This window comes from Buteo buteo, chromosome 26 (genome assembly GCF_964188355.1).
Source record: "Buteo buteo chromosome 26, bButBut1.hap1.1, whole genome shotgun sequence".
Classification (NCBI taxonomy): Eukaryota; Metazoa; Chordata; class Aves; order Accipitriformes; family Accipitridae; genus Buteo; species Buteo buteo.
The window spans coordinates 17,283,420-17,342,738 of NC_134196.1; the positions used below are offsets into that span (position 1 = coordinate 17,283,420).

At 44.5% G+C, this 59,319-nt stretch overlaps 1 protein-coding gene and 1 long non-coding RNA gene across 5 annotated transcripts; one reads left to right on the plus strand and one right to left on the minus strand.

Annotated features, from left to right (window-relative positions):
- Window positions 1–1,936: 1,936 nt before the first annotated feature.
- Window positions 1,937–18,271, minus strand: RXYLT1 (ribitol xylosyltransferase 1). 4 transcript variants are annotated; one of them, XR_012654447.1, is made up of 7 exons: window positions 17,919–18,271; window positions 17,220–17,390; window positions 16,073–16,175; window positions 9,353–9,667; window positions 4,023–4,193; window positions 2,303–2,922; window positions 1,937–2,220 (listed from the first exon to the last, which is right to left on the minus strand). XR_012654447.1 is itself a non-coding variant. In XM_075057829.1 (7 exons), exons 1-7 carry the CDS (start codon window positions 18,061–18,063, stop codon window positions 2,207–2,209), a joined length of 1,083 nt encoding a protein of 360 aa, XP_074913930.1. In that variant the 5' UTR covers window positions 18,064–18,271; the 3' UTR covers window positions 1,937–2,206. The 4 variants fall into 4 exon arrangements, 3 of the variants coding, with proteins under 3 accessions (XP_074913930.1, XP_074913929.1, XP_074913928.1); XM_075057829.1 differs by having other exon boundaries at window positions 2,759–2,922; XM_075057828.1 differs by having other exon boundaries at window positions 2,772–2,922; window positions 17,919–18,269.
- A 9,202-nt stretch (window positions 18,272–27,473) lies between these two features.
- On the plus strand, window positions 27,474–35,317 carry LOC142044824 (uncharacterized). Its single transcript, XR_012654436.1, has 4 exons — window positions 27,474–27,786; window positions 27,958–28,063; window positions 29,194–29,474; window positions 34,800–35,317. It is a non-coding gene; the product is annotated as an uncharacterized LOC142044824 (long non-coding RNA).
- Window positions 35,318–59,319: the final 24,002 nt, after the last annotated feature.

The window sequence follows — 59,319 nt, forward strand, 5'->3', positions numbered from 1 at the left end:
CTCTGGTATCTTGCAACCCTCACCGTCTTTCTTCCCTCAGTCTCATCCTTTTTTTGCCAAGGTCCCTTTTGTTGTCCTGCTTATCTCTGGATCAAAATAGGGCATGGAGTTGACAATTTTTCCAAATGAGAAAAGATTAGGAATTAAAAACCGAAGAACTACAATCTCTCCCACAAGTTGGACAGTGGAATAAGGAAATAATTAAAATACTGGCAACCTGCCTAATGTGTCAGGAACCCTTCCTTGGCTTCAAGATGTTTTGCTCTCTTTGCTCCATTAGCGCTAGAAATAGAACACAACAAAAAACTTCTAGCGCCAATTACTACTGGACTGAAGCAGATGAATTTAAAGTGTCAAGAATTGGTTAAATATAGATAAAATGCGAATTACTTCCCTTTGAACTCCAAGAGCAGGCAAGCAGCTGCGATGTGAAATTCTGATAAAACATTGGTGCATGTCTTGGCTTCCCTTAAGATATAATTGCCACATGAGTTTGGAAATAAACTCAGACGTTTACTTAGAAATGAACACATGAATAGCAGCATATTTCTTCTACTGATGACAAAGTAACACACTGAACCGTTTTTCAGACTTTTGACTTGCATTCCGTTAGAATTTTTTAGGAGCTGCAGCCTCTTTTATAAGAATCTAGGCTGACTGGTAAAGACTTCTTTCAGCTGTTTGTTGCAGTTCCTTGAAATCCTGCAGGAGTGCCAAGGGATCCACTGACTACAGGTTGAAAAACACCACTCTAGATTATTGCTCCATAGTTTTGTAGCTTGTGTAGAAAGAAAGATTGTACTAGAGGAAAACGACAGCAGCGACACTACACTATTGCAGATACTCAAGCTTCCTCTAAGTGCTGTGTACTACTGTACAGAAGGCTACCTCAGATCCTCAGTATGGAAATTTATTGTAAATTTGGTCTAATAAGGTCCACCTCTAAGCAGGGCTCAACTCAATGCTCAGTTGTGACAACTGTACTTCCAGTCTCAGCTGAATGGAGTACATTTGCATTGTACTGCAACTGCATGATGCTTCAGATAAAATGGGTGGATGATAGTCACAGGAATTTCATGTTAGACATACAATTCAGATTATTTGGATTTAGATTATTTGTCCTCTTAGAGTATCTACAAAGCATATGGAATGCCAGCTCCTAAAAATCCAGGTATTCTGAAACATACCTTATTCCAGATCTATAGCAGCCACTGTCACTGTGAATATCATCCACTATCAGCAAACTAAAACCCAGTGTTTTTGTATGTTTTGGGTTTTTGTGGGTATTTTTGTGGTTTTTGGTTTGGTTTGTTTTTTTACACAGAAGGGATCCAAGAAAACTGAAAAAAACACAGAAGTGATCTTGTATGAGACATGTTCCAGAACTAGATAGTAGTGTTACACAAATGAATATTACTGAGCAGTACAGCTGCACTGGCTTTTGAATTCCTGCATGAGAATAAATATCAGCATGCTATATGGGTTCAAAGACAGAAAACTGGCTAATACCCCACCTTTGGTATGCCAGTGTTGTGTATGCAGTAACACCGCTCAGCTGCACACACTGAAGATAATAGCACACGCTCATTTCTGATGTACAAGAACAGTAACATGCCTTTGACTACATTTAACAAAAAACATTGAAACTGTTTGTTGTACAGGTAGTGTCATAAACACACAATATTATACTTCTGCCATCTTTTGGAGTTGACAAGTTTCAGCAGATTTTGAGAAATCAGATAAGCTACAAGCAGATTCATGTTTAAGGCCTGGTGTTCAGAATATGCAGCTCTAAGTACAGGTAGTGAATGCTCCTGCAGCAGAACTTCAGAAAGGTATGTCCCAAGACCAAAAAGAAAGTGATTTTGATATCTGATATTAAAGGGGAAATATATTGCTATGAAATATTTTCAAGAAAGAGTTCTCTATTTTCACCTTGAAATATAAACTTTTATTCCACAGTGTTTCATTAGCTTTATGGCCACTTTCTTGGAAATGAAATGTCAATCAAATAAATAGTTCACATTTTCAAAACACTTACCAGGATGCATCTTAATGATTGTGCTAAACTTGGTGATTTTGCTATAATCATACTTCTCTTCTTTAGTCTACGTAATAAATTACCCTGTACCATACAGCTTCCATTCTTCTCTTTTCTTCAAACACAACTGTTGTACTCATGTTAGATTTTAACAAGTTCACATGCTCAAAGATATTCTCCTAAAAAAAGAAAAAAAATCTATCAGGTCACACACCAACATGGAAATTGTAAAAATGATAACAAAATTGTTGTCATCCTTACAGACTACCATCCTGCTAAGTCAACATCTCTCAAAATTGTTAAGGATGAAGGGTCAAACGTAGCTCTTGCCCAAGCTAGCACAATTCTGTTGACTTCAAAAGGAATGCATCTGCCTTGTGAGATTTCTTTTGTATAAAAGCTCTCTTGGAAGGTTAATGGAAATTAGACTTTCAATCTATTCTAGATTTTCAAAAGGGACAATTTATCCTTTAGCATTTGGCAAAAATGAATTTTCCAAAGTATTAATGAATTTCTGTCTCATCCATGCTTTGAAGTTTCGATACCACTCTATAAGCTTTTTTCTCCTCTGAATCTTTTCTTGTAAGCTCATTTTTTTTTCTTTCTCTAGAACAGCAGGAAGCTCTTTCCAGTTCTTAATAAAGATAAATGGAGCCCCCATGGTTTTTAATAATTGTAATGGAGCACTGTGGTACACTGATGAATTTCCGCAATCACCCGATGTCATTACATCTTCTATAACAGGCAGAGATCCATATGAACAAGCTTCATAAATTCTATAGCATTCTGTATTTATTCCCACTGGGCACAATGTCAAATCACTCTGCAGCAAGGCATCTTGATAGTTTTTGAAACTTTCATCTGTTTCTTGAGGCTGCCACCTAGGAAAGTAAAGGGATTGAAAATTAACATTTTTCCCACAGGCACTGCAACCTAAAAATAGATCTATGCTTTAATTCCAATTATTTATAAAACCAAAAAATGCTGTCAATGTAAGAATTTTATATTATACACACAATCAAGAGGCTTTTACTTTTAGTCTTAACTATTCTTCAAGTGTCTGCTAAAAATTTATTGAAAATGTCACTGTTAAAAATAGACTAACACTTTTTAGGTATGGTCCTTTTAGGAAATTATTAATACTTAGAAGTGTAAGAAGCAAACTGAAACACCATTTTAAATCTTCTGCGTGACTTGGATGATGCATATGTCAATTTACTTCACAGCACAGTTCAGAAATAGACATACAGAGAGACACTCAATGGACTTCTAAATGAATTTTTTTGGGCCTCAAATACATTAAAACAGTAGAGGTTTGCTCTTCAAAAGTTAGCATGTAAAGCAATCCGTTAACCTGAATCCATCTGCCTGTAGTGCCTCAGAATGTCTGTGAGATAGGAGCTTATATCACAGATACAATCCATCTCCTAAGATTCTTCATCAGGCTGGCTGAGGTCTTCCTAAGCACTGCTGTGCCTGCTATCAAACATTTTACAGGTGTTGCTTGGCAAAATTAAGAAATACAATCAGAACCCTATTCCTGAAAGTCAAAAGATCTGTTCCACCTACTTGAAATAAAAAAGAGCCATGTCATACAGGTTAAATCCACTCTCCTATACAGAACACAACAAAACACAGCTTTCTTTTTCTTCTACTAAGATATTAATACACACAAGGTGCAAGACTAGTTCTTCTCCCACCATAATCAGATGTATATAAGAAAAAAAAAAAAGATGATCTTTATATGTAGCATACATAGGAGATTTCTGTATGTATTTAAAAATATGCTTTATGTAAAATACAGCAACACGAAGGCTGTTAATTTATGAAGACCTATACAAAGAGTCTCAGCAATGTTCTCTGTTTTAATTATGACTGGTCATCTTTATTTGTACTATTTTTTAACACTCAAGAAAGGATTGGTAATAATGAACCAGGCAAAAAAGTCTGAATATTTTCATGAAGTAAATCGAACTCTTACTGTTCTCTGGCTGCAATCCAGCAAAGTTTGTCAAGCCCATCCTGCTTCAGAACTTCCATTAGGGTTTCCCTAGAAGAGTTCTTATAAACTGTTCCTAAGAAATTACACAGATACGATCTTGGATCACGTAGCATTGACCAGCTGGGTTCTACAACAGGAAAATTTCTGTAGCTGTAAAAACAGTGTATATGTTAGACAACTATGTATTTTACATCAAAGAAAAAACATTTTGCACCATTTCATCTTTACTGCAGCAGATTCTAAGACTAAAACCACCTGTGTTGCCAATCCACATCTATAAACACAGACCCACAGGCAAACCAGCCCAAGTCCTGTCCTAAAAGTTAGTCTTTATTCCCTTTGCCCCCATCACTTTCTTCAGAGACTTTCCATAAAATTTATGTCTTCTTTTGACATCAGAGTTATTATGTATGCATGTTGTCCAGCTATCTCAAAGGGGTAAAAGAATCCTCGCTCATGAGATGGTGGGGCTCATAGAGAGGGCTTTAAACTAGGTTTGAAGGGGGTAAGGGATAAAACTAGGTGCACCAGAGATGAGCCTGGGGACAGCGTGCCGATGTTAGGGGTGGATTCAATAACCCAGCTCAAATGCATCTGTGCCAATGCAGGCAGCATGGGCAATAAACAGGAGGAGCGGGAGGCCATCGTGCAGCAGGATATATCTATGACTTAGTTGCCATCACGGAAACATGGTGGGACGACTCCCATGACTGGAGTGCTGCAATGGATGGCTACAAGCTCTTCAGAAGGGATAGGCAAGGTAGAAGAGGTGGTGGGGTGGCTCTCTATGTTAGGGAATGTTTTGACTGTACAGAGCTACACGATTCTGATGACAAGGTGGAGTGCTTATGGGTGAGGATGAGAGGGAAAGCCAATAAGACAGATATTGTGCTGGGAGTCTGTTATAGACCACCCAACCAGGTTGAAGAGACGGATGAATCATTCTACAAGCGGCTGGCAGTAGCCTCAGAATCGTGTGCCCTTGTCCTCGTGGGGGACTTTAACTTTCCAGACATCTGCTGGAAATACAACACAGCAGTGAGTAAACAATCTAGGAGGTTCCTGGAGTGTGTGGAAGATAACTTCCTGACACAGCTGGAGGGTGAGCCAACCAGGGGAGGAGCCTTGCTAGATCTGTTGTTTACGAACAGGGAAGGACCGGTGGGAGGTGTGATGGTCAGAGGCCGTCTTGGGCTTAGTGACCGTGAAATGATAGCATTTTCAATTCTTGGTGAAGCAAGGAAGGGGGTCAGCAAAACCACCACTATGGACTTCCAGAGGGCAAACTTTGGCTTCTTCAAGGCACTGGTTGAGAGAGTCCCTTGGGAGATGGTCCTAAAGGGCAAAGGGGTCCAGGAGGGACGGACATTCTTTAAGAAAGAAATCTTAATGGCTCAGGACCAGGTTATTCCCATGTGCCACAAGTCGAACAGCCGAGGAAAACGACCGGCCTGGCTGAACGGGGAGCTTTTGCTAGGAGTCAAGAAAAAAAGGAGAGTTTATCATCTCTGGAGGAAAGGGCGGGCAACTTGGGAGGAGTACAGGGATCTTGTTAGATCATACAGAGAGAAAATTAGAAAGGCAAAAGCTCAGCTAGAACTAAATCTGTCCACTATTGTAAGGGACAACAAAAAAAAAAATGTTTTTAAAAGTATGTTAACAGTAAAAAGAATCCCAAGGAGAATATCTTTAATGGATACAGAAGGGAACGTAGCAACCAGAGATGAGGAAAAGGCCGAGGTACTTAATGCCTCCTTTGCCTCAGTCTTTAATAGTGAGTCTAGTTATCCCCAGGGTACTCTACCCCTCGAGCTGGAAGGTAAGGATGAACAGCAGAACATACCCCCCTTAATCCAGGAGGAAATAGTTAGGGACCTACTACGCCATCTGGACACTCACAAATCTATGGGACCTGATGGGATCCATCCAAGAGTACCGAGGGAACTGGCGGAGGTCCTTGCCAAGCCACTCTCTATCCTCTATCAGCGTTCCTGGTCAACAGGGGAGGTCCCAGAGGACTGGAGGCTTGCCAATGGGACTCCCATTTATAAGAAGGGTCGGAGGGGGGAATCCAGGGAACTACAGCCCTGTCAGCCTGACCTCAGTACTGGGGAAGATTATGGAACAGTTTGTCTTGAGAGCACTCAGATGGCAAGTCCAGGATAAGAAGGGGATCAGGCCCAGTCAGCATGGGTTTACGAAAGGCAGGTCCTTCTTGACCAACCTGATCTCCTTCTATGACCAGGTGACCTGCCTAGTGGATGAGGGAAAGGCTGTGGATGTTATCTTCCTCGACTTCAGCAAGGCCTTTGACACTGTCTCTCATGGCATACTCCTTGAGAAACTGGCATCTTGTGGCCTGGATGGGTGCACTCTTCACTGGGTGAAAAACTGGCTGGATGGCCGAGCCCAGAGGGTTGTGGTGAATGGGGCGAAATCCAGTTGGCGGCGGGTCACAAGCGGTGTTCCCCAGGGCTCGGTGTTGGGCCCCGTGCTCTTTAATATCTTTATTGATGATTTGGATGAGGGGATTGAGTGCACCCTCAGCAAGTTTGCAGACGACACCAAGTTGGGAGGCAGGGTCGATCTGCTTGAGGGTAGGGAGGCTCTACAGAGAGATCTGGACAGGCTGGATCGATGGGCTGAGGCCAATCGTATGAAGTTCAACAAGGCCAAGTGCCGGGTCCTGCACTTCGGTCACAGCAACCCCATGCAGCGCTACAGGCTTGGGGAAGAGTGGCTGGAAAGCTGCCTGGCAGAAAACGACCTGGGGGTGCTGGTTGACAGCCAACTGGATATGAGCCAGCAGTGTGCCCAGGTGGCCAAGAAGGTCAACGGCATCCTGGCCTGTACCAGAAATAGTGTGGCCAGCAGGAGCAGGGAGGTGATTGTTCCCCTGTACTTGGCACTGGTGAGGCCGCACCTCGAGTCCTGGGTTCAGTTTTGGGCCCCTCAGCACAAGACAGACATTGAGTTGCTGGAGCGTGTCCAGAGAAGGGCAACCAAGCTGGTGAGGGCCTGGAGCACAAGGCTTATGAGGAGCAGCTGAGGGAACTGGGGCTGTTTAGTCTAGAAAAGAGGAGGCTGAGGGGAGACCTTATCGCTCTCTACAACTGCCTGAAGGGGGGGTGTACTGAGGTGGGTACTGGTCTCTTCTGTCAAGTAACTAGTGATAGGACAAGAGGAAATATCCTCAAGTTGTGCCAGGGGAGGTTTAGATTGGATATTAGGAAAAACGTCTTCACTGAAAGGGTTACCAAGCACTGGAACAGGCTGCCCAGGGAAGTGGTTGAGTCACCATCCCTGGAGATATTCAAAAAGCAAGTGGACAGGGTACTTCAGGACATGGTTTAGTGGGCATGGTTAATGGCTGGACTCGATGATCTTGAAGGTCTTTTCCAACCTAAATGATTCTATGTTACAAAATGTCCTTGAGAAACATGCTTTTTCAAAAGGAGCTGTTCTTGACGCAACCGCTAGTTTTGACTGACATGGCCAGGCTAATGGGAACTATGGAATTTAAGTTCAGCCACCTTAATCTCTGGGCATGCTTATCAACTGAGAATACCACTGGTAACCTCTCAAAGGAAAACCTCACTTTGATCTGAGTGGACTTCATTAACCTAATCTTTTGGCTACTAAATAGCTTGTCGTACAAGCTATTTAACTTGTCTTTTTGGACTCAACAAAACCAATGCAAGGTCCTGGAATCCAATGTAAACTCTATGCCGTCCTTTTAGACATGTTTTCACCACATTGGGCATTTTTCTTTTTTTGACTGATTCCTCAAATCTTACATCACTAATTTTGGTCAGCATGACAGCCAGTGAAACACTGCTTCAGCTGAAGGGCTAGCATTAACTTTTCCATTGCATAAAGTCAGTATTTTTTTCTGGAACAGATGAATGTTAAAAAAGTTTCTGCTCCTTTGCATTCTCAAACTAAGACACATATTCCTTCTAATGTTATTATTTCTGATGGATCACTGTTCTACTTCCCTGTTGTTCCTTTTTTTGTAAGAAAAGCTATACCCCTATCCCAATTCTTTACTGGTTTCAAAGGTAGTCTCTATTTCACAGTGATTTCTTCATTGCCATTAATGGTTCTGAAGATATATTCAATTTCTTCACCTTCCCAAATTTTGATGGAACAGTCCTTTCCTCATTATTCTCCTGCATGATGAATGTTAATTCACTTACTTTCAGAAAACCATTTTTTCTTCATGCCAGATAATTTTGCAGGATTCTACATCTTTGTTCTCCCTCTTCATTTGAAAAATCTGGTGCATTTGCATACCTTTAACCACAATTTTTAAAACCACTGGCATGCAAGGGCTGCAAAGCCCCATTCTGATAACTGATCTATCTTTCCCCACCCAGCTTTGTACCCCAGTTTACTGTTGTAACTGTTGTTGCTTTCTGTTATTTGTCACCTTAATCTTTGCATCTCAAAACTCAACTTCTTTTTGCTTAGGAACCTCCAATGCCATCGATTCTCTGACATCATCAAGAATCCAAATTTAGTGCATTTCAGTGACACTGTGAGCAAGTTCAAGCTATGTATAAAAACTCCATACAGTTTGCCAACTGGCTCAATACAGGATATTGAATTAAAATTCAACACAAGATATGAAAATACTCCTGTATTCTTTTCATCTTATATTACCATGATAAGTAGCTAAAACCCTATTAACTCTGTTAACAAGGAGTAAAAATGCATCTAACTGAAGCAAACCTTTATCTACTCCACATAAATAGTTTCAGCAGTAAGTATAACAAAAATGTTTTTGTAAGTAAGCAGTTAAACCAGCTTACATTACTGTGATACTGGAGTATATTAATTCCAAATGGGAGGCACACAGTTTCCTTTTGAGAGTCATAACAGTGGTTAAAAAAGTACCACCAGTACCATCCCTTTCCTTTCCTAAACAAGCAGTAGTTGGAACTTAATTACATAATTATCTTTTAAATCCCCATGTTACTCATACATATTACATCAGCATTTATGATAAATCTCAAGAGCAAATCTACTGAAGAAAAAATAAACAAAACAGAAAACCCCACCAGACACAGGTTCATTTTTTTTTAAAGCTACCTTAATCCTAGCATTCTTTTCCTGTTATAATTTTTATTCCTAAATGCAATTTCCAAAGATTCCAATGCTTGATTTAGAAAATCATTAATAGGATCATGTTCTACAATTTACTTACTATAATCGTTTTGGGTATCAGCAGTAACATTCAGACATATTTTCTATACTTCATGCATAACAATTAAGTTTCAATTGTAATTTATGTCTATAGCACTTACGTAGCAACTCCTAAAGGCCACTGGAAAATATCTTCTTCATTTACCAATGCATAGTCATATGTAACAAACAGTAGATTTACAAATCCTCCATTTCTTTTCAGGTATGGTTGAATCCATTCATTGTTGCACTGCTCATTTCCAAGCAGCACAACTGCTATGTGCTGTATTTTGTGAGTCTGAATTAATGTTTGTGCGTAATGCAACCATTGAGTGGCATAAGTGATCTTCGCTTTTTCTCTTCCATTCAGAACTAGCACAACATTTTCAGCCTCAACAGAGAAGTAGCCAGGAACTACAGATGGACCAGTGATGAAACTGTGAAAACCAAAATACAAATAGTAAGCACCCTTAAGACAAATCATTGACCTTAATCCTCTAAACATCCCTCCTACACAGTCTCTACTCCAGAGATTTTTCTTTTTTAATTCATTAAAGTAAATGCAATATACTGCAAAGTAACTGTGCAACTGTAACCATTTCTGTCGTTAGTATCTACAGCTTAACACAGGAAACAAGCTGCCTTCATCTTTACTCAAGAAAAAGGAGATTTAGGCTTAAATGAAAATAAAGTATTTTGTCAGTAAATCAGAACTATTATCATATTCAAACATGAAAATGTGGGTAAATCAATCAACTCTGAAAAAAGGAAATACTTTGATGTTCACTAAAGGCAAAACTTTTTCTTATTTCCAGTAATAACCAATGAATACTGTATTAGAACAAGAGAGAGGCCCTCCCAAAAACCTGTAAGAGTATACTAAGACAGGTATCATTATGAGGGACAGTTAGCTGGTCTGGCATACTACTTTTCTCTGTAATTTTGGTTCAGTTAAGGTTAGACCAAAAAAACACTGTGCCATCTGAGTAGAATCTATAACATACGAAGTACCTGTCTAAATGTAAACTTATGTTGCTTGTGTGACCCAGATCAAACTTAAGGCTCCGATATAAGCTAGTAAGCACAAAGATTTCAGGTAGAAAATTGCATTACTAGATCTTGCACAATGTATTTAACAGAGGAATTTCAATCATGTAGCAAAATCACTAAATCACTGATCATCTACAAGTATCTGCGAACAGCCACTTATGAACTGCAATGAAGCAAACCAGTTTGCCAGCTCCTGCTCTTCAGTTAACTGCTGTGTTAACAGCCTACTGACTGAACTCAAAGGATTAGCCATTACACAGCTTGGGAAAAAGTGGAGGGGAAAAAAACTAGCAATGTTTGGGGTTTTTTTTCCCCAAAAGTCAATGAAGTGTTACGTTTTCTTGCTCTACTGCATTACTACAGCTTTTCAGCTACAACCAAAACTTAATTTAGAATGGCCATGAGTTTTAACTCATGAAGTGCTGAGATTGACAGCTAGTTTCAGTTCAAGTGTGCTTAGTGAGGAAAAGAAAATTCACAGCAAAAGCTGTAAAAAACTACTCCAGTGAGGTTATCTGAAGCATACTGTCCTTAGGCAAGCATATTCTAAACCTGAGTTAAGCTGACATGCTGCTGCCATGGGAGTGGCATATTTTGGAGCCAAAATTCATGAGACTCATGACTGGAATCAAGATTTCTAATAGATTAAATGTAAGTCAGGTCAAGACTTAAATCCAAAGTCAGTTTAACAAACAATGAGAAAATATTCACTGGGAATCGTAAGAAAACACCTTGAGCATCAGAATGCCTAAAATAGTGAATAGGATACGTAGTTGATCCAGTGATCACCTTGTAAAAAAAGACCTGGGGGAAAAGGGTTTTATCTATGGACAGAGTGTCCTGAGGTTACCAACTTTACAGTAATAACAGGATGTACAAGTGGGGAAGCAATGACCTGTGTGGAGGAAAATAATAAGTTTAACAGCATAAAATTACAGTGGGGAAAAAAGAAACACTACGGAAACCCCATACTTAAATAATAAAAACATAAGGCTAAGGTTGTACTATTAACTCCAGTCAGAACACAATCAGGACTGGGAAATGTAAGGGAGATTACAGAAGCTGCAAAATAAAGGCAGTAGTACTAAGAGATTTTCACTACGCACATGAAGGCTAGATCAAGGACACTATGGGGAGATTACATTTTTTTGACTCAATAAATGACTTGCTTCCTATGAAGTCCCTGTTTTTCCTTACTAGTCTTTGAACCCATATGAAAAGATGCTGTTCCAGACTGGGTCTTCCAGACCTAGTTCCAAAGGTGTTAGTCAGACAGCCATTCTGTAATGGCAATATGATGAAGTTTAACAGTGCAGCAGGAGAGAACATACCAAATACACCCAACGTAGAGATACTCCATGCGCAATAAAGCAATTACTTAAATATGAGAAAACCTAGAAAAGAACTCGAAAAGGAGCAGCCAAAGTAACAAGAAGCTTGCAAGGAGCTTGTAGGCTGTTCAAAAACACTGTAGGTGAAGCCCAGGCATGCTGTGTGCCTCAACCCAAAAAGGAAACACAGGCCCCCCAAAACCTGTATGGCTTAATAGAAAAGTTAAGGAGGCTGTCAAACAGCACAGTCAGCATTGAAAACAATGAAAAGCTTGCCCAAACAAGGAGGACACCAAAGCTCATAAAATACTACTTATGAAATGCAAACAGAAAATTAAGGCTAAAAGCAGTTTGAAAAGCACCTTGTAAAGGATGTTCTGGTTGACAGGTAAAGGTTCTTTAAATATATGAAAAATAAAATATATAAAAAATATGCTAAAAAGACAGCTACAGAACTGGAGGGACAACAGTTTAAAAAGGGTTTAAAATGGGATGGCAAAGCCATAGCAGAAAAGATTCCCACACCTAACTCATTCTCTTCAGCAAGAAATAAAGGTAAAAGACCACAAGTATATCGAATGGAGGATTTGGACCTGGATGGCATTCACTTGAGAGTTCTGAAGGAACACAAACATGAAATTGCAGAACTGCTGGCAAAGGTGTGCAGCTGTCATTATGAAGAGACACTATGCCTGGTGAGAAGGCCTCTGCCAGTGTCACTCCCATCTACTAAAACAACTTGAGGGGACTCTGGAGCAGACCAGTCAGTATTAATCTCCTCTCTGGAAGAGTCTGTAATAAATAGTAACATCACTGGATCTTATCAAAAGGTAAGATTACTGATCACATACATGGATAAACACTGCTGGAAATGAGTAATCCTGTCTCACTAATCTGATGGAGATCTATGAGTGTGTCAATAAGAATACAGATAAATGGGAAGCAGTAGACATAAGTGTATTTGGATTTTCAAAAAGCTTCACCAAAGGCTATTAAGGAAACTAAATTGCCACAAGTTATTGTTGGCAGAATCCTTTGGCAGGTAAAGAAAGCTTTGCTGGTTAACTTTGTTTACCAAAATGCAGTCATTCCACCATGAACCAGGATGGTTGCAATTTGCGTAACGAGGGCAGGAGAATGGACTTAAGAACTGCTGAACAACTGGGGTTAACAGGGGCTGGGGGAAGGCAACACTGAATGTTCATAAAATAGAGAGGGTGTGACTCTCAGTGGAACAGAAATTTAGGAATGCTCTTACTTAAAGGTAAGAGATAAGAAGTTTGGCACTCCCTACTCTACAACATCCTCCTAGATGACAGGAAAGAAGGATGTGAATTGCTTTGGGCCAAGGCAAGTGCTAGGACGACAAGTCACTAAAATCCACAGCTATGTAGTTCCTTCTCCACTTGCGTTTTTAAATAAATGTCCCTGCATTTCATGCAGAAGTTGATACTTACAGTATTCTTTAGGCAACTTCTTTGGTAAAAGCTTGAAGTCATCAAAATCTATGATAAATATGTGTATTCTCCATCACAAATATACGAAATGCGCTTACTCGTGCAACTGTGTACAAGTGACATTTTGGCATTTTTGTGTCTTTAGATTTGGTATTGTTTAAAAACATTCATGAGAGCTCTACATTTTAACAATCATTAGACTTACCACAAAAACTGCACAGCAGCACATATTGTCCAAATATGTCACCTCAGCTAGTTCCCTCTAGCCTCATCTAGTAATCAAATGGAGATAATTTACCTCAGCCTGGCAATAAAGAAGTCAACAAGTCTAGAAAATCTTATAACCAGTGAGCAGCCAAAATCATGTACTAATTCTTCCTCACAAAAAAAATACAAAATAACATTTCCAATTTGAGTGAAAAGTAGAACTTCAGCTATTTCATTTCAGAATCCTAATCATTAAAATAAGTTATATTTGCACATTTTCTGTATTTTACACAACAGGTTCCTCCTAGCCTGCCAAATTTTAACCTCTGTTACATTGCTACCAAACTTAAACTTTATATTTTTATAAGATCTAGCATGTAAGTTCAAGTTTAAAATAAAGACTCTATTATCCCTGGTTCCTCTAAACATAACGAGAAGATATTTAAATACTAGCATAGAATTCTTTGAGAGATGTATAGCCTAAGGAACCATGTGAGGTTATTATTCATGTGAAACAGGCACACGAGAGAGAAAATAATCATAATCAGTCAAGTGACAGACTCATTAAGTGCCAAAAATTATTTTCATATTATAAACATGAAAAGCAAGGGCTTGAAAAAAATCCTTTTGTCCATACCAAGAAGACAATCTGGCTGGTAGAGTGTCATTGATTCTATAGCTTCTGAGATTTTAATTCTGGAAACAAAGAAGTCTCTTCCCACCAAGACAACGCTGCAGGCACTGGTCCCCATTCAAAGAAAGTATTGTATCCTTTCTCCAAATTTGTGAATGGAAAGGTCTATTGCTCTGTCAAGGACACTACCAAGATGCAGCATCATCATTCATAGTTGATTCCCTAATCTTGTAGGATCAGGTTATATTTGCAGACAAGGAATACAGCTATTTTTTTAAAGAGTATGTCATTTAATCTATTTTCTTAGATGTAAGACAGACTCTTCAATAATTGCTATGTTTAAATCAAGTCTACACATCTTTCTAGAAAACATTTTTTAATCACTTATGAATGTGATGTAGGTGTTACTGAAAAGATTCTATGGCCTGTACCATGTGCACAGCCAGATATATTGATAAACAATTCAAAGTGATAAAAAACTTTAGTGAGCACTTAAAAAACCCCTTTCAATTCACAATCACATATTTACTTCAAACATTATCTGCAAATTTCAACTAGAACCCCATCTTATTGTGTGAGGAAAAACACCTTTCTGAAGCAACACATTTTTCGGAAGTTAAATTCACTTAAGCGTGTGTCACTTATGCTTTAAAAGAAAACTTTAACAGATGGGTACTGGTTCAAGTGACTAAATGTTGTAGGAGAGCTACTACTGCAGACTGGCAAACTGGCCAAATAGATGAAAAATCCTTCAGCTTTCACTGTATCTTTACAGAAAGCCTTAAAAATGGTATTAAATAGGACCTTGGAGAAAAGTTCTATATCATTCACTAAATAATATAAGTAATATAAAATAATATAAAACATTTGACAGTAGTCTTAAAACATGCATGATCACAGATCAAAATCCATTTTTAAAGCAAACAATGCTTCAAGTGTAATCTTCCTTTACATATAAAATTTTGCTTACCAAATCAATTAGTTAACCAGATGCTAGGTCTCACAGATTGTTTTTGTTATAAATAGAAACAAATTATGGTTTTGATACAAGCCTATTTATGAATGAATGAGTGAAGTCCCTTTTCCCCGAGTACAATAGAAATCAATCAGCAGGAGACAGCTTCTTGCCTCAACTCCATGCTTCCTTCAGTCAATTACAAGCCCCAAATCCCAGTTCTTAGACTTTTCTCAGGGTTGTATTTCCCCCGCTCCTGAGCTCTCTTGGCTGCCCTCCCCCTCCGCATTAAGTCTTTCCACATTTCTTTCAAATAAAGACATCTTCATAAAACAGCAGATGAAATTGTTCCCTAGTTTTCTATTTTTTAATAGTGACATGTTTGGGCTACAATTTGCTGGTTTTATCAAGTATGTGTTTCCATAAATAAAAGTAACCATTCTTTCTGTTAATTTTGAAGAAGAAGTTGTTTCCATATTCCATAGTTATTGTCCTGGTTTCAGCTGGGATAGAGTTAACTGTCTTCCTAGTAGCTGGTACAGTGCTACCTTTTGAGTTCAGTATGTGAAGAATGTTGATAACACTGATGTTTTCAGTTGTTGCTCAGTAGTGTTTAGACTAAGTCAAGGATTTTTCAGCTTCTCATGCCCAGCAAGCGGGGAGGTTGGCACGGGACACAGCCAGGGCAGCTGACCCAAGCTGTCCAACAGGGTATTCCATACTGTGTGATGTCACATCTCCTATAGGAACTGGGGAGTGGGGGCGCAAAATTGCCGCTTGGGGACTAACTGGGTGTTGATCAGCAGGTGGTGAGCAATTGCACTGCGCATCATTTGTACATTCCAATCCTTTTATTATTACTGTTGTCATTTTATTAGTGTTATCATTATTAGTTTCTTCTTTTCTGTTCTATTAAACCTTTCTTATCTCAACCCACGAGTTTTACTTCTTTTCCCGATTTTCTCCCCCATCCCACTGGGTGGGTGGGGGGGGGCGAGTGAGCAGCTGCGTGGTGCTTAGTCGCTGCCTGGGGCTAAACCACGACATTATCAAAACATGCCAAAATTAAAGTGTTTGCAACTGATATTAAAATAACTGCAACTTTGAGATAGACAAAATAATGCACCATGCAATCATGGTCTTTAACTTTCCAATTGATCCTTTGTTAAAAGTTAACACAATTGAAGTCAACATCATGCAGCTAGTACCTGAAACATGTTTTTCCTGCTTTTTGGCTTCCTTCTCTCCACTGCGCAGTCACATCAGCTGGCTCAAGGCGCCCTCCAAAAATATGTTGCCAAAGGTAAAGACCTACATAAATGAAGATACGATGGAGAATTTGAATGCACAGATCTCGTCTACTCTACAATCCTAGCAAATAAAAGTAAAGTTATTTCTGGGAAATGAAAAAGCATAACAACATAAGAACTTGGGAAAAAAATGTCAGAGCTTCTTATATAATATGGACATTGCTTCCCAAATTCTGTATGACTTCAAATTAGTTAATTTTTCACACATCAGGGCATTTAAAAAGATTCTTTGGTTGTCAAAATATCAGTAGATGAAGATATATACCACACTACCGCTTCCGTTAGCATCTCTTTCTGGTACACATACCACCTAAAACTGAGTAAATATTAATCAGCATTTTAAGGACATGCATAGTTCTCTTAAGCTTTTGTGAAACACATCGAATTTTTGTGATGGAATGCATCATCATGTAATATACCAACATGTTCTATAATGCTATGCGGAAGTTCAACTGAAGCTGGAAATTTTACATTTTCAAAAAGGCTAAAATAAGAACAATGATATGTCTTCAGCAGTAGTTAAAGAGCTTGAGAGGACCTTGGCCCCCAGTTTACGTAGAGAGGAAACGCGGTGTCTTCTACAACAGAAGAATTTCCAATTGCATCAGTGGCAGCAGTACTGCAGTAGAGAAAATGCCTTATTTCTCATTGTGTGATGCTTTGTTTCACAGATGCTTTGTTTCACAAAGTGCAAGTGTGACAAAAATAAATATTCCGGTTTAGCTAAATAAAAGGCCTGCCCTTGTGTTGTATTGGAAGCTAAACTGGATTCAAAAAGTAACTATGTTTCCCTGCCATTTGAGCCATTTTCTTTGACAGATGTGAAAAACAGCCTTGAAAAGAACTAATTCAAAGAAACAGGAGTCTAACCACTCTTATATTGGTATTAACATAAATTTAAGTAACAGCTACCATTTACTTAATGCTCTTCACGTACAGATATCCGTATTTAATCATGTACATAAATTTTAGTCATTAAAAAGCGGAGAAAGGTGCTATATCTGGAAGGTTAAGTGATTAACAGACATTGATTGTATCTGCTTACCAACTGCTGCTTTGCCCCAAATCTGTACCCTAAGACTGGTTTGTTCTAGGTGAGATCTTGCATTTTGTATCATCTTAAGATTAGCTTCATATCTCTGCTGAGAAGCAAGCAGCTCGTTTTTCTCGTCCCCTTCCCATGGATTCCACTCTCCATTTCCCAGGGCAGCACGATCTAAGAAACCCAAAAGTGCAATTTACACCAAAAGAACGACCTCACAAGTTCAGGAAATTGACGAGTTTTCTTGAATTCAGAATTTCCACCAGCAGCAGCACCGCCCCCCCGCCGGCCCGCAGCCCCGTGCCTGACCAGCCCCGGGGAAATGGCCGCCGCCCCCAGCGTGGCCCCGGCCCCGGCCCCGGCCCCGGCCCCGGCCCCGCTCTCCCTCAGGCGCCGCTTCCGCCCCCCCCCCGCCGCAGCGGTACCCAGCAGGGCCGCTGGGGGAAGAGGCGCGGCGCCCGGCCTTTCCAGACCGGGGACGGCAGCGGGAGGAGCCGCCGCCGCCGCCGCAGCTGCCGCTCCCCTACGCCGCGGTCGCCGAGGCCTCTCTGGCGCAGGCGGGAGCTGACACAGCGCGCCGGCTCCGCATCGAACCCGCCGCCCCCCGCTCCCCGTCCCCCGCAGCTGCACCGCCGGTCGCGGCCAGGCCGGCCCGCCCGCCGGCGGCAGGGCGGCTCGGAGCGGCCCCGCCGCCGCTCTCACCTCGCGGGCCGCGGCGGTCCCGGTGCGGCGGGCGGGGGGCGGCCGGGCGGCGGGGCCGGAGGAAGACGGTGTAGGCCGCGTACAGGGAGAAGAGGCCGTAAGCGACGATCAGGGCGGAGCACAGCCGCTTGCGAGCGCCCCGCATCCCGCCCGGCGCGGGCGGAGACCCCGGCGGCGGCGGGGCGGGAAGGGCCTCGCTCCGCCCGCGGCCCTGGGCTCCGTCCGGATTTCGGTACCGAGTCCAGGAAACGGCCGCGGCTCGTACGCGGGCGGGCGCCTACAAAGGCCTAGCAAGGACTACTCCTGGTACTCGGTAACAACCCCGGTAGGCTGTAGGCAGACCGAAAGCCCGGTGATGTGTCACGAGAAGGGAGGAGAGATCAGGAGCATCGCTGATGTCTTTGACCTCTGCGCAAACAAGGTAATTACATCTCCTAGAGGAAGCTAAGAAGCAGACGTATCCTACGGCGTAGAAGAGGGTGAAAAGCCTAACAGCAGCAGCTAATGAGACTTGGAAAAATCCTGAACCCAGACCTGGTAAATCAGGAGGCTTAGATTCTTTCTTAGCTCTGAGGTGGCTTGCTGTATGATCATCTCGTCTCGTGGTGTTCCAACGGACTCGTAAAATGGTCATAACCACGCTTCTGAGAGTGTTACGAATCCTGGTTGATATAAAATAGTTGAAGTTCTCTCTGAATGACAGGTACTCAATAAAGACAGGAAGAGTTGTAACAAAAAAGGAGAATCTTTAATAACAAGGATTTTGCGCAGTAAACAATCATTGCAAGTTCTTTAGGTTATGAGGCATCATAAATGGGGAGATAGTGGGGAAGGATATATCATCAGCCTCAATAACTGTGTTTAGAAGTCGGAAGAAGAACAAAAAAAGAGGACAGAAGTGTCAAGTACATTCAACAAGTGCCTATTCTGTTCAAGAGTTCATTACAACAAGTGAAAATTAACCTGGAGTTTCAAAACTAAGATTATGAGTGTGGCTGGAAGCCTAAGTCAAAATACATTGTGCTGTATGTCAGGTAATTTGAATATGAAGCTATAAAAGTAAGCTCTTTTTTCTCTGTGAAAAGTAATTTTTTCTGTACATATTACAATAAAAACACTTCCTGGTACTTGTTTTTACTACTCATGACTGCCTACAATAAATTATTCTTTGGTTTCCGTTACACCCTTCCAACAAAACCTGTTGTTAAATTCTGCAGCATTACTTATCTTAGCCTCTGCTCATTGACTCTTGGGTTGGAATTGATTGACAGAGGTTGCTGGGAAGTTCTAAAAAACTGTATTGACCAACATGTAACATAGGCAGACCTGAGCAAGGTTTTAGAGCACAGCTAGGAATAAAAGAAAGCATCAGTTAGACATCTAACCAGAACATGGAATAAAGGGAGTTGTTGCCAGAACCCCTGCAGCAAGGTTTTGAGGTATAATTACAGCTCTGTTAGTCCTGTTTTCATTAATTACGAAGTTTGCAGAGTATTCTGCTACCACCAGCAGAACATAGTAGGCAGCTGCTGTTGGAATTTTTTTCTTCCACAAAAGCTTGAGTCTCCTGTTAGACTGCACCATACAAGGCTGAATGAAAGGGAGAAGCCTGCAGGAGGCAATTAAAGATCCAAAGCCAGAGGGTGGCCTCCCTACTGGCCACAGATCACAGTGCCCATTCCTGGGCTTTGGCAGAGGTTCTCCTCTGGACAGGTCTCTTGTGATGAGCGAGGTAACAGCCCCTGGTGCTTGTTACTGCTTGATTAATAGAAATCTGTTGGCTCTGGTTTGTACGAGTATACCCTGACATCATACTTCAGGCAGAATCAGCTCAGGTTAACTTCAGTTTTACCTGAAACTAATTACAGTGGCTGAACTGTCGCCTCCATGGGGTGATTGCCTGAGGCAGAGAGGTGATGGTAAGGAACTGCTGATAGTGGTGAAAAACTAAGGGCAGTGACCTCTTTTTTTTGGTACAATCAATAAGAGGGTGTCCACCTGTGGCCTTCTAGCTTCTTAGTTTAAATGAGAACAGCCTCTTCCTGAGAAACTAACGCACTGCAGGAGCATCCAAATAAAGTGTTTTTTTCAGCCTAATGAAATGACAAACCCAACTGCCTTATTTAGTTCTATGTTTCTCTCAGATACAAGACATACCTAACTGAAGACATTTTTAGATATCAAAGGGTTCTCCTCCCATGTGGCATGTGTTACATTTAGAGTATCTCCAGGCTGTTGTCTGTATAGACTTCTATTCTGTCAAAGCATAAAGCCATTCAAAACATTGTGGCTCCTCCTGTAACACAAATATTAATATTTTGTACCAGCTGTGGAAACTGGTTTGCTGCTAGGTGACTGTAAAAGTGAGATTTGGTAAATAATTATTAGAAATCTTAATACTAACATTATGATTGAAACAATAGACAAAAGTATAGCCAGTGGAGGTAGTTACTCATAAGTTTTGCAGTTCTTTGCTCTTATGACGAGATGTTCCTGTACACTAGATGAGAACAATGCTGAAACTGACCACATGTGATTGAAACTGCAAGATCAAAGAACAAGGACAAGAATAAAGACTTCAAGGACAGCCAGCAAGAACTTCAAATGGGTCGGTGGTCGCAAAAGCAGCCCTTCGACTCAAAGGGATCCTTCATCACGCGTGATCGGATGTAGGCAGTACTAAGATAATCAGTTGCAATTATTTTTATGTATATGTATACTAATCTGATTAATATGCAATTAGTTATTCTATATAACCTGTGAGTGCTAAAGCTGTGGTATGCATGCTAGGTGGAACTATCCCCCGTGCATCCAGTCCTGCAATAAAGAATGCCTGCTTTCTAAAACTCCAAATGAGTCTTAGAGAGTGTCTTCAACCGGCTTTTCGGTATCAATAGCTGCTCTTTCCAAGTCTGTTTCATGTCTTACACATTTTTAATATCTTTGTCAGGACTAGGTTAGACCTTTCCAAGAACCCCAATGGGTTTGATGTTACCAATGCCTACCTTCAACTATGTTCCCCCTTGTTCCTATAACTTTCGCATCTCCAGTGTTTTGTTAAGTTGGTATATACTGAAGGCAGGCAGTAAAGTCAGTTCCCTGCTCCTTTAAGATTTCTTTGGATGTTCCCACCCAGGTAAAAGCTTTATGGCCCATTTGCTATTGCAGTAGGCTTAATACACCCTCTTGAAAACCATTGTTTTCACAATCTTTTACAATCTTAAGTACAAATCTAAGACAGATGAATGTGTTAAATATATTTATAAACCCAACACCATTGCATTGGCCTTATGCATAAATCTTCAAGGTTTTTCAATAGTATAAATGACTGCTTTGTGGATAGATAGGATTATAATCTCTCCTCCCCACATTCTTGCTTTGAGTAGCATAAAGACACATATTTGTATATCACATTCATCTAACAGATTCCAAGGGAAAGAATTTATTCTTGTAGGAAGAACTGTAGTAGGTTTTATACTAGCAGGAATTTTGGCCATATTTTAAAATAAAACTATATTAGCACATGTCCTGGTTTCAGCTGGGATAGAGTTAATTGTCTTCCTAGTAGCTGGTACAGTGCTATGTTTTTGAGTTAGGTATGAGAAGAATGTTGATAACACACTGATGTTTTCAGTTGTTGCTAAGTAATGCTTAGTCTAAAGTGAAAGATTTTTCAGCTTCTGATGCCCAGCCAGCGAGAAAGCTTGGGGGGGGGCACAGGAGGTTGAGGGGACACACAGCCAGGGCAGCTGACCCAAACTGGCCAACGGTGTATTCCATACCATGCGACGTCCCATCTCATATATAAACTGGGGGGAGTTGGGGCAGGGGGAATCGCCGCTCGGGGACTAGCTGGGTGTCGATCGGCGGGTAATTGCCCTGCGCATCATTTGTACATTCCAATCCTTTTATTATTACTGTTGTCATTTTATTAGTGTTATCATTAACATTATTAGTTCCTTCTTTTCTGTTCTATTAAACCGTTCTTATCTCAACCCACGAGTTTTACTTCTTTTCCTGATTTTCTCCCCCATCCCATTGAGTGGGGGGGGAGTGAGCGAGCGGCTGCGTGGTGCTTAGTTGCTGGCTGGGGTTAAACCAGGACAGCATATCACACTGTGGTGTGAGTCACTGAGTTTCTGTATCACATAGTTTACATGGGAAAGAAGGGATCATTTAAAGTTTACAGTGTTAATTAAGGTGGTTGCAGTGCCATTTAAAAATCACTTGAAACTGCAATTTCTTTAAAAATTAATTTCCAGAAGGCAAGCAATATAATGTCTCATGGAGGAGTTCTAGAGCTGTAGTTCCCTCTGGCACATGAACAGTTGTGCTTCTGGCATTTGTTCAGACTATCTCCTGTGATATTCACGTATGGGCCTCATTTACATGGCAGTTACACAGGTGATAAGAGAAGGAACATAAAGCAGTTGGCAAAGAGCGGCAGTGAGTGACAATCTGAACAATTCAGATGAGCTGCAGTTTACTCACTGCCTGTATCTGGGGACTTACCGGGAGACATCAGAACGTGTTCAAAATCATATCAATTGGTCTTAATATTGATTTTAAGAGTTCAAATCGCTCTAACTTTTAAAGGATGTGTTGTATTTCGAGCTGACCTGTTTACCTAGAGTCCTCCTTTAGCTCAACTACTATCCTATCCCTTATTCTGACTGAATTCCTCTTCTTTCTCCTGTGCTATTTTTTTAATAATGGTGAAATGCAATTTGGGATTTTTTTGCTTTTCAGATGTGTTGTCATATGCATCTCGTGTTGCTCAGGAGATGCCCCCCAGTGCTGCCAGCAGGTCATTCAGCATAGTGATGGTACGGGGCCAGCCCTGTGTCTGGAGGCTCCTGGCTCTGTCTGCAGTGGGTGCCTTGCAGGTGCAGCAGCATGGGCTGTCTGGTGGGGAGAGTCTGGGGCCAAGAGGGACTGGGGATGTTTGTGCCCTGGGGAGCCTGTCCCAGCACAGGAACAGAGGAGAAACAGCGCAGAGCAGAGCCTGAGCAAGAGATGTGGCACCATCCTCTGGCACACTCTCCCCACACACACACAGTGGGGCAGACAGTGTGGCTTCTCTGTTGCAGGTTACCCCTGGTGAGTTACCTGCTGTGGATTATCCTGGGTGGACCCACTGGGGTAGGTCATTCTAGGCGTGTCCCCCCAGGCATGATTTTACCTACGCGTACCTCTCTGTCCGTCTCTCCCCTACCCCCATCTATCCTTGTCCATCTTCCCTTGTCTCTCTGCCCCAACTGCTTTCAAGGTGAGTTTTTCCCTGTGCAAGTTTCTTTTTTTTTCCTGCGACACCCCCCCCATCTGCTGCCCTTCTTTCTTGTGCCCCTCTATATTCCACCCCCCACCCCCACATAACCCCTCTGCCTCCATACCTCTGGGCTGCTGCCTGCACCCCCCCAACCTGCCTCATTGCCACCCACCCAAACTCCCCCCCCCCGCTTCCCTGCACCCCACCCCACTCCTCACACCAGCCCGCCAGTGGGCAGGCTGGGGTGCACAGAGAGTTGGGAGGAGACCCAGCAGGGACAGCTGACCCCAACTGACCAAAGGGATATTCCAGACCATATGACATTCATGTTCAGTAATAAAACTAGGGGGGACATTGGCAGGGGGGCTGTTCAACCCACCAGTTTTCTTGCTTTTGCCTTTCTGATTCTCTCCCCCATCCCACCGAGGGTGGGGGAGCAAGTGAGTGCTTGTGTGGGGCTTTGTTGCCAACTGGGATTAAACCGTAGCAAAAGGTTCTGCTTGGCTAAAGCTTGAGGTTCTCCATGTTATTTCTACCATCTTGATAGGCCATCCTTGTTCTTCATTGCTGCTTTATAGCGCCTTTTGCTCTGTAAGCAGCAGTATTTGTGCCCTGCAAGCATTCCTATCTCCCAACCACTGGGAAGTAACTTGGCCAAAGGCTAAGAGCGAAACAGCCAGTGCACAATCTACAGCAATTCTGCCTCTTGAGGGACCCAGCAGGCCCCTTTCTCTCACCTCTTACTCTGTCCAGCTAGGCTGGAAAGTACAGTTGTTGCAGAAACTGCTACACCCTGTGCCTCCTCAGGTTGTCAGCTTGGCCCTGTGTACAGGCTGCGGAGGTCATCCACTCTGCATGGGACACAGGGACCCTGGAGAGCTTTACACCAAGTCATTCCTTTCCCTTTGGGCAGCAGTGGTTCTGCCGTGGCTACAGGCAGCCGCTTTCTCAAGGGCAAGGGGCTGGGATGACAACAGGCTGCTGTACACTCCAGTCAGACTAAGACACTGTTCGCTGCGGACCCGGCGCAGCGAAAGCCAAGGTACTTTCTGCACTGCCAATGGCTCTTCACAAGAGAACTGTGCTCTGGTTTTAGCAGAAAAAGGTGTTGGCCACAGGCAGCCACATGTGCACAGCTTTTTGGCAGGTGTCTTGCTTGTTCAAGTAGAGGCATATATCTTGCCTTGCGGTCTTGATGCCAAAACAATCAGGGGTTCTACAAAAGCCTTTTGATGTCAAAGCAAGATGACAGCTAGATTTCTACCAGCTCTGTATTTCAGCTGTGTTGCTAGCTGAAAATGGCTTGCAGGCCAGGAGATCTTTAGAGGGATCTGAATTAAAGAAACTGAGTGTTGAAGTGTTTGTTTTAAGGAGGCAAATTAGGCAGCCAAAGGAACTCAGGTGCTCACCTGACATGTTGGCAGAACGGCCTATCCAGCCAAATGGCCTATCCAGCCTACTAAGTATTACATGTTGCAGGCAGCAAAGTGCAACTGTGACGCTTGCTGGCAGGAGCGGCAAGGAGTGCAGAGGTGCACTCCTGTACAGAGCAAAGATGGAACTTCCAGGGCTCTACGGTCATCTGCTGAGGACATCCAATATCCCAACATGCCTCTTTGCTTTCCCTGCTTCATGTCTAATTACTTTGCATGCTGGAGGGCAGGGTGTCTTACCTAAGTGACAAGCCCTGCATAGGAAGACTTGTGTATGTGCAGGGTTAGCAGAGCAGAGTGCTGAGAGCACAGAGGTGAGGAAAGGTGTAAACACCACAGCAGAGCCCCAGGGCATCACCAGGGTATCACTCATTTGCAGATCAGCCACTTGCATCTGGTGTGCTCTGATGCGCTGTTTCCTGCTAAACAGAGCTGACCCTCTGGCACAAAGCAGCTTTTGGTCTCTTCTGGCCGGCCTTCAGGATGTCACCTGTGTTGCCTTATTTTTTAAAATCTCTCGCCAGCATCTGTTGACTCTCTGCTGTTACTCCCACAACCCTGATGCCTCACGCAGACCCATACAGCAGTCCCTGGGGCTTGCTCCAGGGTAACCCCCCCCACCCTTCGCAGGTTCCCTGTGCTGCTGTGGCGGGTTGACCCTGGCTGGACGCCACCTGACCTGGACGCCAGGTGCCCACCACAGCCGTTCTATCACTCCCCCTCCTCAGCTGGACAGGGGAGAGAAAAATATAACAAAGGGCTCGTGGGTCAAGATAAGGATGGGAGAGATCACTCACCAATTACCGTCATGGGCAAAACAGACTCAACTTGGGGAAAATTAACTCAGTTTATTACCAATCAACCAGAGTAGGGTGATGAGAAATAAAACCAAACCTCAAAACACCTTCCCTCCACCCCTCCCTTCTTCCCAGGCACAACTTCACTCCCGGATTCCCTACCAACCCCCCCCAGTGGCACAGGGGGACGGGGAATGGGGGTTACGGTCAGTTCATCACACGTTATTTTCTGCCGCTTCATCCTCCTCAGGGGGAGGGCTCATCACACTCTTCCCCTGCTCCAGCGTGGGGTCCCTCCCACGGGAGACAGTCCTCCACGAACTTCTCCAATGTGGGTCCTTCCTACGGGCCACAGTTCTTCATGAACTGCTCAAGCGTGGGTCCTTTCCACAGCGTGCAGTCCTTCAGGAGCACACTGCTCCAGCGTGGGTCCCCCACGGGGTCACAAGTCCTGCCAGAAAACCTGCTCCAGCGTGGGCTCCTCTCTCCACAGATCTGCAGGTCCTGCCAGGAGCCTGCTCCACTGCAGGCTTCCCACGGGGTCACAGCCTCCTTTGGGCATCCCCCTGCTCTGGTCCTTCCTGGGCTGCAGGTGGAGATCTGCTCCCCTGTGGACCTCCCTGGGCTGCAGGGGGACAGCCTGCCTCACCATGGTCTTCATCACCACGGGCTGCAGGGAAATCTCTGCTCCGGTGCCTGGAGCATCTCCTCCCCTCCTTCTGCACTACCTGGGGGTCTGTGGGGCTGTTGCTCTTACTTGTTCTCACTCCTCTTTCTGGCTGCAGTTTCTGTGCCCCAGCAACTTTTTTCCCCCTTCTTAAGTACGTTCTCCCAGAGGCACTACCACTGTTGCTGATGGACTCGGCCTTGGCCAGCGGCAGGTCCATCTCGGAGCCGGCTGGCATTGGCTCTGTCGGACACAGGGGAAGCTTCCAGCAGCTTCTCACAGAAGCCACCCCTGTAACTGCCCTGCTACCAAAACCTTGCCACGCAAACCCAATACAGCTGCTTCTCCTCTAGGTAAAGGGTTGTGGGGCAGGGACAGAAGCACCCACCCAAATTGTGTGTCCTTTGCGTTTGACTGCTGTAAACGCTCCAGCCCTCGGGTGCTTTTCGGAACGGAGGCGATGAAGATGACTGCTCGGGCTGCGAGTGGGGAAAGGGCAGGGCAACGTAAGCCCTGTGCCCCCAGTAAGTAGTTCCCGCCTGTGGCTGGTCTCTCCTGGGCTGAGCTGTCGGTCATCCCTCATCCGCCCGATGCTCGGAAAAGGATCGTTACGGGGATGCTGCCACCCCGCGACCAACGTTCGGTACTGCAGCCCGGAGGCTGCGAGTGCGCGGGGCTGCCCCGGTCCTGCACGGGCCGTCCGACGGTAACGGCAACGCGGCACCGGCGGGAGGGGCCGCCGCGCCCGTCGCTTCCCCCCGGTGAGGAAACGCCGCCGCCGTCCCAGGCGCGCGGTGCCGGCGGGCGCGCGGCGCGCAGAGGCGCGGAACTGCAGCGCCGGCACCGCGCAGGTGCGCAGCGGCGCCGCCGCTCTCGCTGCCGCCGCCTTGTGGCCTGAGCGCGGTACTGCGGCCCGGCGTTCGCGCGCCGGCTCCGGCCGCTCCGGCGCCTGCGCGGTCCCCGGGAGCAGCGCGGCGGCGCGCGGGGCGGGGGTCTGGGCGGCAGCGGGCGGGGGCAGGGACCGCCGGTGAGGAGAGCGATCCCCTCCGGCGGGGGCGAGCCGGGCCAGGGCAGCGCCGGGCGGTTCCCCGAGAGCCGATAGAAGGGAAGAGGGGACGGAGGCGGGCACCCCCCAGGCGCGGCCAGCGGGCGCCTCCCCGAGTGGCCGGAGCTCCCCCGGCGCCTTCCCCTGGCCCCGCTCGGCCCGTGCGGCTGCCCCCAGCTCCAACCCCTCCCCTGAAGCCTGTGCTGTAGCCGCAGGCAGCCCCCGAGCCCTGTCGTGAGGGCAGCAAGCTGGCCCTCCCATGTTCTCGAGTCTCCCTGAACGTGGGTGCCGTTAGCAGGGGAACGAGCGGCATCTGCAGAAGCCCCTGCGGAAGGAGGGGCTCCGGCCAGGGTTGAGCTATGGTAATAATGGTCACTGCTGCTTCTTTCCCTCTCCCAGAGGCCACGCTGTGAGTGCGGTTGTCCGTTCATCCCCGGGGATGCCGTTGACTGCAGCAGCCTCAGGCTCGCGTGGGCTGTCTCTGCCCGGCCTCCCTCTCCTCGCGGCGTGGGAGCACAGGGGGACAGGCGGAGCGCTTGCTGGCTGTGGACGGGAGCTGCTGAAGCTGGAGAGGCCACAGAAAGGTGAAGCTGCTGAAGAATAGAATAAAGAGGATCCAGCTGGCAGCTGCAGACGGGGGATAGCCTGCCTGTCCAGGTGAGGAAGGATCAGCGTAGTCCTCAGCAGATCCGATGACCAATGTGCACGGCAGGGTCTGTATGCGTAAGCAAAAGCACAGTACAGCCATGTAGTATGTGCGCATGTGAGGCTGTGTTTCTAGGAAGCCTCATACTGTAAGAGCTGTGAGACACCAATCTATTCTCTTAGGTGGATGACAGTCAAGTGACTGCAGCTACAGAGGAGGAAGGGAGAGGGAGAGAGAGACAGACGTGTCTGAGCTGGCAAATTCTCCCAGCAGCTCCAAGAGCAGGAGGTACAGTGAGTCCTGGACCCCTGGGGCGGCATCACCCCTCTTCTGCATCCCAGTCCCTCTCTGCCCCCACCTTCTCTTTCACTGCTGTAATTTTTTTTTCTTTTTCTTCCTGCAACTCTCCCTCTCTTGTTCTCCAAGTCCCTCTTTTTCTCTGTTGTTCTGCCTCTCTGTTTTCTTTTTCTCTCTGCACTTATGTCTTGTCCCATCCCTCTTTTTTTATTCTCTGTGCCCATCACTACTTTGTCTTTCTCCATCTATCTTCTTATCCCAATCTTGTTAATTTCCTCCCTGTCTGCCCTTTAGCCCTTTCACAATTCCCGCTGCTCTCACCTGTCTGACACTGTGTCTCTTTTTCTAAATTCCCTTCTCTGCCCTGTATTCTAGATACACTTTTATTTTCTTAGATTCTCTTGCTCCAGGTCCCTCTCCCTTTGTTTTAACTTCTTCCCTCACTGTCCCACAGCCCATTTTTGTCTTTACCATTCTCTCTCTGTCTGGCTCCCTGTCCCTAATCTTTATTTCCCCTCTCTCTCCCCTTTAGATCATCAATATTTTTGGTATTTCTCAGTCTCTCTTGTCCACCTCACTGTCCCCTTTTTTAATTCCTCCTCCTGCCCTGTGGCCCATCCCTAATCTTTGTTTTTCTCCATCTCTCTGTCTGGCACCCTCTCCCATTTTATTAGTTCCTCCTCTGTCCTGTAGCCCATTGCTGTTCCCCCCCCCCTCCCCCCCCCCTCTGTCTCCCTTTCCCTACTTTTCAATCCCCCCTCTCTCTGCCCTGTAGCCGATCGCTGTTGTAGTGAGTTTGTGTGGCAAGCTGGGGTGGGGGAGTGGGCAGGGGCTGCAGGGGTGGGTTCTGTGAGAGGACACCAGGACTTGCCCCCATGTTGGGCACAGCCAGTTCCAGGTCCAAGATGGAGCTGCTACTGATCAAAGCTGAGCCAACCTGCATTGCTGGTAGCACCTTTGTGATATTTAAGAAGGGCTAATAAAATGCTGTGCAGAAGCTGTCAGCCCTGCAGACACTGAGGTCAGTGAAGAAGGAAAAGGAGGAGGTGATCCAGGTGCTAAAGCAGAGATTCCCCTGCAGCCTGTGGTGAAGACCATGGTGACAGGCTGTGCCCTTGCAGCCCACGTAGGTCCATGGTGGAGCAGATATCCACCTGCAGCCGACGAAGGACCCCATGCCAGAGCAGGCGGATGCACCCGTAGGAGGCTGTGACACTGTGGAGAGAGGAGCCCACGCTGGAGCAGGTTTTCTGGCAGGACCTGCGGCCCCATGGGAGTGACCCGCCACTGGAACAGAAGAGCATGAAGGAGGAAGGAGCAGCAGAGACAACTTGGGATGAACTGACTGCAACCCCCCTGCGCTGCTTGGGGTGGGGAGGAGGTGGAGAAGTCAGGAGTGAAGGTGAGCCCAGGAAAAAAAAAAGAGGGGCAGGGGGAAGGTTTTTTAGATTTGTTCTTATTTCTCATTATCCTACTCTGATTTTGATTGACAATAAATTAAATTAATTTCCCCAAGTCAGGCCTGTTTTGCCTGTGACAGTAATTGGTGAGTGATCTCTTTGTCCTTATCTTGACCCACAAGCTTTTCTTGTATTTTGTACCCTCCTGTCTTGTTGAGGAGGGGGAATGATAGAGTGGCTTGGTGGGCACCTGTCAGCCAGGCAAGGTCAACCCACCACAGTTTCCTTCTATCAGGCTCCCTGTCCCTATTTTTTAAATCTTGCCTATGTTTCTTGTATGCCATCACTTTCGAAACTTTGTTTCTACCTCTCCATCCCTATTTAAATTCTTGTATGTTTCTTAAATCCAGTTGCTTTTAAAATTTTCTTGCTACCTTTCCCTCTCTCTGTCTCCCTGACCTTATTTTAATTTCTTGCCTGTGTTTCTTGTACCCTGTTGCTTTTCAAATTTCATTCTTGCGTCTCCCTCTGTGCAACTCCATGTACCTACTTTTTGCTTTCAGAATTTTCTAGGTTTCCTTCTATCCATCTCCCTGTCTCTAGTTCTTAACTCTTCCCTCTCTGTCCTGTACCCTGTCACTTCTTACATTTCCTTTCTACATTTCCCTCTGTCTACATTTCCCTGTGCCTATTTGTTAGTTCTTGCCTATGCTTCTTGTATGCTGTTGCTTTTTGAAATTTTTCTCTCTACCTGGCTCCCTGTTTCTTTTTTCTAGTTCTTGCTGTTTCTTCTCCTGTATCACTTGAGAATGTTTCCCTGTCCCTTGTCCTGTGTTTATCTTCCTGTCCTGCCAGTCTCTTCCCCTTCTCTCCCCTGCTTCCTGTTATTTATTCTTCCATCTCCATCCCTCTTGTTCTGCTCAGTCTCTCTGCTCTTCTCTTTCTACACCGTTTTCCTGCTTCTTGTCCCTCTCTTGTTCCCAGCATCCAAGTTCTTGGCTCCCTGTCTTGCACACCTGTGTCCCTTTGTCCTTTTTCCTGCTTTTCTCTTCCCTTTTATCCCCTCATCCTGCTGCCTTTGGGCACTGAGCCTTGTAGCCAACTCATTGCCAGGATTTCTTATATGCATTAATGAATAAATTTTTCCTGCCTCCTCTGTCTCCCTGGATGTGGGTAGGTGCAGGGGCAGGGATGATGTGCTGTGGGGCTTTGGCAATGGCCCCTATTCCTGATGGGCTCCAGCTGGGTCTGGGATGGCCCCAGGTGTGGCCAGTGAGGCTGAGGATGGGGCTGGCCCTGCTGTGTGAAGGGGCTCCAGCTGTAAAGGGGGATGCCTGGGCAAGCCTGCCTCTGGGAGCTGATGGAGGGGAACTGTCTGAGAAGGGAGTCCAAGGGGGTCCTGCTGGCAGGTGCTTCCAGCAAGGAATGGCCAGTCCCTGTGGCAAGGAAGGATCCCTCTGAGCTGTTCCCAGCCTCTGTTGGCTACATGCGTGAGCCGCCACGTATCAAGGAAGCCTTGTGGATGAGGAGCTTTGAAGCGTCCGCTGTGTGCTGCCGAGTGGGTGAGGGTCAGGCAGCCGGCACTGGGGAGGAGGAAGGGGCAGAGGCAGAGAGAGAAGCGTCGGGGCGGTGAAGGTCTCCTGCCGGCACCAGGAGCTGTGGTGAGTCACACATCCTCTCCTCTACATCCTGGCCCACCCTTCTTTAGACGTCTGCTTGCCTCCCCTCCTCCACCTCCCTCTCTGCCTGCCCACCTATGTGTATGGCTCAAAACTTGTTATTCTTCTGCCAACTCTGCCCAGTATCCTGTTGCCTTTTACATTTTTAATATGCCTCTCTAACCAGCTTCTTCTCCCTGTTTTTTATTTTTTCTGCACCACCTTGTACCCTGTTACTTTTTAAATTTATTTTCTATGTCCCATCTGTCTCCCTGACCCTGTATTTTAATTTCTCCCTCTCTGTCCTGTACCCAGTTGCTTGGGACTAGCTGGGCATTGCTCAGTTGGTGGTGAGCAATGGTTTTCATTTGCATTGCTTGTTTTTCTTGGCTTTTCTTTTCCTCTCTCTCTGTTGTTGTTTTTTTTCCCCCCTCTTACAACTTTTATAAAAAAAGTCTTTTTAATTATTAAACTTTTTATATCAACCCATGAGTTTCTCACATTTACCCTCCCAATTCTCCCCTCATCCCACTGTGGGGAGTAAGAGAGCAGCTGGATGGTACTTAGTTGCCAGCCAGGGTTAAACCACAATGCTACATCTACTTTTATGAAACTGCCTATTGCTATTTTTTAATCATTTCCTGTCTGTTGTGTACCCTGTTGCTTTTAAAATTTGCTTTCTATGTCTACTTTTATCCAGTTCACTGTCTTTATTTTTTAATTTTTTACTCTCTGTCCTTGCCCCGTCACTTTTAAATTTCCTTTATATTTCTCAGTTTTAGTTCACTGGGGCTATTTTGAAATTTTTTTTCTGTCCTGTACCCAATCACTTCTTAAGTTTTCCTTCTATGTCTACTTTTATCAAGCTATGTATCACTGTTTTTTAATTCTTTCCTCACTATTGCGTACCCTGTTGCTTTTTACTTTTTCTTTCTATGTCTACTTTAACCTATTCACTGTCTTTAAGTTATTCCTGTCTGTCATGTAGCCCATTCCCTTTTAAACTTTCTTCCTGTGTCTGTTTGTTTAGTGAGCTGTCCCCATTTTTTAATTCTTTCGTCTCTGTCAAGTACCCTGTTGTGCTGGTTTTGGCTGGGATAGAGTTAATTTCCTTCCCAGTAGCTAGAATGGAGCTACGTTTAGGATTTGTGCTGAAAGCAGTGCTGATAATACAGGAATGTTTTTGTTACTGCTGAGCAGTGCTTGCACAGAGGCAAGGGCTGTTTTGCTTCTCACCCTGCCCCACCAGGAGCAGGCTGGGGCTGCACAAGGAGCTGGGAGGGGACACAGCCGGGACGACTGACCCCAGGGCTATTCCAGACCATAGGATGTCATGCTCAGCATATAAAGCTGGGGGAAGGACAGGCACAACAGCCCTGGGGATCTGTGCTTTCCCAGAGTCGGAACAACTCATGGCGCTCGTTCTCGGCAGAGCCTCATTCCGAAAAGGCAAACGTCCAGCTGCTCCTCCCACAAGGAATTTGCCAGCCCTGAAAGCTGTTGCTGGTCTTCACTGTCCCCGTGCAGCCTATTCACAGGCACAGCAGTGCGGGAGCATAATCGTGGACTCAACGACAGATCAATATGATCATAGTTGAAGACCCTTTACTAGAGCATCAGACATTTTTATACATTGGTTACATCCGTACATGCATTTAGCTATTTTACTATTGGTTACACACATTATTCATGCACTGTCCACACGCCTAGTTACACTTAATGATTGGTTATATCAACACTGTACACGCGCATAAACATAAGACTAACTAAAACATGCGAAACTTGTCTCAGTCTAATTGGTCAAGATAAACTGCCAAATTGAGGTTCTTTGTGCCAAGTTCCCTTTATTGTGGAATACGCACCTGTGTTTTTCTAATTGGCATCTTTTTTTGTCATCTTGTTTATTCTGTTCAAGACCTTCTAAAGGTGTCTGGAATGCTCTTGTGACCGTTAGCTAAATATGCATCCGCGATTCCCCCTTTTTTGTTTTCCGTCAATTAATACAGCCTTACTTGATCTATCAATTAATTTTTAAACACATTGCAACGTACAAGGATGGACCATCTGTACATTCTTGTGCCGTCTTGTTCCACGAACTCAGCCCAGCAATCGGTAGGTGCCAGCTTTATGTGGGCATCCCCACAGAGGCAACAGTGGCCTTGCTGTACCCCAGCCCGACGCTCTTTGGCAAATCCTGGTATTTATATATTTGCAGAGGAACGGATTTCAGCACATGTGGCCAGCGGCTACCAAAATCCGCCTCAGTTACAACCTATGACGCATGCGCTCGCTGGCCAGGCACGCTGCACGCGTCATAGCCTGTCTGTTGGCTTTGTGATGTGGTTGCAATGCACAGAGAATCTTGACCTGTTATGTTAGCCAAGGTGACCTACATGTTAGTTTTTGGCTGAGGTGGTATTCCTATTGCCGCACCATCTAGGATGTTCCAGATGATGATGGTCGTACAAATCAAGCAGGAGTCCATTGTGGGCCTGTATCCCTAATTTCTGGCTGCTCCTGATATGTGGATAAAAGGTGTCTAAATATCGGTGGACCACCTGCATCAGATCAACGATTTAGGAAATTTAAAACATAAGTGGCTTTAGCTAACTTTTCTTGTGCAGAGAGATTCCCTACTCTTTTTTTTTTCTTTTTTTTTTTCCCATCAATTAACACCTGCTGTATTGCCCTTTGCAAAGATCTATGAACACAGCTAATTAAACACGGTAAAAAGCAACATTATACCTAATAAAATACACAAGAATAAAAGAAACCCCGATTTTTAACAAAGATACAAACCAACTCCAAAGTCCCCATCCCGCAGCTAAATGCTTTAAACTGAAATGACAGCTTTCTTAATTGCGTTAAAGCTCTTGACAAACTGCAGCGATGACAAAGTTGACCACTAGCTCTTGTTGTCTCCTTTATCCCCCGGGTCGTCTGTTGTGGTGTTCCTCCCATTCACAGTGGCAGAAGATTTCCACGGTTTTACCCAGCGAGCCGGTACCCACTTTGGTCCAGAATCTGTAATGACACACATATATCCTCTACTGGTTACTTGTACTTCTGCTGGGCCTGTCCACTGTCCCGTGTTCAAATCCTTATACATTACTTTAATTCCTGTTGTTTTTACTGTTAATAAATCATTGCTCAAGGCACTGCTATGAATTACCATGGGAGGGTTATTGGCGTTGCCTGCCAACTGCAAAAAATTGCGTACATATAAAACTTTCCAATTTCTTTCTTGTAGGGAGAGACCTATTTCCCCCATTTTTTGTTTAGCTAACAATCCTTTAATTATCTGATGTACCCTTTTGATAATACTGTAAAAGCAAACTTCATCTTCAGGATGTAACGGTATAGTAAAAAAAAAAAACCCCCAATCTTTCAGATCCATAATCAAAATGTTTCAATCTACTGGAATCATTACCAAGGAGGGCAATCCAGGTTGTAAGGCTCCCATATCATGCACTACTGCATAGATCGCACGTAGATCATGCAACATATGCCATTTCCCATTTTTCTTTGGGATGGTAAAAATTCGGGTATTCCATGGGCTAGTAGAGGGAACGATATGTCCTGCCTCTAGCTGCTCTTGTACTAACTCTTGAATCTTGGACAGCTTTTCTGCATTGAGCGGCCATTGATCAACCCACACCAGTGTTTCAGTTTTCCACCTCAGTTTTAGGATTGGCTGTCCTTCAATGGCTGCGATTAAAGCAGATCTCCACCTGCAGCCCATGGAGGACCCCACGCCGGAGCAGTGTCTGAAGGAGGCTGTGACCCCGTGGGAAGCCCACGCTGGAGCAGGTTCCTGGCAGGACCTGTGGATCTGTGGAGAAAGGAGCCCACGCTGGAGCAGGTTTGCTGGCAGGACTTGTGACCCCATGGGGGACCCACGCTGGAGCAGTGTGCTCCTGAAGGACTGCACACCGTGGAAAGAACCCATGCTGGAGCAGTTCATGAAGAACTGCAGCCCGTGGGAAGGACCCACGTTGGAGAAGTTCGTGGAGGACTGTCTCCCGTGGGAGGGACCCCACGCTGGAGCAGGGGAAGAGTGTGATGAGTCCTGCCCCTGAAGAGGATGAAGCAGCAGAGATAACGTGTGATGAACTGACCGTAAACCCCATTCCCCGTCCCCGTGCACCACTGCGGGGGTAGGTAGAGAATCCGGGAGTGAAGTTGTGCCTGGGAAGAAGAGAGGGGTGGAGGGAAGGTGTTTTGAGGTTTGGTTTTATTTCTCATCACCCTACTCTGGTTGATTGGTAATAAACTGAGTTACTTTTCCCCAAGTTGAGTCTGTTTTGCCCGTGACGGTAATTGGTGAGTGATCTCTCCCATCCTTATCTTGACCCATGAGGCCTTTGTTATATTTTCTCTCCCCTGTCCAGCTGAGGGGCGGGGGGGGAGTGATAGAATGGCTTCGGTGAGCACCTGGTGTCCAGCCAGGGTCAACCCCCCACCTGTTTTCTCTCTCCTTCCTGCTGGTTTGTCATTGTCATGGCATAAAATCTCACTATAACAAACCAGTTGCAGTTAATGAAGATGGTGTAATTAACCAAAGTCACAATTACTTTGTTGTTGAGGTTTTGAGTTTAACCATGAATTATGGGACCAATCCTACTTTTATGACCATCATTGGGAAATCAAGGCCTGAAATTCTTCCTAAGGGACATTCATACATGTTGGATGTATGCTCTGACTCAGTTTTCAGTTAAATCTTGTTCCAAGCGCAACCCTAAGAAGATGATGCTTGTACTGATTTCAACATCACAGATTCATCATCTCGGTTGCTGGGATGGTCTCATCATGGCAGTTTATCAGCTCTCTGGAAGACAGAGGGAAAAAAATCTGAGGACTAAACTGAACCACTCGCCACAGCTAGGTAAGGCAAGGTACAGTCAGTGATATGATGCTCATCTCAAGCCTACTTCTTCATCAGTGAGTTCTCTCACTTCACAGTTTACATGGGAAAGTTCACACTAGGGCATTTTATTCAGTAATCACCAAAGAACTAATTGTCTTGGGCAAAATCTGCTGAAGTTGAAACTAAATGGATTAATAGTGAAGGGGCTGTCCTGGTTTCAGCTGGGATAGAGTTAACTGTCTTCCTAGTAGCTGGTACAGTGCTATGTTTTGAGTTCAGTATGAATGTTGGTAACACACTGGTGTTTTCAGTTGTTGCTGAGTAATGTTTAGTCTAAAGTCAAGGATTTTTCATCTTCTCATCCCCAGCCAGGGAGAAAGCTGGAGGGGCACAAGAAATTGGCACAGGACACAGCCAGGGCACCTGACCCAAACTGGCCAACAGGGTATTCCATACCATGGGACGTCCCATCTAGTATAGGAACTGGGGAGTGGGGGGGGGGAATCGCTGCTCAGGGACTGGCGGGGTGTCGGTCGGTGTGGTGAGCAATTGCACTGCGCATCATTTGTACATTCCAATCCTTTTATTACTACTGTTGTCATCTTATTAGTATTATCATTATTAGTTTCTTCTTTTCTGTTCTATTAAACCGTTCTTATCTCAACCCACGAGTTTTACTTCTTTTCCCGATTTTCTTCCCCATCCCTCTGGATTGGGGGGGGAGTGAGTGAGGGGCTGCGTGGTGCTTAGTCGCTGCCTGGGGTTAAACCACGACAGGGGCATAAATTGATACTCCTCCACCTTGCAAGAGTGGGCTACACTCCTCCTATAGAGGCTTTCAGAGACAGCATGAGATACAAGAAATAATTTAACTTTGGGGGGTTTTGGGGGTGGGTTTTTTTTCCCACAAATGTTTTTGAATTTATAAGGGTGCCACTCTGCAAATATCTTCTAGTACTAAGAAATGCAGAACCACTGACAGCAGCAACCAGAATTTCTATTCTTTGCACCACACAATCTTTTTTAACCTCATGCTTTCCTTCGGCAGAGGGCTATCCCTGTGCTCCTGCAATAGTCTCTACCTTCTCTTACTTACAGGAGAATGCTTCACAATCAGTTAAACTGACTGTTCCATTTGATACAAGATCTCAAGTTACTACAGTGCTACTGTCGAAACTGAGTCAAGTAAGTTCCCAGTTTTTAATTAAATACTACAGCCTGCCTATAGGACCTAACAGGAAGCTATTTTCAGATACCTCCTGATTATTGACCAACAACAAAAGTCTCTGTGCAAAATGAATTTCAGAAAGATACATTTCAAAATAAAGTACTTGAAAAGGGTGCCCTCTTCTGTCTTTCCTCCGGTCCTGAGTTCAAGTATTTGTTCCCTGCAGATCAAAAGTTTTCCTTTCTTTTAATGCACAATGCATGGCTCACATACTGTTGCAACTCTCCTAAGAAGAGACCTAATCTTTCTGACTAAACTGGGATTCTATTAAAAATAGCTCCAATTTAAGACATTAGATATGTTCCTTTATCTCCCATCAAAACTTCCTGTCATTACTTCTCTACATCTTCCGCACTGCTATGACGATGGAAATTTCTGGATTACTTACATTTGAGGGAAAAAACCCCAAACAACCAACCCAAACAATGTGAAATAAAATTACATTATTTTTCTTGTCAATAATCCTGACTATTATCCTGTTAATAATCCGGCAGCCCAGAAAGCCAATTGTATCCTGGGCTGCATCAAAAGAAGTGTGGCCAGCAGGTCGAGGGAGGTGATTCTCCCCTCTACTCTGCTCTGGTAAGACCCCACCAGGATCACTGCCTCCAGCTCTGGGGCCCCCACTACAAGAAAGACATGGACCTGGTAGAGTGGGTCCAGAGGAGGCCATGGAAATGATCCAAGGGCTGGAACACCTCTCCTATGGAGAAAGGCTGAGAGGGTTGGGGTTGTTCAGCCTGGGGAAGAGAAGGCTCCATGGAGACCTTATTGCAGCCTTTCAATATATAAAGGGGGCTTACAAGAAAGACTGAGAGAGACTTTTTACCAGGGCCTGCAGTGACAGGATAAGGTGCAATGGTTTTGAACTGAAAGAAGGTAGGTTTAGATTGGACATAAGGAAGAATTTTTTACAATAAGGGTGGTGAGACACTGGGACAGGTTGCCCAGAGAAGTTGTAGATCCCCCATCCCTGGAAGCATTCAAGGTCATGTTGGATGGGGCTTTGAGCAACCTGGTCTAGTGGAAGGTGTCCCTGCTCACAGCAGAGGGGTTGGAACTAGATGATTGTTAAAGGTCCCGTCCAACTCAAACCATTCTGCAATTCTATGATTTTCTCGCTCGTGACATTTTATTCAATAGGTGTACACAGACACAGCCCAAAGACAGAGTAGCGGACACACAACAGAAAGCAAGTCCCTGCTTTCCTGCTCGAGGGAAACAAATGATGGTATTTCTCCAGCACTACATGAGAGCACCAGCCTTGGGTAAATCAAACTAACTGCTACAGCTTAGTAGAAATGTTCTTCAAACAGACTTTAGGGGTAATAACCCCTAAACTTGCTGTCTATCCTCCTCCTAATGTAGCCCAGGGTGCAGTTTGCCTTCCTTGTAATGAGAGTGTCTCCTGGCTGACACTGAACCTGGTGCCCTGAAAACCCTCATCTGTATGCAGTCTTCTTACAGATCAAATCCTCCTCTAGTGCAATTTTGGAAATATTTGGATTCAAATTCACTGACATTGGTTTTCATTTCCCAAACATCCAAAAATCACAGTCAAGTCCAAAATCAGACAATTACTGTATATAAATTCTGGGTTTCAACTTTCTGCTTTACTATCCCTCAAAGCACTTCAAGCTTCCACATTTTCCTAACCATACAGGCAAGAAACACTTTGCAATAGAAGCTGTGATTCCTTCAGAATCATAAAACTCCAAGAATTTGATTTTTATGGAAAAGAGTCTTAAACATTATAGAACTAGAAGAGAAGCCAACATCCCTGCTTGCAGGCATATGTCCAGGGAAAAGTTCTGCTAAGGTATAGAGGTGCTTAAAATCAGGCTCCAAGTTATGGGTGCAGGACATATCTCCTACTCACAAGCACAATCTGGAAACTTCAAAGGAAGGGGAGAGGTTCCCAGCTTCTGGGTCCTCTCTTTTGTCAGGACATCATTACCTACCTTCCCCAGCACCTGCTTCAGTAGTGTGGCAAAGACTAGGAGCACTGCAGCAATAACAAGCTTTCTGCTCTCCAGCACTAAATGCTCCATTTTCCTACCTTCCCCAGAACAAACTGGCTCACAGAAGAGTGGCTTCATCGAAGTGTGAGCTGTTTCTTCTCCCCCAGGGCTGCAGCCACAACCTCCTCAGCTCTCCCAGGCCCCACCCAGCTACTGCATGTCCTCTTCCCACAGCCACCACCTAATCCACAGAATAACTGGTTGTGAAAAGGATGTCGCTCTCTCAGTTTTTCCCAGTTCAGCCAGCAGGTGCCAAGGAGAGGAAAATCCATGCTGGAGGAGGTGGGGTCTTTCCCAGGTTTAATCTCCAAACCGAGAAGATGGAACCATTGGCCAAGCACAGTGGCTGATGCAGTTGCTGAATGAGGGATTGCAAAAAATCCTCTGGGCTTCTCCTGCCTCTTAGTATTTTCCTGGAGTTCTGACACAGGTAAATGACATTGTCATGGTTTAACCCCAGCCAGCAACTAAGCACCACGCAGCCCCTCACTCACTCTCCTCCATCCAGTGGGATGGGGAGAAAATTGGGAAAAAGAAGTAAAACCCGTGGGTTGAGATAAGAACGGTTTAATAGAACAGAAAAGAAGACACTATGATGATGATAACACTAATACAATGATGACAGCAGCAATAATAAAAGGATTGAAATGTACAAATGATGCACAGTGCAATTGCTCACCACCGGCCGATCGACACCCAGCTAGACCCCGAGCAGCGATTCCCCGCCCCCACTTCCCAGTTCCTATACTAGATGGGACATCACCTGGTATGGAATACCCTGTTGGCCAGTTTGGGTCAGGTGCCCTGGCTGTGTCCTGTGCCAACTTCTTGTGTCCCTCCAGCTTTCTCGCTAGCTGGGCACGAGAAGCTGAAAAATCCTTGACTTTAGTCTAAACACTACTGAGCAACAACTGAAAACATCAGTGTTATCAACATTCTTCACATACTGAACTCAAAACATAGCATGGTACCAGCTACTAGGAAGACAGTTAACTATCCCAGCTGAAACCAGGACAGACATGAACACATTACAGCATTTCTGAAATCCCAGAGCAGGCACCACGAGGAACACAGAGTGTATCTAGAGGAAAAAAAAAACGCTTTGCACCTGATGCACAGTTGCAAGTAATAGGTGAGGGCGCAATAAATTGCCAGAGGCCAAGCTAAAGCCACCAAAACCAAACTTGTATACTAGTTACATACACTCATTTTGACCCACAGACCAGAGTTACAAAGCTACAAAGTCAAGGCCATCTACACGGAGAATGAGAAATAACACATGTATGCTTTCAGTCTGCAATTCTCAAACTTTGTGCAAATTATTTTGAACAGGGCTAGCGCCAGTGTACACACAAGGTAACGGAGCAACAGAGCACTTGATTCATACCTCCCATTCACTAGGGGAAGCTTTCTTCTCCAGGATGAACTGAGTGTGAAAGAGTAATGCTTGAGAATGAGAAAATGTCATGCTGAAATTAATGACTGCAGAGAGTTAGGACAAACAATAACACAGCTCAGAACACTGCCTTGTAATTGGCATAGGTAAGATAGCGGTATGATTATAGGTTTCCTGGACCTGTAAAGTGGGCTTGTGATATTATCTTTTTTTAAGGGTGTGACAAGAAGCTTTTATTTAATGAAGTTCGTGAATTAAAACAGCTTTAACATTAATAAGTAGGACCAGGCCTGGGGAAACTCTCCCAGCTGAGGCAGCACTTGGATGGGAAAGCAAAAAATCTTTTTAACCTGGCCATCAGCATCTTAAAGCAGATGAAAAAGATATTTAGATTGACTAGGAGCTGTGTGGCAGCAGAAAGGGGGATAAAGGGACAGAGTCACAGCAGCACAGAATTGATGCTGAAAGGGACCTCTGGAGATCATCCAGCCCACCTCAGCTGCTCAAGCGGGGTCAGCTACAGCAGGCTGTGGAAGGCTGTCTCCAGCTGGGTTTTGAGTATCTCCACAGATGGAGACTCCATTCCCCCTTGGGGGAACCCGTTCCAATGTTTGACCGCCCTCACAGTAAAAAAAAACATTTTCTTACATTCAGATGGAGTATCACGTGTTTCCCTTTGTGCCCATTGCCTCTTGTCCTGTCACTAGTGTCCACTGAGAAGAGTTTGGCTCCTTCTTCTTCCTGTTCATGTCTTGTACTGGGGAGCCTAGAATTGGACAGTTCTAGTAAATGCAGGACATGGGGGCTAATCTCCAGCTTCACATTGCAAATGTGTCCAAGTCACTGGCTGACAGTGCCTGCCTGAAGGAGTACTGTATCCAGCCATGTCTTGCAGATCAGCAAGGAAGAAATGCGAGTCACTTGTGTTTTAATGGTTACCTACGGCACACTCACCTGACTAAACTGCATAAAGCAACAGCACCAGCTCAGGGCGTTTATGAAACTCAAAGTCAATGAACGCTGCAGGATTTCTAGCTATGCCTTTGTCATAACCTCCAAATGTTCTGTGCTGAAGCATAATGTGGAAAACACTCAAATGGCTCTGGTCAGAAAGATCCTAGAGCCAGAGTAACTTCTTGTGCCAACCCTGGAAGATGATATTGCAGAGGTCGCAAAAAGCAGCAACAAAAGCAGGTCTGGTAGCAGAAGGAGAAGAGGAGAAATTCTAGAAGCCCAGCAACTGGAAGGGTCTGTAGCAGGCTTCAACCCAGAGGAAGCAGCTACAAATGTCTCTACATGGCAGTCCCAAGGAAATTACACTCGTGAACCCTGAGCAGTGGTCAGTGACATGCACACATTCATGCGGCTATGAGGTGCTGATTCTGAGGTCAGATGATCACCCTCATCTAATGCATCTTATTCAGGCTCATCTGTCAGGTGCGATACCCCAGACCCCATTACCCAAGAGAAAGGAGGATTAACTGTATTTGGGTAGTCTAAACACGATTTCTGCTGCACTCAACCCAGAAACAGCAAGTAATGTGCAACAGAACGCAAAATAGCATGTCTGCCTTCTAAAACACAAGCATAAACCTCATCTAGGGCCTACCTGTTTTAAGTGTAGGAAGTCACATTGCTTATAATTAGACCTTAAGGGTAGGGTTTATGTTCTACATTCAACACACTTCTTTAGCCAGTACATAGGGCTGGAAAGAAAGAGCTGGAAAATGTACCTCAGCAGACTTTAAGACCTGGAGTTTCTGTGGACCTCTGCAGTTATACATCGGCATAGATGATAAAGCCAGCTTTTGGACCCAAACTCCCAGCATTATCCCTAAAAAAACCCAAACACCACTAAATAGCCTACCTTTCAAAGGCACATCGAATGACAACCAAGATTAAAGCAAAAGGGATACTGAGCAGGAGATCACGAGGCTGAGGGTAATGGATGTCTTCAGACTCTTCCATGTCCTGCCAGGTGATTCCTGGGGGCAGCCAGAACTCATGCTGCCACAGCCACTCATTCAGAGAGTGCGCCATTCTGGAAGGAAGAGAGACCAGAAAAACTGAGGACAGCCTCATACACAGCAAACCTGTCAGCACAAGCCAGTGAAGCAGAGGAAGGATTACACCCTCGCTGAGGCTGCATCTGGCTGTGAAAGCAGAAGAGGTGGGGAACACATCAGTGCCCAAGGAACTGGTAATCTGCTCACAGATTTTTATCAGGTGCTCGGTGACTGCTGCCTCCGGGCACAGAACCAAAAAAGGGCTAAAATGGAGATAAGTGCCTCAGAATTCAACAGAACGTTAGTGTCATCCTCAGCAAGATGTATCAGAAAGTTTTTAAGTTTAATACTGCAGCTTCTCAGGTTCATAGGTTTCTTTCTACAGGACTGACAGCTTGGTATCACAAGGATGCGGCAAGTCTGCTCCAGATATGGCTGCCAGCTGTCCTTTTATATGTACAGATCCATATTTTTTAGTCTTTGATCTTGTGTATTTGTTTCTATTTACACATTGCAATTCCACTGTGTGCATATGTGTGTATGTATGCATTATAATTAATATTATTCTGAGACTTCTCCTTCAAAAAAAAAAAGATCTCTGCTTTAAATGATTAAGGAAAGTACTTCCAGGCAAGAATTTTTGTGCTAAGTAGTAAGCTGGATTATTAATGTAATTTTAAAGACCATGCCCGAAGGTGGGATTTACATACATGATCAGAGAATTTAGCAGCATAAAAGACAGTGGAATGGGTGTAATGAAGCATTCAGCACGAAAATACTGTTGCTAGATAATTCTACCTTATACACAAATACGAGCTGCAGTGCCCTCCAATACAGGCTGCTCACTCTGGCTGGTAACAACAAATATCCCAAACACAGGCTCTGAACAGAAGTCAAACAGACTCTGTGCAGGCACAGAATAAGGCAAGGGGAAGTGTGGGAATGAGATGCCCATTGAGATCATCTGAAGGGCACACAGGAAATGCCATTTTACAAAACCAAGGGGAAAAGCATGTAATTTAAGTGTCTGAACTGAATATCATAAAGCATCTCACCCAGCAGAGGCCCAAACCCTGGCCCATTTTCTGCAAGGAGAACTGCCTCATAAATAAAAAATGAATCGTACATTCAATTTTGAAGATATCTCTAATTCAGAAATAGTTTCTTTGTTAGTTAAACTGAAGATCTACCTTATTGCAGAATTTTGCAGTCTGAGGAATATTGTCCAAATTGTAACCCCCTGTTGTGGTTTCAGCCCAACCGGTAACAAAGCACCACGAAGCTGCTCGCTCGCTCCTCCCCTCCAGCCCCTGTGGGATGAGGAGAAAATATAAAGGCAGGCTCGTGGGTCAGTCGAGACAAGGACAGGGAGGGATCACTCCCCACTTACAGTCACGGGCAAAAGACAGGCTCAGCTTGGAGAAGAAACAAAATCAATTTAATTTACTACAATCAAAGCAAAACGAGGATAATGGGAAGTAAACCCAAATCTTGAATCACCTTTCCCCCACTCCTCCCTCCTTCCCTGCTCAACTCCACTCCCAATTTTCTCTACCTCCTCCCCCTGAGCAGCGCAGGGGGACGGGGAATGGGGGCTAGGGTCAGTTCCTCGCACCTTGTCTCTGCCGCTCCTTCCTCCTCAGGGGGAGGAGGACTCCGCGCTCGGCCCCTGCTCTGGCATGGGGTCCCTCCCGCGGGAGACGGCCCTTCACAAACTTCTCCAAGGTTGTTACTGTGAAAAAGCCAGTTGAAGAAACTCTCCAAGACTCAATTCTGGAGTTTTAGAAAGCAGGCATTCTTTATTGCAGCGCTGGATGCACGCTAGGAGGAACTATCCCCTGCGCATCCAGTGCTGCAATAAAGAATGCCTGCTTTCTAAAACTCCAAAATTGAGTCTTAGAGAGTTTCTTCAACCGGCTTTTTCTTGGTAATGGTTTTGGCGACCCAGATGGGACACTGCTTCCAGACCTCGATGGTTCTGTGTGATTACGAGACCTCCAGCTGGCACCGAGGGATTCTCAGGGAGAACCTCCAATCCCCAGACCAAAGAGCTCAAAGTAAGACCCCTGGTAAGTTTAAAGGCATTCTATCTGTTGGTTTTTTGGTTGCCTGCCTATAAGACGCAGCCTAAGCTATGCAGGGTTGGGCTAGAAAGGTACCTATGGGATTTGTTCTGATAAGCCCAGGTTCTGGTTTGGTAAAAGGGGTTAAAAGTCTCCAACTTGGCTAACTGTCTTGATTTGGTCTCTGAATTTTGGTTTGGTTATCGGAAGTTGGCTATTGGAATTATGGATTTGTTTCTGGTTACATGGATTATACATAGTCGTCTTGCTACTCATATTTAATATGGGTGGGAGATCATCTAAGTAAGTGAGGCATCCTGAAAAAGTCACCGTTGGGGTGTGTCTTGAAACACTGGCAACAGACAAGGGAAAATTTGATTAAGTATTGCAATCAATGGTGGCCACTGTATAAATTGGACAAATGGGAAAAGTGGCCTATGAATGGTATGTTAAATTATAACACCTTATTACAACTAATGTTATTCTCGAGGACAGAAGGAAAGTGAGATGAAGTGTTGTATGTGGATATGTTCTTTACTTTGAGGAGACATCCGGAGTGGCAAAAGGAATGTGGTATAAATCTTGCACTTAGAGATCCCTTCGTGTTGTGGTTTAACCCCAGTCAACAACTAAGCACCACGCAGCTGCCCACTCATTTCCCCCCCACCCAGTGGGATGGGCAAGAAAATAGGGAAAAGAAGTACAACTCGCGGATTGAGATAAGAACGATTTATTAGAACAGAAAAGAGGAAACTAATAATGATAACACTAATAAAATGACAATAGTAATAATAAAAGGATTAGAATATACAAGTGATGCACAATGCAATTGCTCACCACCTCCCGACTGACGCCCAGTTAGTCCCTGAGCAGTGATATCCCCGCCCCTGCTCCCCCCAGTTTATATACTGGGCATGATGTCACATGGTATGGAATACCCCTTTGGCCACTTTGGGTCAGCTGCCCTGGCTGTGTCCCCTCCCAACTTCTTGTGTCCCTCCAGCTTTCTCGCTGGCTGGGCATCAGAAGCTGAAAAATCCTTCACTTTAGACTAAACACTACTTAGCAACAACTGAAAACATAAGTGTGTTATCAGCATTCTTCTCATACCTAACTCAAAAACATAGCACTATACCAGCTACTAGGAAGACAATTAACTTTACCCCAGCTGAAACCAGGACACCTCATTTTAGCTTTGGAAAAGGAGAAGGGTAAAACTTTGAAAAGGTGTTGTTCTGCCTGTAATATAGGGCAACGGTGTTCAAAAATTTCCGAGCAAAAGGAGGATGATATTGATTTAATAATAGCCCCTGAACGAAGGTTGGGAACTTCAAACACTGGGTATGATGTCCCAGGGGAAGAGAATGGAGAAAGTCGTGAAAAATGTCACCCTCAAGGGGATCAGTCAGTCCTGGGGACTGAGGGCTTTAGCCCAATAGCCAGGTGAATGGGAGGCAAGCAAGGGGAAGTTATACAGGCACCCCTGTGACAAGCTGTGGGAAATGAGGGGCCGGTGACTGTAAATGTTCCGTTTTCAGTTACTGATCTCAATAACTGGAAATTGGCTGCTGGAAGTTATAGGGATGATCCAGATAGGGTAGTTAGTGCTTTTGAAATGATGATTAAAACTCAAGATCCTGATTGGAAAGATATTGAAGCAATTATGCAAATTTTGTTTGATAGCACAGAAAAAGAAATAGCTCATGAAACAGCTAAAACACAAGTGGAAGCTCAAGTTGCTTCAGGAACTTTACCAGGGACCTGTTGAGGTCCATCTTCCTTCTGCAGATCCAAAATGGGATCCAAATATACCAAGATCGAGGCAGCTTTTGAATCAATATCAAAAGTGGATTTTGTTTGGTATTCGAAACACCATATCTAAAGTTATTAATTGGTCCAAATTATATGAAATTAAACAGGGTCAGAAAGAATCTCCTACTGATTTTATGAACAAATTGAAAGAAGCTGCTTGTAAATATACAACTATAGACCTTGATTTGGAGGAAAGAAGGAACCAACTAGCTCCTTTATTTATAGGGCAGTCATTGGATGACATAAGGAGAAAGTTGCAGAAGCTACAAGGAAATGACACTCGAGACCTAAGCAAATTGCTAGATGGATTGTGTAGAGAAATAGGTAAAGGCAAAAGGAAACGACAAACAGTAGGCTGATAGCAGTATTAGAGGGCGGGCAAAGAGGATCGTACCCTGGAAGAGGCCGGGGAAGGGGTGGCTTTAAGCCATCACATAATCCTAGTCCCCGTCTGGGAGAAAATCAATGCGCTTACTGTAAAAAGGAAGGACACTGGAAGACTGATTGTACCTCTTGAAACGAAATACCTCTCCGACTCCTTTACTCACAATGGGAGAGGACTGATGGGGACCAGAGCAACCTCTCCCAGCAGAACCTCTGGTTAAAGCAAAGCCAGGAGATAAGGAAATAGAATTTTAGTCAACACCACGGCTATGCATTCGGTCTTAAATACACTAGAAGGAAATTTAAGTAACAAAAGCATAAATGTCATTGGTGTGACAGGGACTTGTGAGACCTGGCCATTTTTCAAATCCCTGAAATTTAAACTTGGAAAACAATGGGTTACTCACCAGTTTTTATATTTGCCAAATTCTCTGAAAACTTTACTGGGTAGAGATTTACTTGAAAAGGTAGAAGCTGAAATCAGATTCAAGGATGGGGAAGTTGAAATTTTAATCCCAGAATCTAAATGTGTCGAAGCCATAGCCTTGTTGTTACAGGATACAAACCCCAAAAGGGACAAGATACCTTGAGAAATAGAAGATGCAGTGATCCCCATTGTTTGGGCAGGAGAAGTTCCAGGAAGGTCTAAGGGAGTGGAACCAGTAAGAACTGATCTAAAACCAGGATTGTCACCGGTAAGAATTAAACAATACCCTTTAAAATTAGAAGCGAGAACTGGCTTGGTACTAATAGTTCAAAAATTCTTAAAATATAAGTTGCTAATAGAATGTGAGTCAAAATATAATACACCTATCTCACCAGTAAAGAAAGCTAATGGAAAAGATTACCGTTTAGTCCAGGATCTTAGAGCAATAAATCAGAGAGTACAAGATATAGATCCAGCTGTTGCAAATCTGTGTACGTTACTAAATACCCTCACCAGTGAACAAAGCTTTTTGCTTTTGAGTGGGAAAATCCTGAACCAGTGTAGGGGTCGGCGTTCGGAAGATCTCGCGTTGTCACGGAAAGTTAGAGGGTTAGTCACAGCCTTGTGATGTACCTGTAACCCCACCTCCCCTTGTTAGTATAAAAGGAATTAACTGCGCAATAAAAGGGGGAAGTTGGCGCTCACACTGCGTGTGTTATCTGTCTCTTTCCCTGGTCCGGGCCGACCAGTGATCTAAGCGTGGCACCTTGATATGTAGCGAATGCTACAAACCAGGGCAAAAGACACAATATACTTGGACAGTTCTACCACAAGGCTTCAAGAATAGCCCAACTATTTTTGGAAATCAGCTGGTGAATGAATTAGAGATTTAGAGAAAAGAAAATGGACAGGGAACTGTATTACAATATGTAGATGACATCTTAATTGCAGCGGAATCTTGGGAAATTACTGTGTGTGTACCACATACGGTAGTCACAGTTTCGGAACAAAAAGGGGGGCATTGGTTGTCCCTCAGCCGTATGCTGAAATACCAAGTGGTACTACTAGAACAAGATGACATCGATCTCAAGACCACTTCAGTTACAAATCCTGCAGTATTCCTCTCCACTGATTGAGTGGAGAGTTCACTAGAACACAATTGCTTACAAACTGTAGAGGAAATATATGCTAGCCGTCCGGATCTTAAAGACGTTCTGTTAGAAAATCCAGACTGGGAGTTATATACTGACGGCGGTGGTTTTGTTCGCGATGGGAAGAGACTGTCAGGATACGCTGTGATGACCTTAGATGGCATAGTAGAGGCATGAGCCTTATCTCCCAAAACATCAGCCCGAAAGGCAGAACTAATAGCCTTAACTCAAGCATTGGAACTGAGTAAAGGGAGAAAGGTTAATATCTGGACAGAGTCTAAGTATCCTTTTGGAGTTGTACATGCCCATGGAGCCATCTGGAAAGAGAGAAGACTACTATCAGCACAAGGAACTGAAATCAAGCATGCTGCACAAATACAAGAACTATTACAGAGCATTCAAAAGCCGATGGCGGTAGCAATAATGCATTGCAAAGCCCACCAAACCGGAAAAAACCCACCAGAAATAGGTAATCAATTGGCACATGAAACTGCCAAAGAGTCTGCAGAAACAGGCATCATGGCATTATTACCAGAAAAATAAATAACTTTACTGGAAACACCACCTAAATATGATAGTAAAGATGCTAACTTAATAAAAGCCTTACAGGCACAAGAACAAACAGATGGGTGGGCTGTCACACCCACAGGGCAAATAATAACCCCACCCTCATTAATGAGAGAAATTGCTAAACGAGAACATAATAAAGAACATTGGGGAACTGAAAATTTAGTAAAACATCTTCAAAAGATAGTTATAAGCTGAGCAATGACAGAAATTATCCAATCTATGATGGAAAAATGTGAAATTTGTTGTAAAAATAACCCAAATACCAGTAATAAAATAATTTTGGGGGGTTACAAAAGGAGGAAATTCCCCAGGAGACTATTGGCAAATTGATTTTACAGAACTGCCTAGAAAAGGGGGATATAGATACATTCTTCTTCTAGTTGATACTTTTACTGGATGGCCAGAGGCTTTTCCCTGTCACACCAATTAAGCTAGAGAAGTAACTAAAATCTTGTTGAAAGAAATTATCCCGAGGTTCAGTATCCCTTTAGGAATGTCCTCAGACAGAGGACCACATTTTGTTGCTGAAGTTATAAAACAGTTGAGTAAAAACTTAGCCATAACATGAGATCTCCATACTCCTTATAGGCCACAATGAAGTGGAAAAGTAGAAAGAATGAGCTATACACTTAAACTGCAGATTGGGAAAATATGTCAGGAAGCATCAATGACTTGGATACAAGCGCTACCTTTAGCACTGTTAAGAATTAGAATACAACCTCGTGGTAAAAACAGCTTGAGCCCTTGCAAGTTACTTTATGGAAGGCCTTACCAGGCCCCACATATACCAGGAACAATTCACATTAAAGGGGAAATGGACTTGAAAAATTACTTAATGTCCTTGGGAAAGACTTTACAGGAATTGCAAAAGTACGTGACGACAAGCAGGCCCTTGGAACTGGATACACCAGCCCATCCATTTCAACCTGGAAACTTGGTCTGCATCAAGTTGTGGAATTCAGAGCTGCTAACTGAAAAGTGGAAAGGACCATTCCAATTACTCTTGACAACTTACACAGGGGAAAGGCCCGTGGATTCATTATTCCAAGATTAAAAGGGCTCCAACCTCATGGACAGTTGAACAAGAGTCTCCCCTTAAATGGAAATTGAAAAAGTTATGACTGATTTTTATGATTTGTTTGTAACAATTACGGTAGCAATGAGTCAAGTGTGCCAGATACCATCTTGGGATCGGAACCTCCATTTAATCTTAACACAGAATATAACTTGAATACTCCACAAAAGTGATTGTTGGATTTCTACCCAAATGCCAGCCTCCGGACAAAGCTAAGTCCTACCCTTGATAGGAGTGCCACTGCCAATAAATGTATCATTATTTAACAATCCACAATATGGTAAAGGACATCCAGATAATGCATGGTGGCCAAGCCTCTCTGGAAAAAGACAAGAAGGAAGGTTACAAGTTACCATCACAAAAGATAACCTGAATTCCACTGTATGCTTATATGGGCCAGGTAATGACTCTCTAAGCTCCTACACCCTTAAGTCTGGAGAAGATGGGTGTGATGATTACACTGCTAGACGAAATGACAAAAGTTTTGTAGGATGTTTCCCAGGATGTACCAGGACCAGATCATATTGGAGGCCCGCACTAAGTCATACGGACACATCAAATCACTTTGGCCTCCAAGTCCCAGAAGGAAGCGGTTGGTATTGGTTATGCGGAACACGTGCTCAAAAAGTACTACCTCCCAATTGGCAAGGAGCATGCCCATTAGGAGCCATAGTCCCCAATATAACAATAATTGACAGATTGCATGAACAGAGCGGATGGGTAAAAACTTTTCTCAAACAAACCAGGAGGGTTCATAATCCCATTATAGATCATTCCTCAGGATTCCATAGTTTTGCCAGATGGTTTATCCCTTGAATTGGAGTTAGTGAATTGGAAAAGGCAATAGTAAATACATCACCTGTTATAGAGGACATTGAAAACAGAACCGCCGGTGCCATACAGGCATTATAAATTGAAATATCTAGTTTGTCTCATGTAGTAATGCAGAATCGAATGGCTCTTGACTTACTACTGGCTTCACAGGGAGGTGTTTGTACAATTGTTAATACGAGCTGCTGTACATACATAGAACAAAGTGGCAGAATTTCTACTCATCTAGCAGAGATTTGGAAACAAACAAAGATCTTACATCAGGTTACGAAGGACAATACATCCTGGGGATCTGAGGACTTATGGCACAAACTTACCTCATGGCTACCTAATTGGATTTGGTTGAAAAATCTATTCATTATTGCAATAATTGTAATCTGTGTGTGCATCTTAGCCTGTGTAATGATTCAGTGCTGTAGCTGTTATAACCAAGTGTACATGAAAATTAAGATTGGGTATTGAGGCTTTGGATTTGTAGGTCCAAAGTCTCAATAAAAGGGGGGGAGTTGATACCTTGAATAAAGGCATGAGAAGGAAAACTTCACTGTATCGCTGGAAAACTTCACTGTATTGCTGCAGTGACGAACGTTTTCTTGCTTGAATAACTTTGAAATTTTGGTATGTACTAATTAGATAAGAAAACCTTGAGCTTTGTCAATGGTATGTGCTAAAGTCACCAGCAGACAGGAGGCCTCGGGCCTGATATGCGTCAACAGAGAAGAATTCTTGGGCCTTGATGATAAGCTTTTGAGTTCTGCTGAATTTTTGTAATTAAAACTTGCCAAGGCCAGCTAACTAGGAAAAAAAGATGACCCGCCCTGTGTATGACCAAAGAGTGGGCACTATGTAAATGATAATAGGAATTTGTATATGACTGGAACAATATAAATTTTGCTTGCTGTAGGTAATGGTGTGCAAGCTAGGTGGAGCGATCCCCCATGCACCCAGCGCTGCAATAAAGAATAAAGAATAAAAAATAAAGAATAAAGCCTGCTTTCTAAAACTCCAAAATTGAGTCTTAGAGAGTTTCTTTGACTGGCTTTTTCGCTAACAGTCTTGCCGCACCCGATGGGGAGAGGAGAACTGAGTGGACTCCAGTGCGCACCGACCCGTTGATCGGGGACTCCATCGGCTCCTCTCCTGCAGTCAGGCGGTAAGCGCACAATGGTGCAACGCTGTTGGAAAAGAGATATTTTCTGATAGATAAATAAGGGATGAAGGAAAAGTCTTTTGGAGAGTAGCAAGCATTTGGGGACATTTTGTCCTGTTTGGGCTCTCTGTAAGATGCATCAGGAAAGTTATGCAGCAGGAGCATAATTTCCTTCCTACACATTGATTTGTAACAAAGGGAGACATCCCTCGTTTTGGTGTATGAAACACTGGGTTTGTTTCTACACATTGTTTCTGTAATGAAGGGAGACATCCCTCATTTGCTGTACAGAACGCTGGTTTAGAATTGGTACCGATATGGGCAATGCGACTTCCCAGGAGACTGCCCTTTGCTCTCCCTTAGGATGCATCCTGAAAAATTGGAAAAAGTTTGGAGAGGATCCCCTAAAGAAAGATAAATTAAAAGCTTATTGTGCACAATGGTGGCTGATGTATGAATTGGAGGATGGAGAAAATGGCCAGAGAATGGATTGCTGAATTATAAAACTATTTTACAATTGACGTTGTTTTGTAGAAAGATGATAAGTGGGGTGAAGTTGCGTATGTTGATTTGTTTTTTAAGATGTGATCACGAATACTGTAAAAACATAGATTGTTGATGGATGATGCTTATAGAATGTATTAGTAGAAAGTATTAATGGAAAGGGAAAGAAAGAATTGTATTGGAAAAGAATGTAAAAGGCAGTGTGTTAAGGATGGTGGGGAGGCTGAAGATGTGCAGATGTTGGTCCCAGAGGGGAATCTGGTAAATGTAGAAGGCAGGGATGAGAAAAGGAAATTGCAGGATAGTAGTGATTATCCTTTCTATTATTGTAGTATGCATTGCCATTAGTTGTGTTAAAAGAATGATTGTAAGATCTATCTCTCAGGTAAGGGTTCACCCAGAAACTGAGGAATACATAACTCTACCAAAGCAGACAGACACAACTTATACCAATACATCGGTCAAGGAGGACATACATGTGGTTGAATTGTGACTCAGGTCACAGGGTGGATTGTGTGGATTGTCCGGCTCATAGCTCCCAAACAAGTTTCACCATGTCTAGTGCACACAGGCGGCTCATGGGGGGTTACAAAAGTGACCCAGCCTTGGGTTGCCTTGAGGCCCTGTCTCTCTGCAGAGACGACTCACTCACGGGGAGCTGTGTAGACAGCTTAGCCCTGGGTTGTCTGATAAGCCCTAAACTAAACAGGGCAGTGACTGCACCATTCAAAGAACCAAAACCTGAATTGAGCCTTGGAATCCCTTAACAAATAGTATGCCCTGAGTCTCAATCCAGCCACTATTCGGTTGCCTGAGGAAGAAGGAACAAAAACCACCAACAACAACAAAACCCCCAAAAAGGGAAAGGGAAAGGTATCCTGTGCACTATTTTTGAAGCATGTCTAACTTGTGCACAGGAGGAGGCACTGAAATCTGTTACGGCAAAGATAATGGGTGCAGCCGATCTCATTGAACTTACAAAATTCAGTGCACTAGAAACTAAAGTGACCAAAACTGCTTTAGAGGCAGGATGGAAAATAAGTGCGGCCTTCAGTGTTCCTAATGGACAATTGGAGGTTGAAAAGACATTTTTGAAAGATGAATTAAATTCTGAAAGGGAGAAGAATAGAAAATTGCTCGAAAAATTAAATTTGTTAGGAAGACCAGCCCACTTCCAGCTCAAGAGCAGGGAGTGAGAATTTTAGCCCAATCTCAGGGAGAACGAGGGGACAGCATCCCATTATACAAGCTCCCTTGAGACGGGCAATAGGGCTGGAGGGACAGCCAGTATTTGTACATGTCCCGTTCACGACCTCAGATCTATTCAACTGGAAGCAATCAGTGGGGTCCTATCAAGAAAATGTGGACACAATGCCCACCGAAAGAAAAATTATTTGCTGAATCCTCAAGGAAAATGGGGCCAGAATCAAATACTAACCTAATTATGCTAGGGACATCTGATACTGAGCAAAGGGCACCGGGGAGAATACTGAGATTTCCCCAGCCAATCCCCTGGTTCCCATAAAGCTGGGGAACAAAGTTACAAATTTCCTAATAGATTTCATAAAAAAAATTTCATTCCATAAAGCAGGGTTGCTGTTTTAGGGTGGTTTCGCAGATTCCCGAGAAGCCGAACACACACACTGACTATAAGGGGAAAAGCAAGCATTTATTAACTACAGACATGCATTATGCTAAGGGTATCTTGTAAAGCAAGTTAACGTACTGACCCGAGGACTGTGAGGAAGATGGACCATCCGTACATTCTTGTGCTGTCTTGCGCCATGAGCTCAGCCCAGCAATCAGTAGGTGCCGGCTTTACGTGGGCGTCCCCACGGAGGCAATGGTGGCCTCGCTGTACACCAGCCCCATGCTCTTCGGAAAAATCCCGGTATTTACACATTTGCAGAGGAATGGGTTTTGGCACACGTGGCCAGCGGGTGCCAAAACACACCTCAGTTGCAGCATAGGGAGCCTATGATGCATGCACTTGCTGGCCAGGCGTGCTGCACGAGCCATAGCCACCCTGTCTATTGGTTCATGGGCTTTGTACACGTGGCATATTGTCATAATCCAGCAGTCACGCGCCGACCATGCTCACAGATGGACTGAACAAGTGTATTCCAGCAGACCACACCTACAGGATGAACCCCTGCCTGATGCAGAAGTAGAGCTCTTCACTGATGGCAGCAGCTCTATGCTGGAAGGAAAACGAAGAGCTGGATACGCAGTGGTAACAAATGCCCAACCACTAGAGACTAAGACACTGCCTAGCAACACATCCGCTCAAAGGGCTGAATTAATAGCATTGATGCGAGCTCTAGAACTAAGTCATGGAAAAAGAGTAAATATATATATACACACAGATTCTGAATATGCATTTGGGGTGGTGCATGCAATTTGGGAGCAATTTGGAAGGAAAGAGGACTGTTAAACTCACAGGGAACGTCAATAAAATATGGGACTGAAGTTATGAGACTGCTGCAAGTGGTTCTCTTACCAAAGGTTGCAATAATGCATTGCAAAGCCAACCAAAAAGGAAATAGTGAAATTATAAAAGGAAATTGGAAGGCTGATTGTCTTGCTAAAAAGGCAGCTCTAAAGGAGCCAAAATTTGAAGAAGCTTTAATTCCAGGGCCTCGTTTAGAATTACCACCACCAAAATATACTGAGAAGGAAGATTAATTAGCAGAACAGACAGACTGCTCCAAAAATGGACAAGGTTGGTGGATAACACTGTTAACGCCATTATTGATTCCTGAAAGAATGATGGAAGCTTTGCTCAAGAGATTACATCAGGAGATGCATCCAGGAGAAGACGCATTGACAATAACTGCAAAAAGAAATTTTTTTGGACCAAAGATACAAAGGGTAGCAGACATGGTAGTAAAAAAAGTGTACCATCTGCTGTGCTAATAATCCAAAAATTGGGAAAAAAGTTATAGGAGGAATTGTGAAACAAGGAATAACTCCTGGGGAATACTGGCAAATAGATTTTTCAGAGCTACCTAGGTATAACCAATATAAATATTTATTGATATTGGTAGATACCTTTTTTGGCTGGCCAGAGGCTTTCCCTTGCCATACCAACAAAGAGCTAGAGAGGTAATTAGAATCTTATTGAAGGAAATAATACCCCGATTTGGTATTCCAGAAGGAATCTCCTCTAATAATGGGCCTCATTTTATTGCAGAAGTCATGCAAGAGATTTCTAAATTTTTACAGATTAAGTGGGAATTGCACACCCCTCGGAGGCCACAATTTCACAATTTTCACAATTTTCTTGACAACTGTGTCAAGAAAACACACCTTAAATGGGTAGAAATTTTACCTATAGCTCTTTTACCAATTCGAGTAACTCCTAGGGTCAAAGAGAAAGTAAGTCGTTTTAAGGTTGTTTATGGGAAAGCATATCCCATGAATCTTTCTAACATCACAGGAGACCAAATGCATATAAAAGGGCAGGCTGATGTTAAAGAGTATTTGATTTCTCTTTCGCATACTTTATCTTCACTACACAGGTATCTAAATCAGAAGGTCTCTCTCCTGTTGGATAAAGGCGGAAAGGACCTTACACCATGTTATTGAAAATCTGTACTGCAGCCAAAGTAGAAGGAATGGACTCCTGGGTTCATTACACGCGAGTGAAAAGAGCACCAGAACCGGATCAGGGAAAGTGGACAGCCACAGACTGGGAAACTCAAATTTCAGCTAATCTGAGACCATTGAACTTTGAGAGAATGAAGAACCTGAATATTATAATATCCCATTTGGTACTAGCAGTAGGTCAAGAGAATTTGGTTTTACAGCTTATCCAGTCCTTTGGGCAAATCCAGAATGTTAGTGTAACCGCTTGTCTCCCTCCATCTGAGCTGGCAGACAATCCTTTAAATTGGGGAATATTACCTTGGACTTAGAAAAAAGTTTTCTAAGAAAGAAGAAGAACGACAATGGAAATAGGGTGGTTAAATAAAATATTACATGGAACAGGATCCTCCCTTACTGGATGGCTGGCAAACCTAATTTAAACTTCGACCACTGTTGTCATTATTACAATCATACTTTGTGTTGGTTTAAGTTCTATCAAGAGACTGGTTTTACAAGCCATGGCTAGAGCATATATAACGATAAAATGAAGTAGTGAGACTTATCAGACTCATATGAAGAGATCTCATAGTCTCAAAGGGGGGTGTATTGGCTTTGTGTGGCAAGGTTTTGGTAGCGGGGAGGGGTTACAGGGGTGGCTTCTGTGAGAAGCTGCTGGAAGCTTCCCCTGTGTCTGACAGAGCCAATATCAGCCGGCTCTGAGACGGACCTGCCGCCGGCCAAGGCAGCACCTCTGCGATAACATATTTAAGAAGGAAGAAAAAGTTGCTGGGACAGACAGAAATGGCAGCCAGAGAGAGGAGTGAGAACATGTCAGAGAAACAGCCCTGCAGACACCAAGGTCAGTGAAGAAGGCGGGGGAGGAGATGCTCCAGGTACCGGAGCAGAGATTCCCCTGCAGCCCGTGGGGAAGACCATGGTGAGGCAGGCTGTCCCCCTGCAGCCCACGGAGGTCCACAGTGGAGCAGATCTCCACCTGCAGCCTGTGGAGGACCCCACGCCAGAGCAGGTGGGTGCCTGAAGGAGGCTGTGACCCTGTGGGAATCCTGCGCTGGAGCAGGTTCCTGGCAGGACTTGTGGATCTGTGGAGAGAGGAGCCCGTGGAGCAGGTTTTCCGGCAGGACTTGTGACCCCGTGGGGGACCCACGCTGGAGCAGCGTGCTCCTGAAGGACTGCACACCATGGAAAGGACCTATGCTGGAGCAGTTCGTGAAGAACTGCAGCCTGTGGGAGGGACTCACGTTGGAGAAGTTCGTGGAGGACTGTCTCCCGTGGGAGGGACCCCACGCTGGAGCAGGGGAAGAGTGTGATGAGCCCTCCCCCTGAGGAGGATGAAGCGGCAGAAAATAACGTGTGATGAACTGACCGTAAACCCCATTCCCCGTCCCCCTGTGCCACTGGGGGGGGGTTGGTAGGGAATCCGGGAGTGAAGTTGTGCCCAGGAAGAAGGGAGGGGTGGAGGGAAGGTGTTCTGAGATTTGGGTTTATTTCTCATTACCCTACTCTGGTTGATTTGTAATAAATTGTTTTTCCCAAAGCTGAGTCTGTTTTGCCCGTGACGGTAATTAATTGGTGAGTGATCTCTCCTGTCCTTATCTCGACCCACAAGCTCTTTGTTATATTTTCTCTCCCCTGTCCAGCTGAGGAGGGGGCACCTGGCGTCCAGCCAGGGTCAACCCACCACAGGGGGAAATGATGTACTTAAGAAATTATGTACTTAAGCCACACGAAAAAGGCCACAAAGGTCTTGTGAAACAAGATCCCCTTTGTATGATCAATGCATGTCTTGCTAACAACTGTGCCCCTGAAGAAGAACTAAAAGACTGAGAAGAAGGGAACATGCTACCCCAGGAGGCGCCAAAAAGTTGAATAATTGCTAATAGTCATGAAGTCAGAAAAATCTTCGAAAACTGGAGGAAAGGTAAAGAAAGGTGGCAGGGGGAGATCATGACCACCAACTCAATTCCACACCAAAAAGACTTACCCCCCCCACTCTCCTTGAGCATGCGCTGTAGAAGAAAAGAACACTGTACCTTTAATTCCAAGCAGGGAAACTGTAGCCCAATAGAAACTGTGCGAGATAAGCAACTCCCAGTAATAGTTTTGGGAAGAACTTTGGAAATCGAGTATGTATAACTGAACTGTATAAATTGCTTGCCCGTTTAGGCGTGAGGGGTGCTAGCGTTGTGGATTACCACCTAGCCCCCATCTTTGCGTAAACATGAACTGGAATAAAATACCTCTGCTCTGTGTTTATATTGGCATTTTGCACACCGGGTAAACGACCCCACTTTTGGGACAACAGTGGGGCAGGCAAAGCACCGCATCCCGCAGGCCGAGGGGCTCAGGCACCCACGTCGCTGCCGGAGGATTGCCGGCAAGAGGTTTGGCATCTGGAGAGGGGCTGCTGGGCCAGGGTGCCCAGGCACCCACCCCACTCCCCCAGCCGCAGCCACGAGCGCTCTCAGTGCTGGAGCAGAGGCCGTAGCAGCTGCCTGTGCCCAAGCCTGTCGCGAGCGGAGGGAAGACTTTGCTGGTGAGGAGCAATCCAGTGAAGGCATTGCTGAAATTGCTGGGCTTGAAGTTGCTGCCGGGCCAGGAGGGTGCCGAGGGGTCCTTGTGCAGCACGTCCTGCTCCAGGGGCAGCAGCTCCCAGGCCAGCAGCAGTCTGCTGGGTGGGACTCTCAGCAGGGACTCGGGGATGGGGACCCATGATACTGAAAAGCCAGTCGAAGAAACTCTCTAAGACTCATTTTGGAGTTTTAGAAAGCAGGCATTCTTTATTGCAGCGCTGGATGAACAGGGGATCGTTCCACGCAGCGTCCATACCACAGCTATAGCACAAACAGGTTATATAGAATAAGTAATTGCATATTAATCAGGTTAGTATACATATACATAAAAATTATTGTAACTGAGTATCATAGTACTGCCTACATCTGATCACACGCAACGGTTCTTCATTTGAGTCGAAGGGCTGCTTTTGCGACCACCGATCCATTTCAAATTCTGTTGGCTGACCTTCAAGTCTTGCTCGTCATCCTTGTTCTTTGATCTTGGAGCTTAACATGGTTTCAGTCATATATGGTCAGTTTCAG

What these genes read in the sequence shown, in the direction of transcription:
- RXYLT1 (XM_075057827.1), bottom strand. Translation starts at nt 18,063, where the DNA reads ATGCGGGGCGCTCGCAAGCGGCTGTGCTCCGCCCTGATCGTCGCTTAC. An exon ending in GGACCGCCGCGGCCCGCGAG is followed by an intron (nt 17,391 to 17,918) that starts GTGAGAGCGGCG and finishes TGGGTTTCTTAG; the next exon opens with ATCGTGCTGCCCTGGGAAAT. An exon ending in GCAGGAAAAACATGTTTCAG is followed by an intron (nt 9,668 to 16,072) that starts GTACTAGCTGCA and finishes TGGTTTTCACAG; the next exon opens with TTTCATCACTGGTCCATCTG.